The sequence below is a fragment of the Oncorhynchus masou genome, chromosome 22 (assembly GCF_036934945.1).
Source record: "Oncorhynchus masou masou isolate Uvic2021 chromosome 22, UVic_Omas_1.1, whole genome shotgun sequence".
Lineage (NCBI taxonomy): Eukaryota > Metazoa > Chordata > Actinopteri > Salmoniformes > Salmonidae > Oncorhynchus > Oncorhynchus masou.
In genome coordinates, this window is record NC_088233.1 from 10,674,039 (window position 1) to 10,746,127 (window position 72,089).

General features: G+C 45.1%; 1 protein-coding gene across 1 annotated transcript; it reads left to right on the top strand.

Moving 5' to 3' along the window:
- The first annotated feature begins 6,292 nt into the window (after positions 1-6,292).
- On the top strand, positions 6,293-37,770 carry LOC135509793 (uncharacterized). Its single transcript, XM_064930693.1, has 3 exons — positions 6,293-6,302; positions 14,330-14,909; positions 37,554-37,770. Exons 1-3 carry the CDS (start codon positions 6,293-6,295, stop codon positions 37,768-37,770), a joined length of 807 nt encoding a protein of 268 aa, XP_064786765.1.
- Positions 37,771-72,089: the final 34,319 nt, after the last annotated feature.

Here is a 72,089-nt window from a genome sequence, read left to right on the forward strand (position 1 = left end):
CAGCCAGTTTAGTAGGAGCAGGGCTGTAAAAGATCAACCAGGAGCAGCCAGTCTAGTAGGAACATGGCTGTAAAGGATCAACCAGGAGCAGCCAGTCTAGTAGGAGCAGGGCTGTAAAGGATCCACCAGGAGCAGCCAGTCTAGTAGGAGCAGGGCTGTAAAGGGTCAACCAGGAGCAGCCAGTCTAGTAGGAGCAGGGCTGTAAAGGATCCACCAGGACCAGCCAGTCTAGTAGGAGCATGGCTGTAAAGGATCAACCAGGAGCAGCCAGTCTAGTAGGAGCAGGGCTGTAAAGGATCAACCAGGAGCAGACAGTCTAGTAGGGTTGCGTCTCAACTGGCACCCTATTCCCTAGCGCACCCCAATAGGGTGCCACTTGGGACTCACACTAGGTCTCAGTCTCGTGACTGAGGCAGCGCATCAAGAAGGATGGGACCTGGGGAAGGAGCGTGAAACCTCTCAACAGTTCTCAATCCCCTAATGTGCCCAGGAAATCCAATTTCACATGGCCGTAATTGAGAAGTATTTTGTCAGCACAATGGCCAGTCGGCATCATATATCAGCTCCTCTCTCTCTCATGCTTGAGGATATGAGGATATTCCTAGTTTCTTTGTGCCGTGCCACCTCTACGTTAGCAGTCTTAACTTGTGTTAATAAATGTGTAATAGGGGAAAAGGGGGTGATTTTGATGTCATGAAATCATTGGGAATCTGTAGCTGTAGTCACTGCAGAGCCAGTGAAATCTGTTACACATACAGGGCCTTCAAAAAATATTCATACCCCTTGACTTACTCCATATTTTGTTGTGATACAGCCTGAATTCAAAATGGATTAAATATGTTTTTTTTTCTGACCTATCTACACACAATAATACCCCATAAAGACTAAGTGAAACATATTTTTAGGAATGTATTGATAATGAAATATCTATTGTACATAAGTTTTCACACCCCCGATTCAATACTCTGTAGAAGCACCTTTTGCAGCGATTACAGCTGTGAGTCTTTCTGGGTAAGTCTTTAAGAGCTTTCCACACCTCGATAGTGCAACATTTGCCTTTTTTTTTCTTCAGAATTCTTCAAGCTTTGTCAAATTGGTTGTGGATCTTTGTAATCATTTTCAGGCCTTGACATAGATTTTTTTCTAGTAGATTTAAGTCAAAACTGTAACTCGGCCACTCAGGAACATTCACTATCTTCTTGATGAGCAACTCCAGTGTAGATTTGGCCTTGTGTTTTAGGAATCCATCTCCCAGTGTCTGGAAGGAAAGCAGACTGAAGCAGATTTTGCCTCCACTGCGTTTCTTTTTGATCCTGATGTAGCCACTGCTGGAAAATACACCAAGGGGTGTGAATACTTTCTGAAGGCACTATAAACGCTGTGTACAAAACATTAGGAACACTTGCTAACACAGACTGACCAGGTGAATCCAGGCGAAAGCCAAGATCCCTTATTGATGTCACTTAAATCCACTTCAATCAGCGTAGATCAAATCAACATGTATTTGTCACGTGCGCCGAATACAACAGGTGTAGACCTTACAGTGAAATGCTTACTGACAGGCTCTAACCGATGGTTAGGGGAGGAAACAGGTTAAAGAGGGATTTTTAAGCCTTTGAGACAATTGAGACATGGATTGTGTTTGCGTGCCAATTGAGGGTGACAAAAGACAAAATATTGAAGTGCCTTTGAACAGGGTCTGGTAGTAGGTGCCAGGCGCACCAGTTTGAGTGTATCAAGAACTGCAACGCTGCTGGGTTTTTCAAGCTCTACAGTTTCCTGTGTGTATCAAGAATGGTCCACCACCTAAAGGATATCCAGCCAACTTAACACAACTGAGGGAAGCATTGGAGTCCACATGGACCAGCATCCCTGTGGAAATGCTTTCTACACCTTGTAGAGTCCACATGGAAGAGCATCCCTGTGGAAATGCTTTCGACACCTTGTAGAGTCCACATGGACCAGCATCCCTGTGGAAATGCTTTCGACACCTTGTAGAGTCCACATGGACCAGCATCCCTGTGGAAATGCTTTAGACACCTTGTAGAGTCCACATGGACCAGCATCCCTGTGGAAATGCTTTAGACACCTTGTAGAGTCCACATGGACCAGCATCCCTGTGGAAATGCTTTCTACACCTTGTAGAGTCCATGACCTGACGAATCGAGGCCGTTCTGAGGGCAAGAAGGGTGCAAGTCCATATTATGAAGGTGTTCCTCAGGTTTTGTACACTCAGTTTATATGTTACTATGATATATCAAGCTTGAGTATGACGCAAATTAGTTTTAATTTTAATGAAAGCAAATTTGTTTCTAATTACGTCCAGCGTTTGTGGTTTATGTATTTTTGCTCATTAGGAACGTCAGCATTCATTAGTATTCTTCACATTCTATCTTCACAAAGAATACATGATTCTATCCATTCCCAAGATCCCCTAGATCGGCAGCCTCATGTAGGCTGACATAAACATCATAGATAGATAGATTATCTTGTTATGTAAAGACTAGCACATCTGGTGAGCTGCATCTCCATGGATCATGAGTTAAATGTGAAGGCAGCCAGCCATAGGATCAGCCTTCACTCCTCTCAACCAATGGTATACATGCTATAGGAACATATAGAACACGAAGTGGTCCGTTTTCCTCCCCCAGACCCTCACCACAGCCCACTAACACAGTTTAGAATTACAGCTGCAGAAAGAACATGAAAACTAACGGTCCATGACTGCTCTGATGGTTCAACTCAGTTAGTACCCGTACTGAATCCTACTGGTTTAATGAGGAAATTAATCATATTTCAAAAGTACGGTTGTTAAATTAAAGGGATATATCAAATTAGAGGTTTCAACAGGGTTATTATACAGGTTTATACAACTGACAAAATAATGGAAACACTTCTATTGAAGGCAGGTGGTTCCACACAGGTGTGGTTCCTGAGTTAATTAAGCAGTTACATCCCATCATGCAGGCCATTATTATGGCTACCACGGCTATGCCCCCATAGGATGACAATGCCCCCATCCACAGGGCACGAGTAGTCACTGAATTGTTTGATGAGCATGAAAATGATGTAAACCATATGCCATGGCCGTCTCAGTCACCATATCTCAACCCAATTGAACACTTGTGGGAGATTCTGGAGCCACGCCTGAGACAGCATTTTCCACCACCGTCAACAAAACACCAAATTATGGAATTTCTCGTGGAAGAATCGTGTCGCATCCCTCCTATAGAGTTCCAGACACTTGTAGAATCTATGCCAAGTCCCATTGAAGCTGCCCAACGGCCTATTGAGAGACTTTATGTTGGTGTTTCCTTTATTTTGGCAGCTACCCAATGCTTCATTTGTAAATCAGGAAGTGCCGGAACAAATAGTGAGCATGAGAGGGGGTTGACCTGGGAGTTCTGAGGTTCCGGAATAAAACATTAAAAAGAAAAACTCCTTTATAATAAAGCATTGCATTCATATCACATTTGCGTAGAGCAGTAGAGTAGAGGTACACAAGTTCCACACATGGGGTACATTTATAGTAGCATAATGTCCGGGCAAATGTTGGCCTTGTTATGAACGCGTTTCATGCAATTCTACATCATTTTACGTGACTGGAGACTTTGGTAGAATCTTTGTTAATACCACACAAATGATGGAAATGGCACTTTGACACAGTCCGAGATCAATAAAAATGACCTTGTCTTGAATCCATCAATATCCTAGGTGTAGGTGTGTGGAGTCCCATTGTAGGCTATAATATGAGGAGGAAATTATAGTCCTAACTGTCTCACCCAATGATGCGCAGGTCAGTCACTGGTGATGGCCGATGCACTCCTGACGAAAGCCTCTCGCTCTCTCTCTCCCTCTTTTGTAAAACAATATTTGTAAGTATTTTTGGTGGCCTACAGCATAGTCTAAATAAATTATGAAGTGCAACGATTGAGAGATGAGTTGCAGAGAGGGAGAGAGATGATAGAAAGTTAATCTCATTCTAGTTACAGGAGAGACACTGGCGTTCTCTCACAGCCACCGTCACGCGTCGGTCTCAAACATAACATATACTATGCCCACATACTCTAGTTTAGCTGTGAGGCTTACAAGTCTGAGTTTAAGACGTCAACGTAAAGCACCATTTGTTAGGCGCCACTGCAGAACACCCTCCATATGCATATGCCCACATACTCAGCTGTGAGGCGCACAAGACTAGAATTTCATATACTTTCAAGACGTCAATGTAGCAGTGGAACAAACATATCACAATCATTTGATTTGATATCAGAATATACTTCCAATAAAATGGATCAATGTAAGCTACAGCAGAACACGTATTATACCATAATATGAAGCGCATATGCAGATTAACTTCACAGTACAGAACAAGTTTTTAAAGGAAAAAGATGTTCCTACCTTAGTTTTTCAAAACCTCCAACACAGCCATTTCTTCTCCCTTTTTTCTTGTTTTGCTCCTGGTGTCTGTGACACATCTGTGTCCTTTAGCAATCCCTGACCTCACATAGGGGACAGGCTTGAATTTGTTCAGGGGTGGGCCAACAAGGTTCAGAAAAGACTAGCCCTGATATGGTGGAGGTGTGCAGAGAGGCGCGGGTTGAGGTGCAAATCAGATTGATTTGAGATAATCTCGGCTTGCATGGTGCAGAGACGGGGACGGCGCTGACTGCCATCACCAGCTCTTTAAGTCCATCTGGAATGTCTCCATCATTACCATTAGTGTCCCTGTCCTGCCTGACCATATGTGGACGGTCAATGCCAAACCGCTGGCAGAGAGATTCTATCTCTGTTTCTCCAGTATTCCTGCATGCTCCAGACAGTACTCCTGCATGCTCCAGACAGTACTCCTGCATGCTCCAGACAGTACTCCTGCATGCTCCAGACAGTACTCCTGCATGCTCCAGACAGTACTCCTGCATGCTCCAGACAGTACTCCTGCATGCTCCAGACAGTATTCCTGCATGCTCCAGACAGTACTCCTGCATGCTCCAGACAGTACTCCTGCATGCTCCAGACAGTACTCCTGCATGCTCCAGACAGTACTCCTGCATGCTCCAGACAGTACTCCTGCATGCTCCAGACAGTACTCCTGCATGCTCCAGACAGTACTCCTGCATGCTCCAGACAGTACTCCTGCATGCTCCAGACAGTACTCCTGCATGCTCCAGACAGTACTCCTGCATGCTCCAGACAGTACTCCTGCATGCTCCAGACAGTACTCCTGCATGCTCCAGACAGTACTCCTGCATGCTCCAGACAGTACTCCTGCATGCTCCAGACAGTATTCCTGCATGCTCCAGACAGTACTCCTGCATGCTCCAGACAGTACTCCTGCATGCTCCAGACAGTATTGCGCGTAAAGCACCTTCAGCTCCTCCTATGAACTGGTTGTATACTGTATTGTCCACCGCCCGTCCTCCTTGAGAGAACATTCTAACAGTCTAGCGTCCATGTTCCTCGCCAAGCTCTCTGACAAACTCCCTCTGATTAAGGACTCTGTTGCTGGGACTTCCACATTTTAGTTTGACGCCTTGGAAAGAGTTCTCTTGAATCCCTCTCTGGCTGAGTTGTGTGTCGGCCTGGCTGCTCTGCCACGGCACTGAACACCCTCTCTTCCCTGAAGACTGCCCTGTGTGCAGTAATAACTGTGCAGTCTCTCTTTTGGAGCTTGAGTGACAATTCAGGTGGTTCTTGATGTGCATCACACATAAGGCCTAGATTGTTAACAAACACATGCGAGAATATGCGCATGGCGAGGACACTATAGCTCTGACGGGGTCATGCTGTCGCGGGAGGCATCCTCAGCTGCTGTGGTGTAATGCTTGTGAAGAGCCTGGTAATTATTCCACACAGACTCTACCGTTCTTAAACTGGATGCCACCAATCGAGTGTCCCCAAGATCCTGCCAATTTTGCACAGCTGAATGTCTAAACTCTGTGCACTCCCTCAGCCTCATTCGGTTTTTGTTGGATACGCTACAGAGCTCATATAGCTTATCCATAAGTATTTTTAAATGATTGATAGCTCCCATCTCTTTTACCACATGGTCTACTGCGAGCTCAAGCCTGTGTGCCGAGCAGTGCCAAACAGTTATATTAGGGAAGAGGGCCTGGAGCCTTGTTGCTGCTACTTCTCTCTTGCGTCCCAGCATGACGGACACCAATCGCACATAATTCTAATGAGGGTTTTGGAGAAAAAGTCCTCAGTAAACTTTATACCCTCTAATGCAGATAACAGATTACAGACAATTCTCCCAGCAGATAAATCCTCTAGTTTCACAAGATCAACAAAAATGTTTGCTGGTACGTCCATATCTGCCAGCTGAAGTCAGATGTATAAGCACTGTTTTTATTCAAGCTAGTAGCCTCATCAAGCGCTATGCTGATTTTGGGAGAACACTGTACATATTTAATCTTCATTTTGGATTAAATATGTTGCTGAATGTTGGAGCAAGCGACATTGGAATGGGGCATTCTCCCTGTGTCAAGTCCATTTATCCATTTAACTCCTGACAGTCAATTACTTGCTCAAAACCCTGAACGGACCCGTGACTCGTTTACCCTACTAGTTCTGAAGTGTCGTGTTTTTATTTTGAGCATTATCTACAACCTGTGTTAAGGTGTCCTCTTTAGCATTATCTACAACCTGTGTTAAGGTGTCCTCTTTAGCCTTGTCTACAACCTGTGTTAAGGTGTCCTCTTTAGCCTTGTCTACAACCTGTGTTAAGGTGTCCTCATTAGCCTTGTCTACAACCTGTGCTAAGGTGTCCTCTTTAGCCTTGTCTACAACCTGTGTTAAGGTGTCCTCTTTAGCCTTGTCTACAACCTGTGTTAAGGTGTCCTCTTTAGCCTTGTCTACAACCTGTGCTAAGGTGTCCTCTTTAGCCTTGTCTACAACCTGTGCTAAGGTGTCCTCTTTAGTATTATCTACAACCTGCCTGTGTTAAGGTGTCCTCTTTAGCCTTGTCTACAACCTGTGCTAAGGTGTCCTCTTTAGCCTTGTCTACAACCTGTGCTAAGGTGTCCTCTTTAGCCTTGTCTACAACCTGTGTTAAGGTGTCCTCTTTAGCCTTGTCTACAACCTGTGTTAAGGTGTCCTCTTTAGCCTTGTCTACAACCTGTGCTAAGGTGTCCTCTTTAGCCTTGTCTACAACCTGTGCTAAGGTGTCCTCTTTAGTATTATCTACAACCTGCCTGTGTTAAGGTGTCCTCTTTAGCCTTGTCTACAACCTGCCTGTGTTAAGGTGTCCTCTTTAGCCTTGTCTACAACCTGTGTTAAGGTGTCCTCTTTAGCCTTGTCTACAACCTGTGTTAAGGTGTCCTCTTTAGCCTTGTCTACAACCTGTGTTAAGGTGTCCTCTTTAGCCTTGTCTACAACCTGTGCTAAGGTGTCCTCTTTAGTATTATCTACAACCTGCCTGTGTTAAGGTGTCCTCTTTAGCCTTGTCTACAACCTGTGTTAAGGTGTCCTCTTTAGCCTTGTCTACAACCTGTGTTAAGGTGTCCTCTTTAGCCTTGTCTACAACCTGTGTTAAGGTGTCCTCTTTAGCCTTGTCTACAACCTGTGTTAAGGTGTCCTCTTTAGCATTATCTACAACCTGTGTTAAGGTGTCCTCTTTAGCCATGTCTACAATGCTCGCTGGCGCTAAATGGCGCTAGGTTTGGGTATGTTCAAAAACCTTTTTTTCTGAGCGGCTCATTGTTGCTTTTTTATGTCGGCGGCAGAGCATGTAACAGTACATTCCATCCACTCTAGTTTCATCCCTCTCGTCTTTTCTGGGCCCAAAGCTCCTACCTTTTTGCATGTTGTACAGCCCAGCTTTGAATCTTGCTTGAGAAGCCAGGGGTTCTAAGTTTGCTTAGTCTTGAACTGAGCCTCTGTCCAAATTACGCCTGCTCCGGGCTGTACAACCCCACCTCTCGAGTCGAGTCTGTAGGCCTACACGCTAGCGGAGGTGCCGGTGGTGATGCTGAACTGGCGGGATAAGCAACGCTGTTAGCTAAGGCGTCGCCATCAGGAGCCGTTTCTTCTCACTCCTCTTATTCGGCACTGACAGTTTTCTGTCTCGTTTCATGTTCAATTCACCATATTTTTCTGGATTTTTGGACATGAAAAACTTCATCAAAGTTGATTGCCTTTTCTTATTAATTTCTGATTTGGCTTTCCCTCTGTTTCAGCTAGGGACCTCTTCACTAGCTGACCACCACTGCCAAGACCCCGTTTCAAGATCAGTTACTTACCTCACCGGCCCACCCCATAACTTTTATGTAGAAATAAGAGAGCAGGTCTGAAATCAGTGTGGATGGATTAGCATGATTGCATAGAAGGATCACCGTGCTTTTTACATAATGGTTTTTCTGTGAGGCCGGAGAAATTACCAGGAGGCAACTTGATTTAATTATGTTTACAGTGCAAACAGTGAAGCAATTGTATAAATAATACAGAGTGAGGTACCGGAGCCGGGCACATAGGTGCCGGAACAAACAAGGTCAAATCTGAGAGGTGTCGGATCCTGATCCAGCTCAAATGAAACCCTGCAGCTGCCTGTATATTCTAATATGGCCGTTGCTTAATTGGACTGCTTAGTTGATGAAATGATGACAGAAACCACTTATAAAACCATGTGTGTGTATGCGCCATTGTGTGTGTGTGTGCCATTGTGTGTGTGTGTGTATGCGCCTGTGTGTGTGTGTGTATGCGCCATTGTGTGTGTGTGTGTGCCATTGTGTGTGTGTGTGTGTATGCGCCGATGTGTGTGTGTGTGTATGCTCCATTGTGTGTGTGTGTGCCATTGTGTGTGTGTGTGTATGCGCCGGTGTGTGTGTGTGTATGCGCCATTGTGTGTGTGTGTATGCGCCATTGTGTGTGTGTACGCGCCATTGTGTGTGTGTATGCGCCATTGTGTGTGTGTATGCGCCATTCTGTGTGTGTGTGTGTGCGCTTGTCTGTGTTTATGTTCATAAAGACGCTTGTCTATGACGTGTGTAGGATGTCGGATGTTGCTTATTAATACATATCTGAGCGCTATTCCAACACTTGCCCACTCAAACCTCATATGTTTTCACACATTCAAATGTAAATGTCTTGTCCATTCGTGTCCTTGTGATTAGTGTGTGATTTAATTAGCACTAATCATGCGCTTATTAAATAAATGTTGACAGAATAAGAGCAGAATCTCCCTCCTACTTTATCAAACTAATTGTGATCCACCATCCCTGTGCGTGTTTACTGAGGAAAAGGGAACAGGAGAGGCTGACAGGCTATTCAATGACGGTGCATTAGGGTATGAAGACCCAAAACAGGTGGTGCTGTATTTAGTCAGGCAGTGTGATTGATGGCCACCATAACATAAGCCATTTAGCCAACGAGACTACATTCATGCGTACCTACATTTTTTACAAATTAGGTGGTCCCAGACATCGAACCCATTGCCTTGGCGCTACAAATGCCATGTTCTACCAACTGTGGTACAAAGGACCACATCAATGATGCCTGACCAAAGATGGTGAATAAATAAAGATGTCCCACTGTCAGTTCCGGTCTGCTTAACAGGGTGGCTCTCCCATAGGCACCAATGCATTAGCAAATGGGTCTGCTTAGTTCATTGACTGTGTATGAACCAGAAAAAAATAGGGAGTGGGATGTCTTGCTTCTCCTTCCGTCTCAGGCATAGGGGTATAGATGGGTTAGCTGACAAAGTCACACAAATTATATGTGCACTTCTATGGGGCAGAGGTCAGTGTGTTGTTGTGATTTTGGATGGCCAGATTGCTGGCAAGAATTACAAGAACTAGCTCTCTTTCTCACTTTCTTGCTTCTCCATAATTTTGGAAGAAATTATCATTTTTCTCACTTTGAGTCAACTACTCACCACATTTTATGCACTGCAGTGCTAGCTAGCTGTAACTTATACTTTCAGTACTAGATCAATTCTCTCAACCTTTGATTGGGTGGACAACATGTCAGTTTATGCTGCAAGATCTCTGATAGGTTGGAGGACGTCCTGTGTTTTGTGTTGAAGTCAATAGTATGTTGATGTCATGTAACAACAGTATGTTGCCTTGCTGTGCCGGTGAGGGTGAAGTCACTACAGTACTGAGCTGGTCATTTGTATGGAAGGAAGGACAGCTTGCTTTGGTGTGTGGGTGTGTGTGTGTGGATATCCAGGTGTGTATGGGTGAGAAAGAACAAAGACAGGTGAGGGAGAATAATAGCACACAGCGATGTATGTGTGTGTGTGTGTGTGTGTGTGTGTGTGTGTGTGGTGGTAACATCTGGTGCTTGTGGTGTGGTGAGCCCTCAGGCCTGGTGATAAATGATACCTCTCACTGCCAACCTGTCAGCAAGGACCCAGCCAGCCAACGAGGACAGAGCAGATACACTCTGTTATAAAGACTACCAAACCTCTACTGCAGATGGAGTGGGGAGGGATATTGCTCAGATATTGCTGATTCATGCCAGAAATGACAAAGCCTGGATAGGTATTTTACATATCAGCTAACCACATTATGCTATAGAATATTCTGGGAGAGCCCTGCACTGGCATGAATTTTAAGCCCGAAACCTACCCAGGCCCACAACATTCAGGCCCGCGACATTCATTATCTACCCAGGCCCATGACATTCAGGCCCGTGACATTTATTATCTACCCAGGCCCATGACATTCAGGCCGGCGACATGTATTATCTACCCAGGCCCACGACATTCAGGCCCCACCCAAACCAGGCCTGATTACTTCTGCAAATGTATACCCTGCGCGAAACCCGAAATCTTAAAAAACTTCCTCTCTGTCTATAACTTGCTCCCTGCGAGCAGCTCGCTCTGCATGCACTCTGTGAGTCGATGAGTAACCATAGCAACAGTTCTAGTTGGGCTGTTCTGCTCAATGACGAGACATGAGAGAACATTTAGCTGTTAGCTACTTTTCACACTCTAAAGTCCGACACAACTCTTATTTTCTGTGAAATAATCTGTTTCATATTTGACGAGCTTGAAGCACTTCTGACACCATGTTATGATCTTAGTCAGATGTGACTGTACTGTGCAGCAGAGCTCGAGCAAATGGCTCAGCTTCAAACTGTTAGTGATCAATTTAGTGATACCCGAGCCCAGGCCGTACCCCAATTATTGATGAGACTACAGGCCCTACCGTACCCTAGTTATTGATGAGACAACAGACCCTACCGTACCCTAGTTATTGATGAGGCAACAGACCCTACCCTAGTTATTGATGAGACAACAGACCCTACCCTAGTTATTGATGAGACAACAGAGCCTACCGTACCCTAGTTATTGATGAGACAACAGACCCTACCCTAGTTATTGATGAGACAACAGACCCTACCGTACCCTAGTTATTGATGAGACAACAGACCCTACCGTACCCTAGTTATTGATGAGACAACAGACCCTACCCTAGTTATTGATGAGACAACAGACCGTACCCTAGTTATTGATGAGACAACAGACCCTACCGTACCCTAGTTATTGATGAGACAACAGACCCTACCCTAGTTATTGATGAGACAACAGACCCTACCGTACCCTAGTTATTGATGAGACAACAGACCCTACCCTAGTTATTGATGAGACAACAGACCCTACCGTACCCTAGTTATTGATGAGACAACAGACCCTACCCTAGTTATTGATGAGACAACAGACCCTACCGTACCCTAGTTATTGATGAGACAACAGACCCTACCGTACCCTAGTTATTGATGAGACAACAGACCCTACCGTACCCTAGTTATTGATGAGACAACAGACCCTACCCTAGTTATTGATGAGACAACAGACCCTACCCTAGTTATTGATGAGACAACAGACCCTACCGTACCCTAGTTATTGATGAGACAACAGACCCTACCCTAGTTATTGATGAGACAACAGACCCTACCGTACCCTAGTTATTGATGAGACAACAGACCCTACCCTAGTTATTGATGAGACAACAGACCCTACCGTACCCTAGTTATTGATGAGACAACAGACCCTACCGTACCCTAGTTATTGATGAGACAACAGACCCTACCGTACCCTAGTTATTGATGAGACAACAGACCCTACCCTAGTTATTGATGAGACAACAGACCCTACCGTACCCTAGTTATTGATGAGACAACAGACCCTACCCTAGTTATTGATGAGACAACAGACCCTACCCTAGTTATTGATGAGACAACAGACCCTACCGTACCCTAGTTATTGATGAGACAACAGACCCTACCCTAGTTATTGATGAGACAACAGACCCTACCGTACCCTAGTTATTGATGAGACAACAGACCCTACCCTAGTTATTGATGAGACAACAGACCCTACCGTACCCTAGTTATTGATGAGACAACAGACCCTACCGTACCCTAGTTATTGATGAGACAACAGACCCTACCCTAGTTATTGATGAGACAACAGACCCTACCGTACCCTAGGTATTGATGAGACAACAGACCCTACCCTAGTTATTGATGAGACAACAGACCCTACCGTACCCTAGTTATTGATGAGACAACAGACCCTACCGTACCCTAGTTATTGATGAGACAACAGACCCTACCGTACCCTAGTTATTGATGAGACAACAGACCCTACCGTACCCTAGGTATTGATGAGAGAGGGGGAAAGTTTAAGGTAAGATGGATAAAGGGACCATCACTCCCTAAACATGGACAGTTGTCCCTAATGTGTTAAATGAAGATATCCCATTTCCTGCTGTAGAGGACATTGATTTATGTTATCAAAGTCAAATATTACACTATATACAGTAGTATAGTAAATAGTATGGCTATATAACCACTTATTTTATATTAAGGAACTGCAGTGTTGGAGCAGGACAATTGCTGCCTGTCAAACAGGGCCCTGATGCAGCATCGCACACCTTTTCCAGACACTAAATCAACACCAGTGTGCATGTGAATGAGGGCTTTACACAAACACCCGTCTCTCATTGCCAGATGAGTCTTTTTATTGATGTCCAAAAACAAGGCTGTGTTTTAGAACACAGTTTTTATAACGCTGCCAACCATCTCTCTGCTGATTCTATTCATGTCAGATGATTCACAACAAAACAACCACAACAATAATCCTACATCCATCTATTGTGAATAAAAGGGGGATTTTTGATGTGATCCAAATAAAGGAGAGCCAATCTGTGGGTGGGTGTCTGGCAGATGGTAGCTGGTAGCCATAGAGACAATGGTGGAGCAGTAGTCCCTGTGTACGGAGAATCAAAGAAAGCCGCTGTGTCTCTCCCCGTGCCTGATCATAGTTAATGTCTGGAATATATTTTTAAAAAATGAGTTCTGTCCCTCAGAGAAATAGACAGCTTGTGGCTGGGGAAGGTCTAATGGGTTACACTGGGCTGCAACTCCTGTACACACACACACATTTTAATGGATGAAGCAGGGGCTGGGAGGGAGGCTGGGATGGGGCTTAACAGCGTGACTTGCTCAGGGCCGCGGTGGCTCTCCCAGTGCCTGATCATAATTGATGGATGACCATAGGACCAGACACTGACAGGCTGTCTGCCCGGTTGCCTGGCCTTTACCCTCTGCCAGCTCAAACCTTACATGTGTGAAATAGCCAATTACTGAACCGCCTATTAAAAGTAATAGGCCAATAAGCAAATGGCTAGTGTGGGACATTGGTTGTAGGGGTTGTGGACAGATTAGGGTGTATAGACAGAGGACCTAAGATAAAGTTCTGCTTGAAACAGCTGTTGGCCTGGCTGAATATTATCAGGGAGGAAGAGAGAGAGGTTCTGTGTTCCGAATGGCATCCTATTACCGATTTATAGTGCACTACTTTTGAACATAAGGCCATAGGTCCCTGGTCAGCAGTACTGCACTATGAAGGGAATCTGATGCCATTCAAATGAAATCACATTTTATTGGTTACATACACGTGTTTAGCAGATGTTCTTGCGGGTGAATCGAAATGCTTGTGTTTCTAGCTCCAACAGTGCAGTAGTATCTAACAATACACACAATCTAAGGTAAAGGAATGGAATTAAGAATATATAAATATTTGGACGAGCAGTGTCATTTTGGATGCAGGGTCAGGGATTTTCTCCCTTATCGTAACCACAATGTCCCTCCCATCCTCCGGTCCTGTATTGACTTCAAGTTTATGATCCATGATACAATCATGTTATACAGGAGCTAATTTACAGGAATAAATCCTCCTTTCGGAGCCTGTTAAATAGATAACGGAAACAGCAGCGCTCGAAGATTCTCAAGGAAGTCATACAGCCGGCCGCACCGTGGGCAGCGAGGGATTCCATTTCACTCTATAATACTCTACTTTTAACCAGAGCCCTCCCATCAGAGCGCCCCCCATCCCCACCAGAGCCCCCCCATCCCCACCGGAGCCTCCCCATCCCCACCAGAGCCCCCCCCATCCCCACCAGAGCCCCCCCCATCTCCACCAGAGCCCCCCCCATCCCCACCAGAGCCTCCCAACCCCACCAGAGCCTCCCCATCCCCACCAGAGCCCCCCCCATCCCCACCAGAGCCCCCCCATCCCCACCAGAGCCCCCCCCATCCCCACCAGAGCCCCCCATCCCCACCGGAGCCTCCCCATCCCCACCAGAGCCTCCCCATCCCCACCAGAGCCCCCATCCCCACCAGAGCCCCCCATCCCCACCAGAGCCCCCCATCCCCACCAGAGCCCCCCATCCCCACCAGAGCCCCCCATCCCCACCAGAGCCCCCCCATCCCCACCAGAGCCCCCCCATCCCCACCAGAGCCCCCCCATCCCCACCGGAGCCCCCCCATCCCCACCAGAGCCCCCCCATCCCCACCAGAGCCCCCCCATCCCCACCAGAGCCCCCCATCCCCACCAGAGCCACCCCATCCCCACCAGAGCCCCCCATCCCCACCAGAGCCCCTATGGGACCTGATCAAAAGTAAAGCACTAAATAAGGAATAGGGTGCCATTTGAGATGTGGCCTGGGAGAGCTAATGCTAGCCAGCCCATAGGATAGTGACAGAACGATCCATCTTTATAAGGGACAGTGAAAAATCACATTAACAGAACTAATACATGACTGCTTCTAAATATAGACTGACTGGCTGGTAGATGCAGGGATTGGGGGAGAGAGAGAAAGAGGGAGTGGGGTTGGAGTAGGAGAGATGGGGGGGGGGTTCCATTGAATGTATTGTAAAGCATGGAGGACAGGGAGGGGAATGGGGCCCACTGACTCTGCCTCTCTAATTGGACAGGTTATTTTTACATGACACTGACATTCCGTCCCATACTTCTAACTGGGATGCGAAGCAGTATATTCTCTCTCTCTGTAATTCCCCTTCTCTGTTCATATCTTGTTCTCTCTCGTCCTCTCGCAATCTTTCTATTTTCTCTCTTGTTTTCTCCCTGTGTTCTCTCTTGTTTTCTCTCTCTGTGTTCTCTCGTTTTCTCCTTCTGTCATTCTGCTTTTTCACTTCGCTCCTTCGATCTCTCTCTCAAAACTTCTGTTCAGGCAGCCTACCTAGTCTCATGACACAACTGATGCAGTGAAGCTTCATATTTAGAGAGGAGACATTGATTTGGCACAGTCTGCTTTTGATATAACCAGAGCCAAATAAGTGGCGCAGCGGTCTAAGGCACTGCATCTCAGTGCAAGAGGCGTCACTATAGTACCTGGTTTGAATCCAGGCTGTATTGGGCCGGAGTCCTATAGGGTGGCGCACAATTGTCCCAGCATCATCTGGATTTGGCTGGAGTAGGCCGTCATTGTAAATAAGAATTTGTTCTTAACTGACATGCCTAGTTAAATAAAAATTCCTCTCAAATTTAATTCCGTGTTGGCTTCCACCACCAAATGGGTGCCAAGTGGTGCATATGTTTGTATGTTTGCAAATTAATATCATTCATTTAAAAAATGTATTATATTTAATATTAAATTAATGTTAAATTTGTGTTGCATTCTACTTGGACACCAGATTGTACACATTTTTTCTCACAAATAAATTATTTGAATACAGAAAATATGACTTTAGAAAATATCAATTTTTCTATATCATAATGAGTCCTCATCATCTGTGGTGATCAAGGCCTTTCATCATCTTCCAATTCAACCTACAGCACAATGAAGGAGTGATGTCGATGGCCAGGCTCTGTTGTCAGTGGTGTTTTTTGTATTTTGTTAGGATCCCCATTACTATTTTATTAGTATTTTGTTAGGATCCCATTAATATTTTGTTAGGATCCCCATTAGTATTTTGTTAGTATTTTGTTAGGATCCCCATTTAGTATTTTATTAGTATTTTGTTAGGATCCCCATTAGTATTTTATTAGTATTTTGTTAGGATCCCCATTAGTATTTTATTAGTATTTTGTTCGGATCCCCATTAGTATTTTTTTAGGATCCCATTAGTATTTTGTTAGGATCCCCATTAGTATTTTATTAGTATTTTGTTAGGATCCCCATTAGTATTTTATTAGTATTTTGTTAGGATCCCCATTAGTATTTTATTAGGATCCCCATTAGTATTTTATTAGTATTTTGTTAGGATCCCATTAGTATTTTTTTAGTGTCCTCATTAGTATTTTATTAGTGTCCTCATTAGTATTTTATTAGGGTCCTCATTAGTATTTTATTAGGGTCCCCGTTAGTATTTTATTAGTGTCCCCATTAGTATTTCATTAGGGTCCCCATTAGTATTTTATTAGGGTCCCCATTATTATTTAATTAGGATCCCCATTAGTATTTTATTAGGGTACCCATTAGTATTTTGTTAGGATCCCATTTGTATTTTATTAGTATTTTGTTAGGATTCCCATTAGTATTTTATTAGTATTTTGTTAGGATCCCCATTAGTATTTTATTAGGGTCCCCATTAGTATTTTATTAGGGTCCTCATTAGTATTTTATTAGGGTCCCCGTTAGTATTTTATTAGGATCCTCATTAGTATTTTATTAGGATCCCCATTAGTATTTAATTAGGGTCCCCATTAGTATTTCATTAGGGTCCCCATTAGTATTTCATTAGGGTCCCCATTTTTATTTTATTAGGGTATCCATTAGTATTTTGTTCGGATCCCCATTAGTATTTTATTAGTATTTTGTTAGGATTCCCATTCGTATTTTATTAGTATTTTGTTAGGATTCCCATTAGTATTTTATTAGTATTTTATTAGGGTCCCCATTAGTATTTTATTAGGGTCTTCATTAGTATTTTATTAGGGTCCCCATTAGTATTATATTAGGGTCCCCATTAGTATTTTGTTCGGATCCCCATTAGTATTTTGTTAGGATCCCATTAGTATTTTGTTAGGATCCCCATTAGTATTTTATTAGGGTCCTCATTAGTATTTTATTAGGGTCCCCGTTCGTATTTTATTAGGATCCCCATTAGTATTTTATTAGGGTCCTCATTAATATTTTATTAGGGTCCCCATTAATATTTTGTTAGGATCCCATTAGTATTTTGTTAGGATCCCCATTAGTATTTTATTAGGGTCCTCATTAGTATTTTATTAGGGTCCTCATTAGTATTTTATTAGGGTCCCCGTTAGTATTTTATTAGAATCCCCATTAGTATTTTATTTGGGTCCCCATTAGTATTTTATTAGGGTCCTCATTAGTATTTTATTAGGGTCCCCGTTAGTATTTTATTAGGGTCCCCGTTAGTATTTTATTAGGATCCCCATTAGTATTTTATTAGGGTCCCCATTAATATTTTATTAGGGTCCTCATTAATATTTTATTAGGGTCCTCATTAATATTTTATTAGGGTCCCCGTTAGTATTTTATTAGGGTACCCATTAGTATTTCATTAAGGTCCCCATTAGTATTTTATTACAATCCCCATTAGTGTTTTATTAGGGTCCCCATTAGTATTTTATTAGGATCCCCATTAGTATTTCATTAGGATCCACATTGGTATTTCATTAGGGTCCCCATTAGTATTTTATTAGGGTCCCCGTTAGTATTTCATTAGGGTCCCCATTAGTATTTTATTAGGGTACCCATTATTATTTTATTAGGGTACCCATTAGTATTTTATTACGGTCCCCATTAGTATTTCATTAGGGTCCCCATGAGTATTTTATTACAATCCCCATTAGTATTTTATTAGTGTCCCCATTTAGTATTTCATTAGGGTCCCCATTAGTATTTCATTAGGATCCCCATTAGTATTTTATTAGGGTCCCCATTAGTATTTCATTAGGGTCCCCATTACTATTTCATTAGGGTCCCCATTAGTATTTCATTAGGATCCCCATTAGTTTTTCATTAGGGTCCCCATTAGTAGTTTATTAGTATTTCATTAGGGTACCCATTAATAGTATTTAATTAGGGTACCCATTAGTATTTTATTAGTATTTCATTAGGGTACCCATTAGTATTTCATTAGGGTACCTATTAGTATTTTATTAGGGTACCCATTAGTATTTTGTTCGGATCCCCATTAGTATTTTATTAGTATTTTGTTAGGATTCCCATTAGTATTTTATTAGTATTTCATTAGGGTACCTATTAGTATTATATTAGTATTTCATTAGGGTACCTATTAGTATTATATTAGTATTTCATTAGGGTACCCATTAGTATTTTATTAGTTTTTCATTAGGGTACCCATTAGGGTACCCATTAGTATTTCATTAGGGTACCTATTAGTATTATATTAGTATTTCATTAGGGTACCTATTAGTATTTTATTAGTATTTCATTAGGATCCCATTAGTATTTTTTTAGTGTCCTCATTAGTATTTTATTAGTGTCCTCATTAGTATTTTATTAGGGTCCTCATTAGTATTTTATTAGGGTCCCCGTTAGTATTTTATTAGTGTCCCCATTAGTATTTCATTAGGGTCCCCATTAGTATTTTATTAGGGTCCCCATTATTATTTAATTAGGATCCCCATTAGTATTTTATTAGGGTACCCATTAGTATTTTGTTAGGATCCCATTTGTATTTTATTAGTATTTTGTTAGGATTCCCATTAGTATTTTATTAGTATTTTGTTAGGATCCCCATTAGTATTTTATTAGGGTCCCCATTAGTATTTTATTAGGGTCCTCATTAGTATTTTATTAGGGTCCCCGTTAGTATTTTATTAGGATCCTCATTAGTATTTTATTAGGATCCCCATTAGTATTTAATTAGGGTCCCCATTAGTATTTCATTAGGGTCCCCATTAGTATTTCATTAGGGTCCCCATTTTTATTTTATTAGGGTATCCATTAGTATTTTGTTCGGATCCCCATTAGTATTTTATTAGTATTTTGTTAGGATTCCCATTCGTATTTTATTAGTATTTTGTTAGGATTCCCATTAGTATTTTATTAGTATTTTATTAGGGTCCCCATTAGTATTTTATTAGGGTCTTCATTAGTATTTTATTAGGGTCCCCATTAGTATTATATTAGGGTCCCCATTAGTATTTTGTTCGGATCCCCATTAGTATTTTGTTAGGATCCCATTAGTATTTTGTTAGGATCCCCATTAGTATTTTATTAGGGTCCTCATTAGTATTTTATTAGGGTCCCCGTTCGTATTTTATTAGGATCCCCATTAGTATTTTATTAGGGTCCTCATTAATATTTTATTAGGGTCCCCATTAATATTTTGTTAGGATCCCATTAGTATTTTGTTAGGATCCCCATTAGTATTTTATTAGGGTCCTCATTAGTATTTTATTAGGGTCCTCATTAGTATTTTATTAGGGTCCCGTTAGTATTTTATTAGAATCCCCATTAGTATTTTATTTGGGTCCCCATTAGTATTTTATTAGGGTCCTCATTAGTATTTTATTAGGGTCCCCGTTAGTATTTTATTAGGGTCCCCGTTAGTATTTTATTAGGATCCCCATTAGTATTTTATTAGGGTCCCCATTAATATTTTATTAGGGTCCTCATTAATATTTTTTTAGGGTCCTCATTAATATTTTATTAGGGTCCCCGTTAGTATTTTATTAGGGTACCCATTAGTATTTCATTAAGGTCCCCATTAGTATTTTATTACAATCCCCATTAGTGTTTTATTAGGGTCCCCATTAGTATTTTATTAGGATCCCCATTAGTATTTCATTAGGATCCACATTGGTATTTCATTAGGGTCCCCATTAGTATTTTATTAGGGTCCCCGTTAGTATTTCATTAGGGTCCCCATTAGTATTTTATTAGGGTACCCATTATTATTTTATTAGGGTACCCATTAGTATTTTATTACGGTCCCCATTAGTATTTCATTAGGGTCCCCATGAGTATTTTATTACAATCCCCATTAGTATTTTATTAGTGTCCCCATTTAGTATTTCATTAGGGTCCCCATTAGTATTTCATTAGGATCCCCATTAGTATTTTATTAGGGTCCCCATTAGTATTTCATTAGGGTCCCCATTACTATTTCATTAGGGTCCCCATTAGTATTTCATTAGGATCCCCATTAGTTTTTCATTAGGGTCCCCATTAGTAGTTTATTAGTATTTCATTAGGGTACCCATTAATAGTATTTAATTAGGGTACCCATTAGTATTTTATTAGTATTTCATTAGGGTACCCATTAGTATTTCATTAGGGTACCTATTAGTATTTTATTAGGGTACCCATTAGTATTTTGTTCGGATCCCCATTAGTATTTTATTAGTATTTTGTTAGGATTCCCATTAGTATTTTATTAGTATTTCATTAGGGTACCTATTAGTATTATATTAGTATTTCATTAGGGTACCTATTAGTATTATATTAGTATTTCATTAGGGTACCCATTAGTATTTTATTAGTTTTTCATTAGGGTACCCATTAGGGTACCCATTAGTATTTCATTAGGGTACCTATTAGTATTATATTAGTATTTCATTAGGGTACCTATTAGTATTTTATTAGTATTTCATTAGGGTCCCCATTAGTATTTTATTAGTATTTCATTAGGGTACCCATTAGTATTTTATTAGTATTTCATTAGGGTACCCATTGGTATTTTATTAGTATTTCATTAGGGTACCCATTGGTGTTTTATTAGGGTACCCATTATTATTTCATTAGGGTACCCATTGGTATTTTATTAGTATTTCATTAGGGTACCCATTGGTATTTTATTAGTATTTCATTAGGGTACCCATTGGTATTTTATTAGTATTTCATTAGGGTACCCATTGGTGTTTTATTAGGGTACCCATTATTATTTCATTAGGGTACCCATTGGTATTTTATTAGTATTTCATTAGGGTACCCATTGGTATTTTATTAGTATTTCATTAGGGTACCCATTAGTATTTCATTAGGGTACCCATTAGTATTTCATTAGGTTACCCATTAGTATTTCATTAGGGTACCCATTAGTATTTCATTAGGGTACCCATTAGTATTTCATTAGGGTACCCATTGGTATTTTATTAGTATTTCATTAGGGTACCCATTCGTATTTCATTAGGGTACCCATTAGTATTTCATTAGGGTACCCATTAGTATTTCATTAGGGTACCCATTAGTATTTCATTAGGGTACCCATTATTATTTCATTCGTTTACCCATTGGTATTTTATTAGTATTTCATTAGGGTACCCATTAGTATTTCATTAGGGTACCCATTAGTATTTCATTAGGGTACCCATTGGTATTTTATTAGTATTTCATTAGGGTACCCATTGGAATTTCATTAGGGTACCCATTGGTATTTCATTAGGGTACCCATTGGTGTTTTATTAGAATCCCCATTAGTATTTCATTAGGGTTCCCATTAGTATTTCATTAGGGTACCCATTAGTATTTCATTATGGTACCCATTGGTGTTTTATTAGAATCCCCATTAGTGGCTGCTAAAGCAGCAAATACTCATATTGAGGTCCACAAGAAACACAGAACATGACATAAACTACATCACCAAAAGTATGTGGATACCTGCTTGTCGAACATCTCATTCCAGAATCATGGGCAGTAAAATGGAGGTCTCCCCCTTTGCTGCTATAACTGCCTCCACTCTTTTGGGAAGGCTTTCCACTAGATGTTGGAAAATTTCTGCAGGGACTTGCTTCCATTCAGCCACAACATTAGTGAGGTTGGGCCGTGATGTTGGGCAATTAGGCCTGGCTCACAGTTGCTGTTCCAATTCATCCCAAAGGTGTTCGATGGGGTTAATGTCAGGGCTCTGTGCTGGCCAGTCAAGGTCGTCCACAACGATCTTGACAAACAATTTCTGCATGGACCTCATTTGTGCACTGTCAAGCTGAAATTGGAAAGGGCCTTCCCCAAGCTGTTGCCACAAAGTTTAAAGCACAGAATTGTCTAGAATGTCATTCTATGCTGTAGCTTTAAGATTTCCCTTCACTGGAATTTAGGGGTCTAGCCCGAACCATGAAAAACAGCCCCAGACCATTATTCCTCCTCCTCCAAACTTTACAGTTGGTACTATGCATTTGGGAATGTAGTGTTCTCCTAGCATTTGCCAAACCCAGATTTGTCCGTCGGACTGCCAGATGTTGAAGCATGATTTATCACTACAGAGAATGTGTTTCCACTGCTCCAGAATCCAATGGTGGCTCACTTTACAATTAGCTTTGTTCATGGTGATCTTAGGTTTGTGTGTGGCTGCTCGGCCATGGAAACTCGTTTCATGAAGCTCCCGACGAAGTTATTGAGCTGACGTTGCTTCCAGAGGCAATTTGGAACTCGGTACTGAGTGTTGCAACCGAGGACAGACGATTTTTACACGCTACGCTCTTCAGCACCCGGTGGTCCCATTCTGTGATCTTCTTGTGTGGCCTACCACTTTGCGGCTGAGCCGTTGTTGCTCCTAGACGTTTCCACTTCACAGTAACAGCCCTTACAGTTTACCAGGGTAGCTCTAGCAGGGCAGAAATTTGACGAACTGACTTGTTGGAAAGGTGGCATCCTGTGATGGCGGCATGCTGAAAGTCACTGAGCTCTTCAGTGAGGCCATTCTACTGCCAATGTTTGTCTATGGAGATTGCATGACTGTGTGCTTGATGTTTTACACATGTCAGCAACGGGTGAGGCTGAAATAGTCAAATCCACTCATTTGAAGGGGTGTCAACATTACTTTTGTATACACAGTATAGTGTATTACAGAACATTAATAGACAAGTACACCACCTAGGGTGGCAGGGTAGCCTAGTGGTGAGAGTGTTGGACTAGTACACCGGAAGGTTGCAAGTTCAAACCCCCGAGCTGACAAGGTACAAATCTGTCGTTCTGCCCCTGAACCCATTGTTCCCATTGTTGAAAATAAGAATTTGTTCTTAACTGACTTGCCTAGTTAAATAAAGGTAAAATAAAAAACAAGGACAGAACTACATACATTTAAAATAAGAACACACGCTTTCATACATTTTTGCCTTCATAATCATGTGATTCATAGACACTACTGAATATTAATTCAGACACGGAAATTAAAAGGAAATGCAATAACAAGGAGGTGCAAATCAGTCCGTGGTGATCAGTGGTAGTCCGTGGTGATCTGTGGTAGTCCGTGGTAGTCAGTTGTCAGGCAGTGGTAGTCCGTGGTCAGGCCGTGGTCTGGCAGATGGAATCAGTGGTCAGGCAGTGGTCAGGCAGTGGTAGTCCGTGGTAGTCCGTGGTCAGGCAGTGGTAATCAGTGGTAGTCCGTGGTAGTCCGTGGTAATCAGTGGTCAGGCAGTGGTAGTCAGTGGTAATCAGTGGTCAGGCAGTGGTAGTCAGTGGTCAGGCAGTGGTAGTCAGTGGTAGTCCGTGGTCAGGCAGTGGTCAGACAGTGGTCAGGCAGTGGCCAGGCAGTGGTAGTCAGTGGTATTCCGTGGTCAGGCAGTGGTCAGACAGTGGTCAGGCAGTGGCCAGGCAGTGGTAGTCCGTGGTAGTCAGTGGTCAGGCAGTGGTCAGGCAGTGGTCAGGCAGTGGTCAGGCAGTGGTAGTCCGTGGTAGTCCGTGGTCAGGCAGTGGTAGTCCATGGTAGTCAGTGGTCAGGCAGTGGTAATAAGTGGTAGTCCGTGGTAGTCCGTGGTCAGGCAGTGGTCAGGCAGTGGTAGTCCGTGGTCAGGCAGTGGTAATCAGTGGTAGTCCGTGGTCAGGCAGTGGTCAGGCAGTGGTAGTCAGTGGTAATCAGTGGTAGTCAGTGGTAATCAGTGGTCAGGCAGTGGTAGTCAGTGGTAATCAGTGGTCAGGCAGTGGTAGTCAGTGGTCAGGCAGTGGTAGTCCGTGGTCAGGCAGTGGTCAGACAGTGGTCAGGCAGTGGTAGTCTGTGGTAGTCCGTGGTCAGGCAGTGGCCAGGCAGTGGTAGTCCGTGGTAGTCAGTGGTCAGGCAGTGGTAGTCCGTGGTCAGGCAGTGGTAATCAGTGGTAGTCCGTGGTCAGGCAGTGGTAATCAGTGGTAGTCCGTGGTCAGGCAGTGGTAGTCCGTGGTCAGGCAGTGGTAATCAGTGGTAGTCCGTGGTAGTCCGTGGTCAGGCAGTGGTAATCAGTGGTAGTCTGTGGTAGTCAGTGGTCAGGCAGTGGTAATCAGTGGTAGTCCGTGGTCAGGCAGTGGTAGTCCGTGGTAGTCCGTGGTAGTCAGTGGTCAGGCAGTGGTAATCAGTGGTAGTCCGTGGTCAGGCAGTGGTAATCAGTGGTAATCAGTGGTAGTCCGTGGTAGTCCGTGGTAGTCCGTGGTCAGGCAGTGGTAGTCTGTGGTAGTCAGTGGTCAGGCAGTGGTAATCAGTGGTAGTCCGTGGTCAGGCAGTGGTAGTCAGTGGTAGTCCGTGGTAGTCCGTGGTCAGGCAGTGGTAATCAGTGGTAGTCCGTGGTAGTCAGTGGTCAGGCAGTGGTAATCAGTGGTAGTCCGTGGTCAGGCAGTGGTAATCAGTGGTAGTCCGTGGTAGTCAGTGGTCAGGCAGTGGTCAGTCAGTGGTCAGGCAGTGGTCAGGCAGTAGTAGTCCGTGGTAGTCCGTGGTAGTCAGTGGTCAGGCAGTGGTAGTCCGTGGTAGTCAGTGGTCAGGCAGTGGTAGTCCGTGGTAGTCAGTGGTCAGGCAGTGGTAATCAGTGGTAGTCCGTGGTCAGTCAGTAGTCAGGCAGTAGTAATCAGTGGTAGTCCGTGGTCAGGCCGTGGTCAGGCAGTGGTCAGGCAGTGGTAGTCAGTGGTAATCAGTGGTCAGGCAGTGGTAGTCAGTGGTCAGGCAGTGGTAGTCAGTGGTCAGGCAGTGGTAGTCCATGGTCAGGCAGTGGTAATCAGTGGTAGTCAGTGGTCAGGCAGTGGGAATCAGTGGTAGTCCGTGGTCAGGCAGTGGTCAGGCAGTGGTAGTCCGTGGTAGTCCGTGGTCAGGCAGTGGTCAGTCAGTGGTAGTCCGTGGTAGTCAGTGGTTAGGCAGTGGTAATCAGTGGTAGTCCGTGGTCAGGCAGTCGTCAGGCAGTGGTAATCAGTGGTCAGGCAGTGGTAGTCCGTGGTAGTCAGTTGTCAGGCAGTGGTAATCAGTGGTAGTCCGTGGTCATTCAGTGGCCAAGCAGTGGTCAGGCAGTGGTAATCAGTGGGTGTCCGTGGCAGTCCGTGGTAGTCAGTGGTCAGACAGTGGTAATCAGTGGTAGTCCGTGGTAGTCAGTGGTCAGGCAGTGGTAATCAGTGGTAGTCCCTGGTCAGTCAGTGGTCAGGCAGTGGTCAGGCGGTAGTAATCAGTGGTAGTCCGTGGTAGTCCGTGGTCAGGCAGTGGTAGTCAGTGGTAATCAGTGGTCAGGCAGTGGTAGTCAGTGGTAATCAGTGGTCAGGCAGTGGTAGTCAGTGGTAATCAGTGGTCAGGCAGTGGTAATCAGTGGTCAGTCTGTGGTAGTCAGTGGTAATCAGTGGTAATCAGTGGTCAGTCAGTGGTAATCAGTAGTCAGGCAGTGGTCATCAGTGGTAGTCCGTGGTCAGTCAGTGGTAGTCAGTGGTAGTCAGTGGTCAGTCAGTGGTAGTCAGTGGTCAGGCAGTGGTAGTCAGTGGTCAGGCAGTGGTAATCAGTGGTCAGGCAGTGGTCAGGCAGTGGTAATCAGTGGTCAGGCAGTGGTAGTCAGTGGTAGTCAATGGTAGTCAGTGGTAATCAGTGGTAATCAGTGGTCAGGCAGTGGTCAGGCAGTGGTAATCAGTGGTAGTCAGTGCTAGTCAATGGTCAGGCAGTGGTAGTCAATGGTCAGGCAATGGTAATCAGTGGTCAGGCAGTGGTAATCAGTGGTAGTCAATGGTAGTCAGTGTTAATCAGTGGTCAGGCAATGGTAATCAGTGGTCAGGCAGTGGTAGTCAGTGGTAGTCAATGGTAGTCAGTGGTAATCAGTGGTCAGGCAGTGGTAGTCAGTGGTAATCAGTGGTCAGGCAGTGGTAGTCAGTGGTAGTCAATGGTAGTCAGTGGTAATCAGTGGTCAGGCAGTGGTAGTCAGTGGTCAGGCAGTGGTCAGGCAGTGGTAATCAGTGGTCAGGCAGTGGTCAGGCAGTGGTCAGGCAGTGGTCAGGCAGTGGTCAGTCAGTGGTCAGGCAGTGGTCAGGCAGTAGTAGTCCGTGGTAGTCCGTGGTAGTCCGTGGTAGTCCGTGGTAGTCAGTGGTCAGGCAGTGGTAGTCCGTGGTAGTCAGTGGTAGTCCGTGGTAGTCAGTGGTCAGGCAGTGGTAATCAGTGGTAGTCCGTGGTCAGTCAGTAGTCAGGCAGTAGTAATCAGTGGTAGTCCGTGGTCAGTCAGTAGTCAGGCAGTAGTAATCAGTGGTAGTCCGTGGTCAGGCCGTGGTCAGGCAGTGGTCAGGCAGTGGTAGTCAGTGGTAGTCCGTGGTAGTCAGTGGTCAGGCATTGGTAATCAGTGGTAGTCCGTGGTCAGGCCGTGGTCAGGCAGTGGTCAGGCAGTTATAGTCAGTGGTAGTCAGTGGTAGTCAGTGGTAGTCAGTGGTCAGGCAGTGGTAGTCAGTGGTCAGGCAGTGGTAGTCCATGGTCAGGCAGTGGTAATCAGTGGTAGTCAGTGGTCAGGCAGTGGGAATCAGTGGTAGTCCGTGGTCAGGCAGTGGTCAGGCAGTGGTAGTCAGTGGTCAGGCAGTGGTAATCAGTGGTCAGGCAGTGGTAGTCAGTGGTCAGGCAGTGGTAATCAGTAGTCAGGCAGTGGTAATCAGTAGTCAGTCTGTGGTAATCAGTGGTCAGGCAGTGGTAGTCAGTGGTAATCAGTAGTCAGGCAGTGGTAATCAGTAGTCAGTCTGTGGTAGTCAGTGGTCAGTCTGTGGTAGTCAGTCTGTGGTAGTCAGTCTGTGGTAGTCAGTCTGTGGTAGTCAGTCTGTGGTAGTCAGTCTGTGGTAGTCAGTCTGTGGTCAGTCAGTCTGTGGTCAGTCAGTCAGTGGTCAGTCAGTCAGTTGGTCAGTCAGTCAGTCATAGTCAGAGGTCAGTCTGGTAGTCAGAGGTCAGTCTGGTAGTCAGAGGTCAGTCTGGTAGTCAGAGGTCAGTCTGGTAGTCAGAGGTCAGTCTGGTAGTCAGAGGTCAGTCTGGTGGTCAGTGGTCAGTCTGGTGGTCAGTGGTCAATCAGTTCATGGTCAGTCAGTCATGGTCAGTCAGTCATAGTCAGTGGTCAGTCTGGTAGTCAGTGGTCAGTCTGGTGGTCAGTCAGTCATAGTCAGTGGTCCTGAGGCAGTGTTGGGATCTACTGTAGATTCATCAGGAAGGGCTGTAATTGGCATGGGGCAATGGGGCCTGGGATTGGACAATGTCACACAGTGATGTGTGTGTGTTGGCTTGTGGCATTTGTGTGTATGTGCGTGTGTACATGATTCTGTGTGTGTGTGTGTGTGTGTTCAGCTCTGTTCATTAGACAGGGCCAGAGATGGTGAAATGCCCCCCCCTGACCCTCCCCTGACCCCTCCAACACAATTACCCCTCAAGGCCTCAACTTTGGTTATTGATGCCTGACAGAGCAGCAGAGAAGCTGCACCACCACTATGTAAAGCACAACATAGGGGATAGGGTGGTGTTTGGGATACAGCCCTCACTCACTAATGTGAACCCTTCCACAGAGAGTCAGTCAGCTGTGGACAGGCAGAGGAATGGTTAGGGGGTGGATGATGGAGTGACTGACTGTGAGGGGTAGTTGATTGGGCTTCTGGTTAGAAATAGGTTCTAGAATCGGAGCAGAAATGGACTTTGCATCGCTCAAATTAAATTGATAGAAAACAGATGGCGTATTATACAATATAAAGTGAAAGTCTGTAAATGTAAAATGAGTAAATAGTGAAAGTGTACGTGGTAGGCCGTGAACACCTGTGATACAGAAGACATGTATCTTTCCATACCATTGAACTACATGGTGGAGATGAGAAGAACATGCCTGGCTGACTGAGGGCTGCTATTCACTGAAGCATTTCTGGATAGATGGGCTTCCCTTCTACCTCTACCTGCTGTAATTGCCATCCTGCTGTGTGTGCTTGTGCTTGTGCGTGTGTGTGCATGTGTGTGTGCGTGTGTGTGTGTGTGTGTGTGTGTGTGTGTGCGTGTGCGTGTGTGTTGAAAGGACTACCATCAGGACTGTCACAGCTGGTACAAGGTAGCTAATACTGTGTGGGTCACAGGTTTTATGTTTATTGTCATGAGTGTGCCCTGAAGGCAGAACTGAGTAGTTTCCACTACAGTAAGTGGGCCAGCTGCAAAGTCAGAATTCTGTGTGTGTGGATGTGTTTAACTATTCAAGAAAAGTAAACAAACAAAAAGTTTGCTAACTGGGGACATTTTGTTAGTTCCCACGAGGTCAAATGCTGTTTCTAGGGGGTTTAGGGTTAAGGGTTAGAAGTAGGTTTATGAGCTAGAGTTAGGGGAAAAGAAAATAGGATTTTGAGTGGGACTGAATTGTTTGTCCTCACAAGGTTAGCTGTACAAGACTGTGTGTGTGTGTGTTGTGCATGCGTGTGTGTGTGCGCATGCTTGCTTGCTTGGCCCATCAAAACACCCTTCTGTGTTGTAACTCTTGCGAGGTAATATATCCCGAGCTTGGACTCACTGACCAAATGTTATCCTTATCCCTATATAGTGGGTAGTTCACTATATAGGGAATAGGGCTCTGGTAAACTAGTTCACTGTATAGGGAATAGGGCTCTGGTAAAAAGTAGTTCACTATATAGGGAATAGGGTGCCATGGGGCTCTGGTAACAAGTAGTTCACTATATAGGGAATAGGGTGCCATGTGGGACTCAGATAGCCTGAGCTGGAGAGAGAACCTGCTGATTTTTGTTTTCGCCTCATATCTTTAATTTTCCTGCAGCGAGTTGGCAATCAGCCCACGTTCAGCCTATCGATTTTCTCCACCTCCTCTTGTAAAATGAAACCCAAAATCGTTTTTTTCCTCTCACTTTGCAGGTTACAGCTTTCAGCAAATTTCTGGAGCAGTATGATTTATATAACGCTTCTACTGAGCCTCAGAAGTCTTGTTTTTAACCATACACACACACACACACACACACACACACACAGAGCTATAGGCCTTCATCTGCTTATTTTATGGCTCTTGGTTCCAAATTGACCTCCGGTATAACAGGTGTCCTCTATATTTGTTTTATTTTTATTTTGTATTTTTTACACATTTTTCTCCCCAATTTCGTGGTATCCAATTGGTAGTTACAGTCGTGTCCCATTGCTGCTACTCCCGGTCACGGCCAGCTGTAACACAGCCTGGGATCAAACCCGGGTCTGTTGTGACGCTTCAAGCACTGCAATGTAGTGTCTTAGACCGCTGCGCCACTCAGGAACCCAGGTGTCCTCTATTTTCTACCTGGCAGGTAAGAACTAATGAGCCCCTTGTTAATGGGCCACTGACACACCGTCTCTCACTCACACACACACTGTCTCTGCTCGCTGATGTAGGGCTATACAGTCATGGGAAAGTGCTCCCTCTGTTTGATCAGTACATTAGCTCAATGGAAGCGGTAACTAGCAATGATAAAGTCAAGGGAGGCACTGAATGATGAGGGTGTCAGCTGGTTCCCATATAGCTGAGGGAGAGAGAGGGAGAGAGCGTGCAGTGGCCTTTAAAGGGGCAGTCTGTAATATTTACAGCTGTTCAATGGTCATTTTAATTAATGATACATCCATTTAGTTTTTTTAACAAGGCAAGTCATTTAAGAACAAATTCTTATTCACAATGACAGCCTACCCCGGTCAAACCCTAACCTGGACGATGCTGGGCCAATTGTGAGCTGCCCTATGGGACTCCCAATCATGGCCGGTTGTGACACAGCCTGGAATCGAACCAGGGTCTGTAGTGACACCTCTATCCCTGAGATCCAGTGCCTTACACCGCTGCGCCACTCGGGAGCCTCCTGAATTTGACAGGTTACATTTTGGATCTCCAGCCCTCAGCTGTAATGCATCAACCAAAGTGCCAAATTACGGATTGGTCCTTTAATTAATAGATAGCTATTAACAAGGACCAGACAAAGGCAGAACTGTACTTGTCTGTCTAGCACTCTCTAGGTAGATCACTCTGTTTGTTATCAGCTGTAGTAGTGAGTGAATAGCTTGGGGTTGACTAACCCTGACTCCTCAGCATCGGAGAGAGGAGTCAGATCTGATACTGACGTCGATCCCAGAACACTGGTAAAACATCATGTTTAGAGAACTCGCCGTGACATCGAGATACATGGTGACTTGTTCCAGATGACTTCCTTTGTGATATCACATCAGGTACCTCAGTCTAATCCCTCCAATCAAAAGAGAGATCGGTCTGAGCATATGCAGATAGGTGCGGTGAAATGTGTTGTTTTCACAGGTTCATTCATAGTAGTACAGCACCCCTGGAGCAAATTAAGATTAAATGCCTTGCTCAAGGGGCAAATCGACAGATTTTTTACTTTGTCGGCTCGGGAATTGGAATCAGTGACCTTTCGGTTACTGGGATAGATAGATAGATCTCATTCGCATGGAGTTGATCAGGCTTTTGATTGTGGCCTGTGAAATGTTGCCCCACTCTTCTTCAATGGTTGTGTGAAGTTGCAGGATCCCAAACACGCTCAATGGGTGACATGTCTGGTGATGGAAGAACTGGGACATTTTCATCTTCCAGGAATAGTGTACAGATCTTTGCGACATGGAGCTGTGCATTATCATGCTGAGACATGAGGTGATGGCCGTAGATTAATGGTACGATTAACGCTAAATCTGTGCAATTAAATTGACATTGATAAAATGCACTCGTGCTCGTTGTCCGTATGCCTGCCCATACCATAACCCCACCGCCACGGGGGGGGGGGGGGTGGTCTATTCACAGCGTTGACATCATTTTACCACTCACCAACACGATTTCATGTCTGCCATCTGCCCGGTACAATTTAAACCGGGATTCATTCGTGAAGAGCACTTTTCTCCAGCGTGCCAGTGGCCATCGAAGGTGAGCATTTGCCCACTGAAGTCGGTTAGGATTCTAAGCTGCAGTCAGATCAGGACCCCGGTGAGGACGATGAGCTGACAGTTTGTTTAGAAAACCCACAGTGTCATCAGCTGTGGCTGGTCTCAGACGATCCCGCAGGCAATCCCGCAGATGAAGAATCCAGATATGGAGGTCCTTGGCAAGCGTGGTTACACTTTGCTGCGGCCGGTTGGATGCACTGCCAAATTCTCTTAAACAATGTTGGAGGCTGTTTATGGTAGAGAAATGAACATTCAATTCTCTGGCAATAGCTCTGGTGGACATTCCTGCAGTCAGCATGCCAATTGCACACTCCCTCAAAACTTGTGTTGTGACAAAACTGCACATTTTAGAGTGGTCTTTTATTATTATTATTTAACTAGGCGAGTCAGTTAAGAACAAATTAATATTTACAATGACGGTCTACCCAGGTCAAACCCTAACGACACTGGGCAAATTGTGCGCAGCCCTATAGGACTCCCGATCATGGCCTCTCTACCATAAACTGCCTCCAACATTGTTTAAGAGAATTTGGCAGTTGATACAGCCTGGAATCGAAGATGCAGTGCCTTAGACCACTGCGCCACTCGGGAGCCTCCAAATGATCTCCAGCACAACATGCACCTGTGTTATAATCATTTTGTTTAATCAGCTTCTTGAAATGTCACACCTGTCAGGTGGATGGATGAACTTGGCAAAGGAGAAATGCTCACTAACAGGGATGTAAACAAATATTTGTACAACATTTGAGAAAAGTAAACTTTATGTGCGTATGGAGAAATAATTATCTCTACTATTATTCTGACATTTCACATTCTTAAAATAAAGTGGTGATCCTAACTGACCTGAGACAGGGAATTTTTACTAGGATTAAATGTCAGGAATTGTGAAAAACTGAGTTTAAATGTATTTGGCTGGGGTGTATGTAAACTTCCGACTTCAACTGTATGCATAACCCTATATAATAACAAGTGGGTATTGTGGAGGGAAATGAACACCATGGACTGAAGATACTATTGTGTCAGTGTGCAGCAGAGTGCAGGGTAGCGGCAGGGTAGCCTAGTGGTTAGAGCTTTGGACTAGTAACTGAAAGGTTGCAAGTTCAAATCCCCGAGCTGACAAGGTACAAATCTGTTGTTCTGCCCCTGAGCAGGCAGTTAACCCACTGTTCCTAGGCCGTCACTGAAAATAAGAATTTGTTCTTAACTGACTTGCCTTGTAAAATAAAGGTAAAATATATATATATTTTTTAAAAGCCATGAAGCTGTTGCTTGCCGGGCAAACTTTGTATACAGTCTATTTATGGTTTCATCATATCATAACTATTTCAGACCCTATTAGTTTTGTTCATTTAGTCCTTTATTTTGTATATTGTCCGTTCAACTATAAAAAACATTGGTTTTACTAAGAGCTCACCGGGTGGTTGGCTCAAGGCGGTGGTTTTAGAGGACCAGGGGGGTAGAAGGAGTCGTCCAGCGAGAGGAACTGCTGTACAGAGGGGGTCATTGATGGACAGTGTTGCCCCTTCCCTAAACCATTGGCTGATTTGTAAATATTGCTCCCCTTTGGTTTAATCTGCCGTGTGCTCTGAGGTGGAACCCATTCCCAGAAGGCCGCTGGGCGAGGAGGGAAGGGGGGTGTAATGTATCTCTTGTCTATTATCGGTAACATTGTCTTGGTGGGGGAGGGGGGGTGTAATTTATCTCTTGTCTATTATCGGTAACATTGTCTTGGTGGGGAGGGGGTGTAATTTACCTCTTGTGAATTAACTGTAACATTGTCTTGGTGGGGGGGGGGGGTGTAATGTATCTCTTGTGTATTAACGGTAACATTGTCTTGGTGGGGGGTGTAATGTATCTCTTGTGTATTAACGGTAACATTGTCTTGGTGGGGGGGGGGTGTAATTTATCTCTTGTGTATTAACTGTAACATTGTCTTGGTGGGGGGTGGTGTAATTTATCTCTTGTGTATTAACGGTAACATTGTCTTGGTGGGGGGGGGTGTAATTTATCTCTTGTGTATTAACAGTAACATTGTCTTGGTGGGGGGGGTGTAATGTATCTCTTGTGTATTATCGGTAACATTGTCTTGGTGGGGGGTGGTGTAATGTATCTCTTGTGTATTAACGGTAACATTGCCTTGGTGGGGGGGGGTGTAATTTATCTCTTGTGTATTTAACGGTAACATTGTCTTGGTGGGGGGTGGTGTAATTTATCTCTTGTGTATTATCGGTAACATTGTCTTGGTGGGGGGGGTGGTGTAATTTATCTCTTGTGTATTAACTGTAACATTGTCTTGGTGGGGGGGTGGTGTAATTTATCTCTTGTGTATTATCGGTAACATTGTCTTGGTGGGGGGGTGGTGTAATTTATCTCCTGTGTATTAACGGTAACATTGTCTTGGTGGGGGGGGGTGGTGTAATGTATCTCTTGTGTATTAACTGTAACATTGTCTTGGTGGGGGGGTGGTGTAATTTATCTCTTGTGCATTAACTGTAACATTGTCTTGGTGCGGGAGGGGGGGGTGTAATTTATCTCTTGTGTATTAACGGTAACATTGTCTTGGTGGGGGGTGGTGTAATGTATCCTTTGTGTATTAACTGTAACATTGTCTTGGTGGGGGGGGGGGTGTAATGTATCTCTTGTGTATTAACTGTAACATTGTCTTGGTGGGGGGGTGGGGGTGTAATTTATCTCTTGTGTATTAACTGTAACATTGTCTTGGTGGGGGGGTGTAATGTATCTCTTGTGTATTAACGGTAACATTGTCTTGGTGGGGGTGGTGTAATGTATCTCTTGTGTATTAACGGTAACATTGTCTTGGTGGGGGAGGGGGTGTAATTTATCTCTTGTGTATTAACGGTAACATTGTCCTGGTGGGGGGGGGGTGTAATTTATCTCCTGTGTATTAACGGTAACATTGTCTTGGTGGGGGGGGTGGTGTAATTTATCTCTTGTGCATTAACTGTAACATTGTCTTGAGGGGGGGGGGGGGGTGTAATTTATCTCTTGTGTATTAACGATGACATTGTCTTGGTGGGGGGGGGTGTAATTTATCTCTTGTGTATTAATGTTAACATTGTCTTGGTGGGGGGGGGGTGGTGTAATTTATCTCTTGTGTATTAAAGTTAACATTGTCTTGGTGGGGGGGGGGTGTAATGTATCTCTTGTGTATTAACGGTAACATTGTCTTGGTGGGGGGGGTGTAAAGTCTCTCATGTGTATTAACTGTAACATTGTCTTGGTGGGGGGGGGTGTAATGTATCTCTTGTGTATTAAAGGTAACATTGTCTTGGTGGGGGAGGGGGTGTAATTTATCTCTTGTGTATTAACGGTAACATTGTCTTGGTGGGGGAGGGGGTGTAATTTATCTCCTGTGTATTTACGGTAACATTGTCTTGGTGGGGGGGGGTGTAATTTATCTCTTGTGTATTAATGTTAACATTGTCTTGGTGGGGGGGGGTGGTGTAATGTATCTCTTGTGTATTAAAGGTAACATTGTCTTGGTGGGGGAGGGGGGGTGTAATTTATCTCTTGTGTATTAACGGTAACATTGTCTTGGTGGGGGAGGGGGGTCATTTATCTCTTGTGTATTAACGGTAACATTGTCTTGGTGGGGGAGGGGGGTGTAATTTATCTCTTGTGTATTAACTGTAACATTGTCTTGGTGGGGGGGTGGTGTAATTTATCTCTTGTGTATTATCGGTAACATTGTCTTGGTGGGGGGGTGTAATGTATCTCTTGTGTATTAACTGTAACATTGTCTTGTTGGGGGGTGGTGTAATTTATCTCTTGTGTATTAACTGTAACATTGTCTTGGTGCGGGAGGGGGGTGTAATTTATCTCTTGTGTATTAACGATGACATTGTCTTGGTGGGGGGTGTAATTTATCTCTTGTGTATTAATGTTAACATTGTCTTGGTGGGGGGTGGTGTAATTTATCTCTTGTGTATTAAAGTTAACATTGTCTTGGTGGGGGGGGTGGTGTAATGTATCTCTTGTGTATTAACTGTAACATTGTCTTGGTGGGGGGTGGTGTAATTTATCTCTTGTGCATTAACTGTAACATTGTCTTGGTGCGGGAGGGGGGTGTAATTTATCTCTTGTGTATTAACGGTAACATTGTCTTGGTGGGGGGTGGTGTAATGTATCCTTTGTGTATTAACTGTAACATTGTCTTGGTGGGGGGGGGGGTGTAATGTATCTCTTGTGTATTAACTGTAACATTGTCTTGGTGGGGGGGTGGGGGTGTAATTTATCTCTTGTGTATTAACTGTAACATTGTCTTGGTGGGGGGGGGTGTAATGTATCTCTTGTGTATTAACGGTAACATTGTCTTGGTGGGGGGTGGTGTAATGTATCTCTTGTGTATTAACGGTAACATTGTCTTGGTGGGGGAGGGGGGTGTAATTTATCTCTTGTGTATTAACGGTAACATTGTCCTGGTGGGGGGGGGGTGTAATTTATCTCCTGTGTATTAACGGTAACATTGTCTTGGTGGGGGGTGGTGTAATTTATCTCTTGTGCATTAACTGTAACATTGTCTTGAGGGGGGGTGTAATTTATCTCTTGTGTATTAACGATGACATTGTCTTGGTGGGGGGTGTAATTTATCTCTTGTGTATTAATGTTAACATTGTCTTGGTGGGGGTGGTGTAATTTATCTCTTGTGTATTAAAGTTAACATTGTCTTGGTGGGGGGGGTGTAATGTATCTCTTGTGTATTAACGGTAACATTGTCTTGGTGGGGGGGTGTAAAGTCTCTCATGTGTATTAACTGTAACATTGTCTTGGTGGGGGGGGGTGTAATGTATCTCTTGTGTATTAAAGGTAACATTGTCTTGGTGGGGGAGGGGGTGTAATTTATCTCTTGTGTATTAACGGTAACATTGTCTTGGTGGGGGGAGGGGGGTGTAATTTATCTCCTGTGTATTTACGGTAACATTGTCTTGGTGGGGGGGGTGTAATTTATCTCTTGTGTATTAATGTTAACATTGTCTTGGTGGGGGGGGGTGGTGTAATGTATCTCTTGTGTATTAAAGGTAACATTGTCTTGGTGGGGGAGGGGGTGTAATTTATCTCTTGTGTATTAACGGTAACATTGTCTTGGTGGGGGGGGGGGTCATTTATCTCTTGTGTATTAACGGTAACATTGTCTTGGTGGGGGAGGGGGGTGTAATTTATCTCTTGTGTATTAACTGTAACATTGTCTTGGTGGGGGGTGGTGTAATTTATCTCTTGTGTATTATCGGTAACATTGTCTTGGTGGGGGGTGTAATGTATCTCTTGTGTATTAACTGTAACATTGTCTTGTTGGGGGGTGGTGTAATTTATCTCTTGTGTATTAACTGTAACATTGTCTTGGTGCGGGAGGGGGGTGTAATTTATCTCTTGTGTATTAACGATGACATTGTCTTGGTGGGGGGGTGTAATTTATCTCTTGTGTATTAATGTTAACATTGTCTTGGTGGGGGGTGGTGTAATTTATCTCTTGTGTATTAAAGTTAACATTGTCTTGGTGGGGGGTGTAATTTATCTCTTGTGTATTAATGTTAACATTGTCTTGGTGGGGGGGGGGTGGTGTAATTTATCTCTTGTGTATTAATGTTAACATTGTCTTGGTGGGGGGGTGGTGTAATTTATATCTTGTGTATCATCGGTAACATTGTCTTGGTGGGGGGTGGTGTAATTTATCTCTTGTGTATTAACGTTAATATTGTCTTGATGGGGGGGGTGTAATTTATCTCTTGTGTATTAACGTTAATATTGTCTTGATGGGGGGGGGTGTAATTTATCTCTTGTGTATTAACGTTAATATTGTCTTGATGGGGGGTGTAATTTATCTCTTGTGTATCATCGGTAACATTGTCTTGGTGGGGGGTGGTGTAATTTATCTCTTGTGTATTAACGGTAACATTGTCTTGGTGGGGGGGGTGTAATTTATCTCTTGTGTATTAACGGTAACATTGTCTTGGTGGGGGGGGGGGTGTAAATTATCTCTTGTGTATTAACAGTAGCATTGTCTTGGTGGGAGGGAGGGTGCAATTTATCTCTTGTGAATTAACGGTAACATTTTCTTGGCAGGGGGTGGAGGGGGGAGGGGTGCATCCTCAGCTGAAGCTTCTCACAGCATGCACAGGAAAGGAAACAGGAAATACACACAGCACTGAGTGACCTGCGCTAAACCCAAAACCTTGAAATGCTACACTGTATTAAATGATAGGCGGAGCTGATCATCTTTATGATTTACTCCCCAGAACTGAAGAGCATCCATCCAGCTGGACGCACTGGGACCCTTTGGTGTCCGGCCACAGTTACTGGGACCCTTTGGTGTCCGGCCACAGTTACTGGGACCCTTTGGTGTCCGGCCACAGTTACTGGGACCCTTTGGTGTCCGGCCACAGTTACTGGGACCCTTTGGTGTCCGGCCACAGTTACTGGGACCCTTTGGTGTCCGGCCACAGTGCTCATTGACAGATCCTCTGTAAGGTTGCCTTTTTTATTTTATAAAAAATATATATTTAACCTTTATTTAACCAGGTAGGCTAGTTGAGAACAAGTTCTCATTTACAACTGCGACCTGGCTAAGATAAAGCAAAGCAGTGCGACACAAACAACAACACAGAGTTTCACATGGAATAAACAAACATACAGCCAATAACACAATGGGGGAAAAATATAGTCTATATAGAGTGTGTGCAAATGGCGTGAGGAGGTAAGGCAATAAATAGGCCATAGTAGCAAGTAATTACCATTTAGCAAATGAACACTGGAGTGATAGATGTGCAGATGATGATGTGCAAGTATAAATACTGGTGTGCAAAAGAGCAGAAAAGTAAGGTAGGTAGATTGGATGGGCTATTTACAGATGGGCTGATGTTTAAAGTTAGTGAGAAATATAGGGAAAAATAAGTCTCCAGCTTCAGCAATTTTTACAATTCGTTCCAGTCACTGGCAGCAGAGAACTGGAAGGAAAGGCGGCCAAAGGAGGTGTTGGCTTTGGGGATGACCAGTGAGATATACCTGCTGGAGCGCGTGCTGCGGGTGGGTGTTGTTATGGTGACCAGTGAGCTGAGATAAGGCAGAGCTTTACCTAGCAAAGACTTATAGATGACCTGGAGCCAGTGGGTCTGGCAACGAATATGTAGAGAGGGCCAGCCGACTAGAGCGTACATGTCGCAGTGGTGAGTGGTATATGGGGCTTTGGTGACAAAACGGATGGCACTGTGATAGACTGCATCTAGTTTGCTGTGTAGAGTTTTGTAGGCTATTTTGTAGATGACATCGCCGAAGTCGAGGATCGGTAGGCTAGTCAGTTTTGCGAGGGTACGTTTGGCAGCATGAGTGAAGGAGGCTTTGTTGCAGATTTGAAAGCAGATTCTAGATTTGATTTTGGATTGGAGATGTTTATGTCAGGCGGGCGTGTGCAGAGAACGGTTGAAAAGTATGCATTAGTTTAACTAGCTTTTAAGAGCAGTTGGAGGCCACAGAAGGAGAGTTGTATGGCATTGAAGCTTGTTTGGGGGTTTGTTAACACAGTGTCCAAAGAAGGGCCAGATGTATACAGAATGGTGTCGTCTGCGTAGAGGTGGATCACGGAATCACCCGCAGCAAGAGCAACATCGTTAAATTATACAGAGAAAATAGTCGGCCCGAGAATTTAACCCTGTGGTAGCCCCGTAGAGACTGCCAGAGGTCCGGACAACAGGCCCTCCGATTTGACACACTGAACTCTGTCTGAGAAGTAGTTGGTGAACCAGGCGATGCAGTCATTTGAGAAACCAAGGCTGTTGAGTCTTCCGATAAGAATACGGTGATTAACAGAGTCAACAGCCTTGGCCAGGTCGATGAAGACGGCTGCACAGTACAATCTTTTATTGATGGCGGTTATGATATCGTTTAGTACCTTGAGCGTGGCTGTGGTGCATCCTTGACCAGCTCGGAAACCGGATTGCACAGCGGAGAAGGTACGGTGGGATTCGAAATGGTCAGTGATCTGTTTATTAACTTGGCTTTCGACTACCGTTGTGGGGTTCGATGCTGTGACATTTGATTAACAATAGGTCTGAAATAAAATATATATGTGGATAATTACGGTCTGGTCTGACATTCAGCTGGCTGGACTACTCTATATTGAGGGCTGTAGTTAACCTTTTGTAACACTTTGTGTCCACTAACAGAGTATCCCAATCAAGAAGTCAATTGGAGGTGTACCTGTGGATGTATTTCAAGGCCCACCTTCAAGCTCAGTGCCTCTTTGCTTGAAATCAGCCAAGACCTCAGAACATTTTTTGTTGACATCCACAAGTATGGTTCATTTTTGGGAGCAATTTCTAAATGCCTGAAGGTACCACGTTCATCTGCGCAAACAAGAGAATGCAATTATAAACACAATGGGACCACGCGGCCGCCATACCGCTCAGGAAGGAGACGCGTTCTGTCTCCTAGAGATGAAAGTACTTTGGTGCGAAAAGTGCAAATCAATCCCAGAACAACAGCGAAGGAAGGACCTTGTGAAGATGTTGGAGTCAACAGACAATATCTTTGCAGTTCTGGAAAATTCAGAGTGTTTTCTTTCCAAAGCTATCAATTATATGCATAGTCGAGCATCTTTTTGTGACAAAATATCTTGTTTAAAACGGGAACGTTTTTCATCCAAAAATGAAATAGCGCCCCCAGAGTTAAGGACAACAAAGTCAAGGTATTGGAGTGGCCATCACAAAGCCCTGATCTCAATCCCAGTTCTGTGGGCAGAACTGAAAAAGCGTGTGTGAGCAAGGAGGCCTACAAACCTGACTCAGTTACACCAGCTCTGTCAGGAGGAATGGGCCAAAATTCACCCATCTTATTTTGGGAAGCTTGTGGAAGGCGACCTGAAACGTTTGACCCAAGTTCAGCAATTTAAAGGCAATTCTACCAAATACTAATTGAGTGCATGTAAACTTCTGACCTACTGGGAATGTGATGAAATAATTTAATGCTGAAATAAATCATTCTCTATTATTATTCTGACATTTCACATTCTTAAAATAAAGTGGTGATCCTAACTGACCTAAAACAGGGAATTTTTACTAGGATTAATTGTCAGGAATTGTGAAAAACGGAGTTTAAATGTATTTGGCTAAGGTGTATGTAAACTTCCGAATTCAACTGTATTTAAGGTTGCCTGGTGGGGCCTGTGCTGTGCTTCGAGCGGAACTCATTTCGTAGATGAATCTCCACAAAAAATAACTCTTTGTCATAACGCCCTGTCAACATTGTGGTTGCTGTGGCAACGGTGACAGCGGCGTTGGCTTGATAACCCATTTGTGAGAAATATTTGTGGACCCCAAACATCCATCATTGGACCCCAAACATCCATCACCCAAACATCCATCATCGGACATTCAATAATTTGGTGTTAATAATAACTGGTGTGTGTGTGTGTGTGTGTGTGTGTGTGTGTGTGTGTGTGTGTGTGTGTGTGTGTGTGTGTGTGCAGACTGTTGGTGAGAGGCAGGAGTAAAATGGCAGCAGCATTTTGTGTTTGATGACAAGGAGCATGAATGAGGGGCTCGTTCCACAGGGGCACTTGACTTCCACAGCAAGGCTCAGTCACTGTGCCCATGTAAAAATACTGTAGCTAGCCTCAACCCCAACACTAACCCCACTCATAACCCCAACACTAACCCCACTCATAACCCCAACACTAACCCCAACACTAACCCCACTCATAACCCCAACACTAACCCTAATCATAACCCTGACCCCAACACTAACCCCACTCATAACCCCAACACTAACCCCAATCATGACCCTAACCCCAACACTAACCCCACTCATAACCGCAACACTAACCCCAATCATAACCCTAACCCCAACACTAACCCCAATCATAACCCCAATCATAACCCTAACCCCAACACTAACCCCAATCATAACCCTAACCCCAACACTAACCCCACTCATAACCCCAACACTAACCCCACTCATAACCCCAACACTAACCCCACTCATAACCCCAACACTTACCCCACTCATAACCCCAACACTAACCCCACTCATAACCCCAACACTAACCCCAATCATAACCCCAACACTAACCCCAATCATAACCCCAACACTAACCCCACTCATAACCCCAACACTAACCCCACTCATAACCCCAACACTAACCCCAATTATAACCCTAACCCCAACCCTAACCCCAATTATAACCCTAACCCCAATCATAACCCTAACCCCAACACTAACCCCACTCATAACCCCAACACTAACCCCACTCATAACCCCAACACTAACCCCAATCATAATCCTAACCCGAATCATAACCCTAACCCCAACACTAACCCCAACCCTAACCCCAATTATAACCCTAACCCCAACCCTAACCCCAATTATAACCCTAACCCCAATCATAACCCTAACCCCACTCATAACCCCAACACTAACCCCACTCATAACCCCAACACTAACCCCAATCATAATCCTAACCCCAATCATAACCCTAACCCCAACACTAACCCCAATCATAACCCTAACCCCAACACTAACCCCTACACTAACCCTAACACTAAAACTAACCCCAATCATAACCCTAACCCCAACCTAACCCTAACCCCTACACTAACCTCAACCTAACCCTAACCCCAATCATAACCCCAACACTAACCCTAACCCCAATCATAACCCTAACCCCTACACTAACCCCTACACTAACCCTAACCCCAACACTAACCCTACCCTAACCCCAACCTAACCCTAGTTTCATGTCCACATCCCAGTTCAACCCCAACCCTAGCCTAAACCCCAACCCCAAACCTAGCCTAAACCCCAACCCCAAACCTAGCCTAAACCCCAACCCCAACCCTAGTTTCATGTCCACATCCCAGTTCAACCCCAACCCTAGCCTCAACCCCAACCCTAGCCTAAACCCCAACCCCAACCCTAGCCTCAACCCCAACCCTAGCTTTATGTACACATCCCAGTTCAACCATAACCCTTGCCTCAACACCAACCCGAGCCTCAACGCCAACCTGAGCCTCAACGACAACCCTAGTCTCAACGCCAACCCGAGTCTCAACGCCAACCCGAGCCTCAACCCTTATACAAGTATTTCAAAAAGTATCTCTGTAAAAAGTAGTTTGTTATGTTACAACAAAATCTGGTATTCCAGTATGTTAGGCTGTTGATGTTTAGTGGCATGCGAAATGTTAAGAAACCTTATTCATTGATTTGCTTTCCTTTCAATTATAATTATAATAATAATAAATACATTGTATCAGTGAGCTCACCCATTCATTCTTTGCAATCAAATGGCTTGAAATTGTCTTTGTCTTTGTCTTTAGTTTCCTGTTATGCGAGTCGATACGAGACCCATGTTTGTCTTTCCAAACAACACACCAAAGAAACAAAGCAATCAATTTGTTCAGAGCACAAACAATGGGAAGCAGAGAAGAGTGGAGGGGTGTGGGAGTGTGTGTGTTTGTGACATGGATAAACAGACCGTATTAGCATATAAAAGCAATGGGGTCAGTCTCGCCTCCTTTCTCTCTGACCCCTGTGTCAAACAGCGATACGCTTTGTGCTGTGTTTCACCACCAGACAATACTCTGACCTGTCAGTCTCATTCAATTACCTGATTCCTTTTTCGAAAACATTGACATCCACTTATTCACTCATGCTATCCGCTTTTTCTCCTGCGCCCCACTTTGTGTGTTGTTCACAAAAAGAGCTCTTGAAATACCACCACTTAATTAAAATGCAATTAATTGCAAAGTGATCTAAACACAGCACAAGTCTTTTGTGAACCACTAGGAAATGAAATGCTGTCTGCAGATGTATTTGTTTTGCCTTCATTCGATTGAAACATTACTATTATTATTACCAGACATTACACACCAGACTCTCTATCTAGTCTTGTCTCTTAAATTGGAATGCCAACAACAGCAACATCCGACACAGCGTGTTAAATCACACCTCTCTCTCTCCCTCTCCCTCTCTCTCTCACTTCTCTTTCCCTCTCTCTCTCTACTCGTTTTCTCTTTCTCTTTCTTTCTCTCTCTTTCTCTCTCTCTCTCTCTACTCTTTTTCTCTTTCTCTTTCTTTTTCTCTCTCTCTCTCTCTCTCTCTCTCTCTCTCTCTCTCTCTCTTCGATTTTGGTTGTCTGCTTTTGTTTTCATATCAGTAAGTCAGTGAAAGTAAGAATCCTGGGTATGTGGGTATCATCATAATTCCCAACTAATCTGGATGTGGTGAAAACACGGCGAGCCGATCCATCTACACCACTGTTATTGTGACCAGCAGATCTGGCCTCCGCTTTCTTTCTAGGGGGGGATGCAGTTTAAGATTTTGTTAAGCTTCTCCTCAGGCTGAGACGATGGCTTTCTCATCGCCGGGCGACCACATCATTGCGAGTGTCAGCAAATGGATCTGTGAGTGTTTGCACAAGGCTGCTTCAAACTATTCCACCACAACACGAAATCACAGGAGACCCGTTTCAGCACGGATGGAGAGACACCAAAGCGCTACTAAAATCAGTCTCCACCCAAGGTTTTACATTTTCAATTATGTCTTGGATTCTGTCCTCAGAATCAAGGTCATAGCATGTGCTACATGGATAGGCATACATTTCACCTGATATTAGCACCTACTATCTACTATCTCTTTCTCTCCAAGTCTAAGTGTAAAATTTGAGAGAATTAAATGTCTATGTCAAACTTTGATTGAATCTATTCCATGGACATATAACTTTTATGAGTCAATCTTGCTACCTCAGGCTCGGAGAAGACACAGGGCAGGGTTTTCTAATGGTCTCCCACCTCAAGGTCAGGGAGAAATGCCCCCACGGTTGGAATCAATCTGGAGAGCTATTGAGATGACAGACTTGCTAGGCCGCTACTCCTTTCGGTTCTGCTGTGTGTGAAAATGAAGCCTTACAGGTTCACTGCATTTTATCTCAGCTTGGTTGGCTGGGGGATTTGGGGATTTGGCATTTTGATTTGGCGTAGTTGCCTAGTAAACAATACAAAGTTATATTTCTTTTGAAATATCGTTGTAATTTTGTAATTTAACTAATCATATGATTGAAAACAAGCAATGTGATTGAAGACAAGCAGTATAATTACTGTTTCTGAATAGAATAGAATAGTATCTAATTGCCCATCTTGCAGAAATAAATTCCTATCCTTTTGCATGTTGCCCAATTCCCAAGACCCATGACAGTCCCATGACAGTCCCATGACGAGTCCCCTTTCTTTTGTGGTCAGTTAAATTGGTGACATTGGGGACCAGCCACATTGTCATCGAGGTGCCCGTGGTTATGTAGATGACATTGGGGACCAGCCACATTGTCATTGAGGTGCCCGTGGTTGTGTAGGTGACATTGGGGACCAGACACATTGTCATTGAGGTGCCCGTGGTTGTGTAGGTGACATTGGGGACCAGCCACATTGTCATTGAGGTGCCCGTGGTTGTGTAGGTGACATTGGGGACCAGCCACATTGTCATCGAGGTGCCCGTGGTTGTGTAGGTGACATTGGGGACCAGCCACATTGTCATTGAGGTGCCCGTGGTTGTGTAGGTGACATTGGGGACCAGCCACATTGTCATTGAGGTGCCCGTGGTTGTGTAGGTGACATTGGGGACCAGACACGTTGTCATTGAGGTGCCCGTGGTTGTGTAGGTGACATTGGGGACCAGACACGTTGTCATCGAGGTGCCCGTGGTTATGTAGATGACATTGGGGACCAGACATGTTTGTCAATGTGTTGTTTATCTGTATTGAATCATCAGAATACTACTACTAGTAATAATTAGAGAAGCAGAATGAATGGTTCCCCTCTAGGTCGCCTCATTCCTTTGTCCATGCACACGCACTTAGACACACACACTTCCATCGTCCTCTGTCCTGATTGTTCAGCTATAGATCTGCTTTACCCTGCTCTCTTCAGACACAACAACAGTCTCATTCACCATCTGTTCCTTATTGACTGTATTGACAGCCACTCAGCCAGGAGTGGGCAGAGAGTGGGAAATCAATTCCAGGCCTGTTGTTGCACATGGTCTGCCTGCCTATACAGCCTGTTGTTGTACATGGTCTGACTGCCTATACAGCCTGTTGTTGTACATGGTCTGCCTGCCTATACAGCCTGTTGTTGTACATGGTCTGCCTGCCTATACAGCCTGTTGTTGTACATGGTCTGCCTGCCTATACAGCCTGTTGTTGTACATGGTCTGACTGTCTATACAGCCTGTTGTTGCACATGGTCTGACTGCCTATACAGCCTGCTGTTGCACATGGTCTATGTCTGACTGTCAATACAGCCTGTTGTTGTACATGGTCTGACTGCCTATACAGCCTGTTGTTGCACATGGTCTGCCTGCCTATACAGCCTGTTGTTGCACATGGTCTGACTGCCTATACAGCCTGAAGAGCGTTTGGGGCTCTTCCTGGTTCAAGAGGACATGATGATCCATGGACAAACCCCAGATATACACACACACAGATTCACACACAGACACACACACACACACACACACAGCCAGCCATGTTCCCCCGTCCCCTACTGCATATTAGGACCCCCCAGATAGCATCTCCTGTCATCCCCTTCTCTCCTTTCAACCCTCAGAATGACAAAGATCTGATTTGCTATGCTAAACTCGGGCCAAGACAGCCACACAAAGGTCCGAGGCGGGAGGCGAGATGCTAAATCCAAACTGAATTTGGCTTCGGCTGCGTTGTTTCCGGTCCTTTTGCCTTGTCCTTTCGTTAAGTCTTGTAATTCCTATTTCCTTGCAGAATCAGAAGGATAAGGAGCCAGGGTTTAGTAATCCACTTGATTCAGCTCAGTGGTTGATTTTCTCTCCTCTCCTCTCCTCTCTGTATGTCCTCTCCTCTCTGTATGTCCTCTCCTCTCTGTATGTCCTCTCCTCTCTGTATGTTCTCTTCTCTCCTCTGTATGTCCTCTCCTCTCCTCTCTGTGTGTCCTCTCCTCTCTGTATGTCCTCTCCTCTCTGTATGTCCTCTCCTCTCTGTATGTTCTCTTCTCTCCTCTGTATGTCCTCTCCTCTCCTCTCTGTGTCCTCTCCTCTCTGTATGTCCTCTCCTCTCTGTATGTCCTCTCCTCTCTGTATGTCCTCTTCTCTCCTCTCTGTATGTCCTCTTCTCTCCTCTCTGTATGTCCTCTTCTCTCCTCTCTGTATGTCCTCTTCTCTCCTCTCTGTATGTCCTCTTCTCTCCTCTCTGTATGTCCTCTTCTCTCCTCTCTGTATGTCCTCTCCTCTCCTCTCGGTATGTCCTCTCCTCTCCTCTCTGTCTCTCCTTTCCTCTCCTCTCTGTATGTCTAGTATGATGGATAAGGATTAGACATGGTGGACAATAGTCTTGTATCTATAGCCACTAAAATCATTAACCACCAACCAGCCACAGGTATCAGCAGCAGTCGTTATGAACCTCTTAACTGTCTGTCTCTTCGGCGCTAATATGACATGCACCTAGGCACAAACACACGCGCACACAAATGCACTCAAACACTCGTGGAGGCGTGTGCATGGGTGTGTGCTCCTCTCACACACACACAATCCTCACACACTCTACTCAGGGTTAAACACAGACACCCACAGCCCACCATGTCCCCCTGTCCTGAAGGGTACGCTGGTCACTATTTGGGCCTTGCTGCTTCACAATAGCAATAGTGTCTCACAAACAAGTTATATTATGATAACCTGAATTTCTGCAACACATTTTAAGTACCTTCATTTTAATCTACAGGGAGGTTAGATAGATGGTAGACCTCCTTCACGCTACAGGGAGGTTAGATAGATGGTAGACCTCCTTCACTCTACAGGGAGGTTAGATAGATGGTAGACCTCCTTCACTCTACAGGGAGGTTAGATAGATGGTAGACCTCCTTCACTCTACAGGGAGGTTAGATAGATGGTAGTTCTCCTTCACTCTACAGGGAGGTTAGATAGATGGTAGTTCTCCTTCACTCTACAGGGAGGTTAGATAGATGGTAGTTCTCCTTCACTCTACAGGGAGGTTAGATAGACGGTAGGCCTCCTTCACTCTACAGGGTGGTTAGATAGATGGTAGGCCTCCTTCACTCTACAGGGTGGTTAGATAGACGGTGGGCCTCCTTCACTCTACAGGGTGGTTAGATAGACAGTAGTTCTCCTTCACTCTACAGGGAGGTTAGATAGATGGTAGGCCTCCTTCACTCTACAGGGTGGTTAGATAGACGGTAGTTCTCCTTCACTCTACAGGGAGGTTAGATAGACGGTAAACCTCCTTCACTCTACAGTATGGTTAGATAGACGGTAGACCTCCTTCACTCTACAGGGAGGTTAGATAGACGGTAGACCGGTAGACCTCCTTCACTCTACAGGGAGGTTAGATAGATGGTAGACCTCCTTCACTCTACAGGGAGGTTAGATAGATGGTAGGCCTCCTTCACTCTACAGGGAGGTTAGATAGATGGTAGACCTCCTTCACTCTACAGGGAGGTTAGATAGACGGTAGTTCTCCTTCACTCTACAGTATGGTTAGATAGACGGTAGACCTCCTTCACTCTACAGGGTGGTTAGATAGACGGTAGACCTCCTTCACTCTACAGGGTGGTTAGATAGACGGTAGACCTCCTTCACTCTACAGTGTGGTTAGATAGACGGTAGACCTCCTTCACTCTACAGGGAGGTTAGATAGACGGTAGACCTCCTTCACTCTACAGGGTGGTTAGATAGACGGTAGACCTCCTTCACTCTACAGTGTGGTTAGATAGACGGTAGGCCTCCTTCACTCTACAGGGAGGTTAGATAGATGGTAGACCTCCTTCACTCTACAGGGTGGTTAGATAGACGGTAGACCTCCTTCACTCTACAGGGAGGTTAGAAAGACAGTAAACCTCCTTCACTCTACAGGGTGGTTAGATAGACGGTAGACCTCCTTCACTCTACAGTGTGGTTAGATAGACGGTAGGCCTCCTTCACTCTACAGGGAGGTTAGATAGACGGTAGACCTCCTTCACTCTACAGGGTGGTTAGATAGACGGTAGACCTCCTTCACTCTACAGGGAGGTTAGATAGACGGTAGACCTCCTTCACTCTACAGTGTGGTTAGATAGACGGTAGGCCTCCTTCACTCTACAGGGAGGTTAGATAGACGGTAGACCTCCTTCACTCTACAGGGAGGTTAGATAGATGGTAGTTCTCCTTCACTCTACAGGGTGGTTAGATAGACGGTAGACCTCCTTCACTCTACAGGGAGGTTAGATAGATGGTAGTTCTCCTTCACTCTACAGGGTGGTTAGATAGACGGTAGACCTCCTTCACTCTACAGGGAGGTTAGATAGATGGTAGTTCTCCTTCACTCTACAGGGTGGTTAGATAGACGGTAGCTCTCCTTCACTCTACAGGGAGGTTAGATAGATGGTAGTTCTCCTTCACTCTACAGGGTGGTTAGATAGACGGTAGACCTCCTTCACTCTACAGGGAGGTTAGATAGACGGTAGACCTCCTTCACTCTACAGGGAGGTTAGATAGACGGTAGGCCTCCTTCACTCTACAGGGAGGTTAGATAGATGGTAGTTCTCCTTCACTCTACAGGGTGGTTAGATAGACGGTAGACCTCCTTCACTCTACAGGGAGGTTAGATAGATGGTAGTTCTCCTTCACTCTACAGGGTGGTTAGATAGACGGTAGCTCTCCTTCACTCTACAGGGAGGTTAGATAGATGGTAGTTCTCCTTCACTCTACAGGGTGGTTAGATAGACGGTAGACCTCCTTCACTCTACAGGGAGGTTAGATAGACGGTAGACCTCCTTCACTCTACAGGGAGGTTAGATAGACGGTAGGCCTCCTTCACTCTACAGGGAGGTTAGATAGACGGTAGACCTCCTTCACTCTACAGTGAGGTTAGATAGACGGTAGGCCTCCTTCACTCTACAGGGAGGTTAGATAGACGGTAGACCTCCTTCACTCTACAGGGAGGTTAGATAGACGGTAGACCTCCTTCACTCTACAGGGAGGTTAGATAGACGGTAGGCCTCCTTCACTCTACAGGGTGGTTAGATAGACGGTAGACCTCCTTCACTCTACAGTGTGGTTAGATAGACGGTAGACCTCCTTCACTCTACAGGGTGGTTAGATAGACGGTAGACCTCCTTCACTCTACAGGGAGGTTAGATAGATGGTAGACCTCCTTCACTCTACAGGGAGGTTAGATAGATGGTAGACCTCCTTCACTCTACAGGCTTGGTAGTGTTCCATCCACACTACACCACTCCGTTCCCAATCTGACCCTCATACCATCATTGCCACCTTATCATCCCCAGCTTCCAGTTGACTCATTCATCCCCCTCCTCTCCCCTGTAACTATTCCCCAGGCCGTTGCTGTAAATGAGAATGTGTTCTCAGTCAACTTACCTGGTAAATCGAAATAAGAAAATGTCTCATCATGATCGGATACACCGGCATTTCTCTGTCTCTGATGTTTTTTCTGACGTAACCATACGCCTCCTCACACAGCATGTCGCCCTCGCAACATGGCATCTTCAAACAGTACACATCATTGACAGAGACAGAGGAAGCTTTTATGAGTTTCCTGTCTGATGTGCACTTTTATTAATCTTCCTACAGACCTGGGAAAGCTTGATGAACCCTGCCGTGTGTGTGCGTGTGCGTGCGCGGGGGGGTTATTTTTCCTCAATGTGTGTGTGATTTTTCCTCAGAATGTGTGTGTGTGATGTTCCTCAGAATGTGTGTGTGTGATGTTCCTCAGAATGTGTGTGTGTGATCTTCCTCAGAATGTGTGTGTGTGTGATGTTCCTCAATGTGTGTGTGATTTTTCCTCAGAATGCGTGTGTGTGTGATTTTTCCTCAGAATGTGTGTGTGATTTTTCCTCAGAATGTGTGTGTGTGTGTGTGTGTGTGTGTGTGTGTGTGTGTGTGTGTGTGTGTGATTTTTCCTCAGAATGTGTGTGTGTGTGTGTGATTTTTCCTCAGAATGTGTGTGTGTGTGTGTGTGTGTGTGTGTGTGATTTTTCCTCAGAATGTGTGTGTGTGTGTGTGTGTGTGATTTTTCCTCAGAACAGATTCTTGTCCATCCATTGTGGACTTTCAACACAGTGTATACTTCCTGAAAGTAATATAGACTGGTTAGGTTGGAGGTTAACACATTAATCATGAGGTCAAATGCCACCTAACCCGTTATTAAACTCTTGACTATCCTGTGTGTCGATGTAGAGACATGTGGAGGATAAACTTAAATAGAGATGAACCTAAATGGTCTGTACAGGCCATGAATTAGATGCCCATTGTGTTGATTGACCGAAATGCAAAATGATAAACGTTGTCACCGGGGCTGGCTAACTATGAGCTTTATACACTCAGCGTACAAAACATTACGAACATAAGGAACCTTCCTAATATTGAGTTGCACCCCCCCCCCTCCTTTGCCCTCAGAACAGCCTCAGTTCGTTATGACATGGACTCTACAAGTTGGCGAAAGCGTTCCACAGGGATACTGGCCCATGTTGACTCCAATGCTTCCCACAGTTGAGTCAAGTTGACTGGATGTCATTTCACATCATATCTATGTCTGCTGTCATATAACATACAAGGCAACACAAAATCAAAATGCTGCTGATTGCGCTCCCCATCTCAGCCCAGCCCCATTCTTGATAATTAAGTGATAGCACAGACAGATATATTGCTGATGACATCACACGCTGAGGCTTCATTTCCTCCATACAGTATGCATGAGGTGGAGGAAAACATCAGCGCTGTCCGTTCGATTTCCTCTTCTCTCTTCCCCTCGCTCTGTTTCGCTCTTTCTGATTTCCTCCCTCTGACTGACTGACTGAATTTTAATTTTTTTTTTTAGATACTGACTGAAAGACTGACACATAATCCTATCACAGAGAATAGAGATAAAGCTCTTTATAAGCCAGTGGTAGGAGTAGCAGATAGCATTAGCATAAAAACAGGGCCTCTTCATATTCCTCTTGGCAGTTCATTGATGTTAATCAGAGGTAGGGTGCAGCTTGACATGGATTGATTCATTAATCAATATTGAGTTGCATCCTCTTTTTGCCTCAGAACAGCCTCCATTGGTCGAGGCCTGGACTCTGAAAGGTGTGAAGCATTTCCACAGGGATGCTGGCCCATGTTCAATCCAATGCTTCCCACAGTTGTGTCAAGTTTGCTGGATGTCCTTTGGGTGGTGGACCATTCTTGATACACGGGAATGTGTGTAGTGTGTAAAAACACAGCAGCATTGCAGTTCTTGACTCACTCAAACCGATGGGCCTGGCACCTAAGACCATACACCGTTCCAAGGCACTTCATCTTTTGTATTGCCCATTCAGCCTCTGATTGGCACACATACACAATCCATGTCTCAAGCCTTAAAAATCCTATGTATCCATGGCCACGTACCATGAATTAATGATTCAAGCATTTCTTTATTTATTGTCAATGAAAAAACATGTTTCAGTTGGCTTCCCATTGACGATCTGGACACACACTGGCTTTGAAGCCCCACCTGTGTGTGTGTGTGTGTGCCCTCCCATTTATCTCTGAAAACCATTCAGTTTTTACTCCTCTCCTGTGTTTGCATGGTTGTTGTCAAGATCCATAGAATGATTCTGATTTCTATGATTGCAACAGCATGGAGTGCTCTTTGTGTGTGTGTGTGTGTGTGTGTGTGTGTGTGTGTGTGTGTGTGTGTGTGTGTGTGTGTGTGTGTGTGTGTGTGTACATATGCACTCCTCCTCTGCTTGCCTTTCTGGTTCTGGTAATTGCATGCTTTTAACACATTTAACCTGCTTACTGTCACCGCTGGGCCAGGTGTTGAGGTTAATGGAACTCATCTTACTGATGATCTCTACTGGAGGACGTTGGATGGAAACTCCAGGGCTCTGAGCAGAGGAGAGGAGAGGGCAAAATGGAGCCTCACATTAGGTAGCTTAGTCACTATGAAAAATGTCAGGACTTGCATATCAGAAATGTGTGTGTGTTTGTTTGCTTGATTGTCTGCATGTGGTGTGTGTGTTGTGTGTAAGTATGTGTTCCTCTGCACCTGTATTTGTGTGATAGTGAGTGTTTGAGTGATTTTACAGCTCAGCCCGTATACCTTAATTCCACACTTGGCTGAAGGTTGTACCTCCAGGTGTAATGTGGGGCTCAAATATCAGTTTGTCAGAAATGGAATTGAAGAAACCTCGTGTAGGCCCATCACAGGAGAACGAATGGTTTTCCCTTACCCCTGTGTGACGGGGCCTTTAACTTGGACTGGGAAGACGATGAAGGACCCTATTTTCAAGTCGGGCAGGCAAAGGGCAGCCCTGTGATAAACTACTGCTGGACACTAGAGAAAGGACAGTGGAGAGGTAGGAAGGTCACTCGGGATGGAAAACTAGACTGAAATACTTTTGACCGGGAGTCAATATCATGATTAACTGCATACTAGCTAAACCTCCAAATGCAAATTGTAATTGTTATATGTAGACAATATAATGAACTTGCATACAATATGTATCGATTGCGCAACTAGGGCTGAAAAAACCTTGGATCATTGCTATTCTAACTTCCGCAACGCATATAAGGCCCTGCCCCGCTCTCCTTTCGGAAAAGCTGACCACGACTCCATTTTGTTGATCCCTGCCTACAGACAAAAACTAAAACAAGAAGCTCCCGCGCTGAGGTCTGTTCAACGCTGGTCCGACCAATCTGATTCCACACTCCAAGACTGCTTCCATCACGTGGACTGGGATATGTTTCGTATTGCATCAAACAACAACATTGACAAATACGCTGATTCGGTGAGCGAGTTCATTAGAACGTGCGTTGAAGATGTCGTTCCCATAGCAATGATTAAAAACATTCCCAAACCAGAACCCGTGGATTGATGGCAGCATTCGCGTGAAACTGAAAGCGCGAACCACTGCTTTTAATCATGGCAAGGTGACCGAATACAAACAGTGTAGCTATTCCCTCCGCAAGGCAATCAAACAAGCTAAGCAAACAAGCTAAGCGTCAGTATAGAGACAAAGTAGAATCTCAATTCAACGGCTCAGACACAAGAAGTATGTGGCAGGGTCTACAGTCAATCACGGATTACAAAACGAAAACCAGCCCCGTCACGGACCAGGATGTCTTGCTCCCAGGCAGACTAAATAACTTTTTTGCCCGCTTTGAGGACAATACAGTGCCACTGACACGGCCCGCAACCAAAACATGCGGACTCTCCTTCACTGCAGCCGACGTGAGGAAAACATTTAAACGTGCCCAGACGGCATTCCCAACCGCGCCCTCAGAGCATGCGCAGACCAGCTGGCTGGTGTGTTTATGGACATATTCAATCAATCCCTATCCCAGTCTGTTGTTCCCACATGCTTCAAGAGGGCCACCATTGTTCCTGTTCCCAAGAAAGCTAAGGTAACTGAGCTAAACGACTACCGCCCCGTAGCACTCACTTCTGTCATCATGAAGTGCTTTGAGAGACTAGTCAAGGACCATATCACCTCCACCCTACCTGACACCCTAGACCCACTCCAATTTGCTTACCGCCCAAATAGGTCCACAGACGATGCAATCTCAACCACACTGCACACTGCCCTAACCCATCTTGACAAGAGGAATACCTATGTAAGAATGCTGTTCATCGACTACAGCTCGGCATTTAACACCATAGTGCCCTCCAAGCTCGTCATCAAGCTCGAGACCCTGGGTTTCGACCCCGCCCTCTGCAACTGGGTACTGGACTTCCTGACGGGCCGCCCCCAGGTGGTGAGGGTAGGCAACAACATCTCTACCCCGCTGATCCTCAACACTGGGGCCCCACAAGGGTGCGTTCTGAGCCCTCTCCTGTACTCCCTGTTCACTCACGACTGTGTGGCCATGCACGCCTCCAGCTCAATCATCAAGTTTGCGGACGACACAACAGTGGTAGGCTTGATTACCAACAATGATGAGACGGCCTACAGGGAGGAGGTGAGGGCCCTTGGAGTGTGGTGTCAGGAAAATAACCTCACACTCAACGTCAACAAAACTAAGGAGATGATTGTGGACTTCAGGAAACAGCAGAGGGATCACCCCCCTATCCACATCGATGGAACAGTAGTGGAGAGGGTAGTAAGTTTTAAGTTCCTCGGCGTACACATCACAGACAAACTGAATTGGTCCACCCACACAGACAGCATTGTGAAGAAGGCGCAGCAGTGCCTCTTCAACCTCAGGAGGCTGACGAAATTCGGCTTGTCACCAAATGCACCAGATACACAATCGAGAGCATCCTGTCGGGCTGTATCACCGCCTGGTACGGCAACTGCTCCGCACACAACCGTAAGGCTCTCCAGAGGGTAGTGAGGTCTGCACAACGCATCACCGGGGGCAAACTACCTGCCCTCCAGCACATCTACTTGTTAGCTATTACTGCACTGTTGGAACTAGAAGCACAAGGATTTTGCTACACTCGCATTAACATCTGCTAACCGTGTGTATGTGACCAATAACATCTGCTAGCCGTGTGTATGTGACCAATAACATCTGCTAACCGTGTGTATGTGACCAATAACATCTGCTAACCGTGTGTATGTGACCAATAACATCTGCTAACCGTGTGTATGTGACCAATAACATCTGCTAACCGTGTGTATATGACCAATAACATCCCCCACGCCTTTACAACACCGCCAACAGCCTGTACTGTTGATACCAGGCAGGATGGGTCCATGGACTCATGTTGCTTACGCTAAATCCTGACTCTGCCATTCGCATGATGCAACAGGAACCAGGATTTGTTGAACCAGGTCATGTTTTTCCACTCTTCAAATGTCCAGTGTTGGTGATGGCGTTGCCCACTGGAGACGATTCTTATTGTTTTTAGCTGATGGGATTGGAACCCGGTGTGGTCATCTGCTGCAGTAGCCCATCTGTGATGAGCACCGACGAGTTGTGCGTTCCGAGATGCCCTTCTGCACGTTGTATTTCCACACTGAGGTTGGAATAGTACTGTGAAAATTATGATAATGCCTTTTTTAGTGTAAGAGCTGTTTGAAAAGACCTCCTGCAATTTCTACCTGGTTTTTCCTGGGGTTTTTGGACCGCCTGGTAAGAGAGGAATCACACTAATAGAACTGGCCGACAGTCAACCACTGATTGGTTTTGGCAAGACTGTTGACAGGAAATTTCACTGAAAGACAGATGGGAACACACTTGTACGGCTTGTAACATGTGCGGAAAACACTGACTATACTATAGCTGACAGCTTGTAACATGTGTGGAAAACACTGACTATACTATAGCTGACAGCTTGTAACGTGTGTAGAAAACACTGACTATACTATAGCTGACAGCTTCTAACGTGTGTGGAAAACACTGACTATACTATAGCTGACAGCTTGTAACGTGTGTGGAAAACACTGACTATACTATAGCTGACAGCTTGTAACGTGTGTAGAAAACACTGACTATACTATAGCTGACAGCTTGTAACGTGTGTAGAAAACACTGACTATACTATAGCTGACAGCTTGTAACGTGTGTGGAAAACACTGACTATACTATAGCTGACAGCTTGTAACATGTGTGGAAAACACTGACTATACTATAGCTGACAGCTTGTAACGTGTGTAGAAAACACTGACTATACTATAGCTGACAGCTTGTAACGTGTGTGGAAAACACTGACTACTATAGCTGACAGCTTGTAACGTGTGTAGAAAACACTGACTATACTATAGCTGACAGCTTGTAACGTGTGTGGAAAACACTGACTACTATAGCTGACAGCTTGTAACATGTGTGGAAAACACTGACTATACTATAGCTGACAGCTTGTAACGTGTGTGGAAAACACTGACTATACTATAGATGACAGCTTGTAACGTGTGTGGAAAACACTGACTATACTATAGATGACAGCTTGTAACGTGTGTAGAAAACACTGACTATACTATAGATGACAGCTTGTAACGTGTGTAGAAAACACTGACTATACTATAGCTGACAGCTTGTAACGTGTGTGGAAAACACTGACTATACTATAGATGACAGCTTGTAACGTGTGTGGAAAACACAGACTATACTATAGATGACAGCTTGTAACGTGTGTAGAAAACACTGACTATACTATAGCTGACAGCTTGTAACGTGTGTGGAAAACACTGACTATACTATAGCTGACAGCTTGTAACGTGTGTGGAAAACACTGACTGCAGAGGTTATAGTGTATCAGCCCTGATTCAGAGCTGTTGAGAGGGACCATTAGGCTGACCAATGGGCATCTTAACCTTAATGGGACACTGACCACAGCATCACGAAATGTTGGACAACCATAGATGTTCCCTGAGTAAGGTTGTTTTGAAGATGCACTTTTGTATGTGGAAAGGTAAATGTTGCTCTTATGGTGGTCATTGTCAGGAACATTCTGAATGCAACGGACACATTCTAGAACACATTGGTTTCCTGTTTTTATTGTAACTTAAAGAACAGTCCACTGTTTAGTATACACTCGGACTCACTCCTATGTTGAGTAGCTCATTGTAACAGCTACTGTGGACTCAGTGTCCTGTCCTCCAAACAATGTCATTGTATCCCCCTCCCCTGCTCTCCCTGGTCCATCTTGCTCACAACAATTTTAATGTCAAATTGACGCTTTAGTGAATAATTCTTTGTGGATTTGGTATTGCCAGGCAACCGCAAAATGGCTGCTGCATTCTCTTTCTCTCTATCTACCTGTCTCTCTTTCTCTCCCTATCCCATCCATCTATCTCTCTATCTCTATCTACCTGTCTCTCTCTCTTTCTCTCCCTATCTCATCCATCTATCTACCTGTCTCTCTCTCTTTCTCTCCCTATCCCATCCATCTATCTCTCTATCTCTATCTACCTGTCTCTCTCTCTCTTTCTCTCCCTATCCCATCCATCTATCTATCTATCTCTATTTACCTGTCTCTCTCTCTTTCTCTCCCTATCCCATCCATCTATCTATCTATCTCTATTTACCTGTCTCTCTCTCTTTCTCTCCCTATCCCATCCATCTATCTCTCTATATCTATTTACCTGTCTCTCTCTCTTTCTCTCCCTATCCCATCCATCTATCTCTCTATCTCTATCTACCTGTCTCTCTCTCTTTCTCTCCCTATCCCATCCATCTATCTCTCTATCTCTATCTACCTGTCTCTCTCTCTTTCTCTCCCTATCCCATCCATCTATCTCTCTATATCTATTTACCTGTCTCTCTCTCTTTCTCTCCCTATCGCATCCATCTATCTACCTGTCTCTCTCTCTCTTTCTCTCCCTATCCCATCCATCTATCTCTCAATCTCTATCTACCTGTCTCTCTCTCTTTCTCTCCCTATCCCATCCATCTATCTCTCTATCTCTATCTACCTGTCTCTCTCTCAATTCAATTCAATTCAAGGGGCTTTATTGGCATGGGAAACATGTGTTAACATTGCCAAAGCAAGTAAGGTATATAATATATTTCTCTCCCTATCCCATCCATCTATCTCTCTATATCTATCTACCTGTCTCTCTCTCTTTCTCTCCCTATCCCATCCATCTATCTCTCTATCTCTATCTACCTGTCTCTCTCTCTTTCTCTCCCTATCCCATCCATCTATCTCTCTATCTCTATCTACCTGTCTCTCTCTCTTTCTCTCCCTATCCCATCCATCTATCTCTCTATCTCTATCTACCTGTCTCTCTCTCTTTCTCTCCCTATCCCATCCATCTATCTCTCTATATCTATTTACCTGTCTCTCTCTCTTTCTCTCCCTATCCCATCCATCTATCTCTCTATCTCTATTTATCTGTCTCTCTCTCTTTCTCTCCCTATCCCATCAATCTATCTCTCTCTCTATCTACCTGTCTCTCTCTCTTTCTCTCGATGTCCCATCCCATCCATCTATCTCTCTGTCTGTCTGTCTGTCTGTCTGTCTGTCTGTCTCTCTGTCTCTCTCTCGCTCTCACTCGCTCTCTCACTATCTGTCAGATTCTTCACGATGAGGAGTGGTGGGTTGTGTGTGTGTGTTTGTGTGTGTTTAGGGGGTGATTTAGAGAGAGGGGGGATGGTGGGTTGGTATAGTATTAACCGTAGCATAATGGTTGTGTGTGATGTAGGTAGCTGTTTGGCAAGCCTCCAGGCTATGGAGGTAAAATTAAAGCCCAGAAAATCAAATTAGGGAGTCCCAGGGGGTGTGGTGGTGATGAGCACTACTCATCTACGCTGATAGCCATGCACACACACACAAGCCTGCGCGCACGCACACACACACCCCACTGATGGCTAGGAGGCACAATTTGTTAACAATTACTGCTCGTTAGTCGAGCTTCCTGTTAGCGCCAAGCTACCATGGCTGATATCCGCACCAGGCTCTATTGTCTTGTAATTATCGCGGTTTGAGAGATGCCAGCGGTTTATCCATCTTCTTCAAGTTTCCCCAGCTTCCCTGATTGGCAATTTGCTTTGGAGTCACCATTATGGGAACGCGTGTCTCCAATGTCGGCGGGATGGGTTTCAAATGATTATAATTACATTTTTCCGTATTCCTATAACATACCATTTATTTGCTCAAACATGCAAAAAAAAATGTATCTGTCTTAGATTGTAAAGCAATAACATGTATCTCCATTTACCTGGGTATTTTGACAAATGTTTTTTATTCAACTTTTATTTTGACAGGGAGTCAGTGCTGAGCCCAATGTCTCTTTTCCAGATGAACCCTGGATAGCACCACAATACACACCAAAATACAATAAACACATAAAACTACACATTCCAATACACATTAAAATACACGTTATTATACACAACTATACACGAAAAGCAAAACAATCATAAAAACACAGACACATTCTTCAGTTATAAAGGTTCCCTAACAACCATCTGAAATGCCATAGAGGCACCAATTCGTCCAATTGTAAAGTGTATTCTAGATCATTCCACGTGTAAGTTGCAATAAAACTCAGTGCAGAGTGAAGGGATCCGTTCATGAGGGTTTGGTAGCCCGTACATCTATAGGTTAACTAATGAGGTAAAGGTATGGCGGAAGTTTATACATGAGAGGGTTTGGTAGCCCGTACATGAAGGCTTTTATTAGACGAAAAGGTCGAGGAGACTTTAAGGAAGGTCAGCCTACTTTCTGATACAAAATGCAATAATGTGTACTGAACCTATCGCCCGTAATAAAGCACAATGCTCTGTCATAAACTGTGTCCAGTACAGTGGCAGCTACATTCATATAGGCAATATCACCATGGTCAATAACTGGATTTAAATGTCCACTGAATTATTATAGTAACAGGAATAAACCTATTTGAATTATTAATTTTCTTAACTAGCCAGCTGTGGGGACAATAGCTAACACCACAGTTTCATCTGCATACAGGTGAAAGTACAATTTTTTTTTTTTTACAGATAAACCAATATTGTTAATGAAAATAGTAAAAAGAGCCGGACCAAGAATCGACCCTTGTGGGACACCCTTTGTTATATCCAGATTTAACTCCATCACTTAATACACACTGGGTTATTTAAATCATTTTCAAACCTGCTACACACAGCCTGGTCCAGTCCAATTTATGAAAGCCTCTGAATGAGTAATAGGTATGGACTATAGACAGGTCAATTAAAAGGGCTGAATCAATGTTTCTTCTTATCCAAACAATCAAGACACAATTGAATACCAAAGAAGTAGCAGAGATGGTATATAACCTGGTCTTAAAGCCTGACTGGTGTACATTTAGAACACATTTCATAGTTTAAAAGTTTAGTATTTACCAAGGACTCTAGAATTTTGGCAAAAGAGTTTGGAAATGGGGCAACAAGGTCACCACCTTTGTGAAGGGGGAATATATGGGCCGGTCGCCTTCCAGACCCTAGGGATGGTATCATGTGTTAAAGATTTTGCAATCAGAGGATCAGATATTTGCAGCAAGAAAGTATCAAGCAAATCAACCCCAGTGGATGTTTGTTTTACATACATCTTGTGCAACACGTCTCAAGTAGAAAGTTGTTGAAATGAAAACAAAGATTCACAAAAATAATTTATCCATACCTTTTTATTGCAAAACAATCAGTGCCATCTACAACTGTCTCTGAGATCTGCGATTTGTCATTTAGCATATACTGTATACATACCATGCAATTTATTTGCTTCGTTAGAACAGTTTATATTGCCCTCAGAACAGCCTCAATTCATTGGACTCTGCAAGGTGTTGAAAGCATTCCACAGAGATGGCCCATGTTGACTCCAATGCTTCCCACAGTTTTGTCAAGTTGGCATGATGTCCTTTGGGTGGTGGACCATTCTTGATACACACGGGGAAACTGTGAAGCGTGAAAACCCATCAGAGTTTCAGTTCTTGACACACTCAAACCGGTACGCCTGGCACCTACTACCATACCCTGTTCAAAGACACTTTAATCTTTTGTCTTTTCACCCTCTGAATGGCACACAGACACAATCCATGTCTCAAGGCTTAAAAATCCTTCTTTAACCTGTCTCCTCCCCTTCATCTACACTGATTGAAGTGGATTTAACGAGTGACATCAATAAGGGATCATAGCTTTCACCTGGATTTCCCTGGTCAGTCTGTCAGGGGAAAAGCAGGGGTTCCTAATGTTTTGTATGCTCAGTGTATATCCTTCCTAATGTCATAGTTGTAAATGTAATTTGTCTTGACATTCTTCTTTTATTATTGGCTTTTTCAAATAGGACGTTCTGGTTAAACGTTTTCCAGTCAAACTATGAAGCTATTCTCTGTGATCAATTCAATGGCCCTCACTAACGCTCTCACTACTCGCTCTCTCTGAGCTCCCCCCCCTCTCTCTTTCTCCCCCCCTCTCTCGCTCTCTCTCTCGCTCTCTCTCTTTCTCCCCCTCTCTCGCTCTCTCTCTTTCTCCCCCTCTCTCTCGCTCTCTCTCTTTCTCCCCCTCTCTCGCTCTCTCTATTTCTCCACCCTCTCTATTTTTTCTCTCTCTCTCTCTCTCTTTCTCCCCCTCTCTCTTTCTCCCCCTCTCTCTTTCTCCCCCTCTCTCGCTCTCTCTCTCTTTCTCCCCCTCTCTCGCTCTCTCTCTCTCTCTTTCTCCCCCTCTCTCGCTCTCTTTCTTTCTCCCCCTGTCTCGCTCTCTCTTTCTACCCCCCTCTCTCTATTTCTCTCTCTCTCTCTCTCTCTTTCTCCCCCTCTCTCTCTCTCTCTCTCTCTTTCTACCCCTCTCTCTCTCTCTCTCTTTCTCTCTCTCGCTCTCTCTATTTCTATCCCCCTCTCTCTCTCTCTATTTCTCCCTCTCTCTCTCTCTCTTTCTCCCCCTCTCTCTCTTTCTCTCTCTCGCTCTCTCTATTTCTCCCCATCTCTCTCTCTCTCTTTCTCCCCCTCTCTCTCCCTCTCTTTCTCCCCCTCTCTCTCTCTATTTCTCCCCCTCTCTCTCTTTCTCCCCCTCTCTCTCTTTCTCCCCCTCTATCTCTCTCTCTCTCTCTCTCTCTCTCTCTCTCTCTCTATTTATCCCTCTCTCTCTTTCTTTCTCCCCTCTCTCTCTCTCTATTTCTCCCCCTCTCTCTCTCTATTTCTCACCCCCCCCTCTCTCTCTCTCTCTCTCTCTATTTCTCCCCCCTCTCTCTCTCTCTTCTCCCCTCTCTCTCTCTCTCTCTCTCTCTCTCTCTCTCTATTTCTCCCCTTCTCTCTCTCTGTCTATTTCTCCCCCTCTCTCTCTCTGTCTATTTCTCCCCCCCCCTCTCTCTCTCTCTCTCTCTTTCTCCCCCTCTCTCTATATTTCTCCCCTTCTCTCTCTCTGTCTATTTCTTCCCCTCTCTCTCTCTGTCTATTTCTCCCCCTCTCTCTCTCTCTCTCTCTATTTCTCCCCTCTCTCTCTCTCTCTCTTCCCCCCCCCCCTCTCTCAATTCAATTCAAGGGCTTTATTGGGATGGGAAACTTGTGTTAACATTGCCAAAGCAAGTGAGGTAGATAATATATAAAGTGAATATATAAAGTGAAATAAACAATACAAAATAACAGTAAACATTACACATACAGAAGTTTCAAAACAATAAAGACATTACAAATGTCATATTATATATATATATATATATATACAGTGTTTTAACGCTCTCTGTCTCTCTCTCACTGTCTCTCTCTGACTGTCTCTCTTCCTCTCCCCCGCTCTCACTTCTCTCTCTCTCTCTCGGTTTCTGTTTCTCTCCTCTCTCCCTGTCTTTCTCTCTCACTCTCTCTGTATAATGCGGTGTGAATCCATTGCTGCTCACACAAAGGAGCATCATTGTGTAACTGTGCTTCGATCTTAATGAGCCAACACTCTGGGTACCATACGCCCCTTCCACCTTTCCATGGGCCCCTAACCACACCCCTCATTAATATTAACCCACCCTACCTCATTATTCATGAGCAGCTCTCTGTGTAGTCATGTGCACCGAGGCTGAGAGGGAAAAGAGGGCGTGTCTTACCCAGTGAGCGGGAGTCACAACTCCAGCGTGTGGTGTGTGTGAGAGAGAGAGGAGAGAGAGGAGAGAGAGAGAGAGAGAGAGAGAGGAGAGAGGCACCGGAAGATGCTGAAACTGTTACTATTACTACCACCATCGCTACTAGTTTATCCATTACAGTCAGTGCTTCTATAAGAGCATTTCTCTAGTACAACCAGCTGGAGCTTTTCTGTGGTTGTCTGTGAACGACTGTGTGGGTTTGTTTACGACTGTGTGTGTGAATGAGTGTGTGATGCCCTGTACAGAGTGACTGATGAGAACGGGTGCACTGGTCTGGAGGGTGACCCCGTCCGTACAGTTCCACTGCCGCTGCTGTCGCTCGGGGACGATTGGACGTCCGGCGTTGCCACGACGACTAGAATGGGCTGCAATCTGTGCACTTTACAGAAACGAGAGGAACACTATAAGCTGCTGTATGAGATCGCACAGGTGAGTGGAGCCATCTCTGATGCAGAGGCTCGCTGCTGCCATTCAGTCAGGGTGCTTTTGTGTATGGTGTGTGTGTTGTGTGTGTGTATCGTCTATGGTCTGTGCAGAGCAGTTTTACTATCTTGCATCTCTGCTGTGTGTTGAGAGGATCTGTGTTTTATACCTGTTAGGAGGACAGTGTCAGACGTTACAGCTAAGACAAAGAGGATGAGAGATAAATACAGGGAGAGGATAAGGAGAGAGAGACTCATATATTTGATGCAGCGAGGCAGAGTGGTCTTTAAAGTGTCAGAGTAGAGTGGTGCCCATTCAGCCAGCCAGCCAGAGAGCCAGCCAGCCAGCCAGGGAGTCAGCCAGCCAGCCAGAGAGTCAGCCAGCCAGAGAGTCAGCCAGCCAGCCAGCCAGAGAGTCAGCCAGCCAGCCAGCCAGAGAGTCAGCCAGCCAGAGAGTCAGTCAGCCAGCCAGCCAGAGAGCCAGCCAGCCAGCCAGCCAGAGAGTCAGTCAGCCAGCCAGCCAGCCAGAGAGTCAGCCAGCCAGAGAGTCAGCCAGCCAGAGAGTCAGCCAGCCAGAGAGTCAGCCAGCCAGAGTGTCTGAGAGCAGGTTGAGAAGACTGTTGGTACTAAAGCACACTCACCTGAGTGGACTAGACTTGCGCAGATTAGACTAAAGCAGGGTAGAGTAGAGCAGGGTAGACTAGACTATGGTAGAGTATAGTTAGAGCCAGTGAGACTATGGTACGGTAGACTAGAGCAGGGTGGAGTAGAGTAGTAGACTATGCTAGATTAGAGTATACTATGGTAGAGTAGAGCCAGCTAGTAGAGTAGAGTAGTAGACTATGGTAGAGTAGAGTAGACTATGATAGAGTAGAGCCAGCTAGACTATGGTACGGTGGAGTAGAGTAGTAGACTATGGTAGAGTAGAGTAGACTATGGTAGAGTAGAGCCAGCTAGACTATGGTAGGGTAGACTAGAGCAGGGTGGAGTAGAGTAGACTATGGTAGGGTAGACTAGAGCAGAGTGGAGTAGACTAGACTGTGGTAGAGTAGACTAGACTGTGGTAGAGTAGACTAGACTGTGGTAGAGTAGACTAGACTGTGGTAGAGGAAACTAGACTATGGTAGAGTAGACCAGACTATGGTAGAGTAGACCAGACTATGGTAGAGTAGACCAGACTATGGTAGAGTAGACCAGACTATGGTAGAGTAGACCAGACTATGGTAGAGTAGACCAGACTAAGGTAGAGTAGACCAGACTATGGTAGAGTAGACTAGACTATGGTAGAGTAGACTAGACTGTGGTAGAGGAAACTAGACTGTGGTAGAGTAGACTAGACTATGGTAGAGTAGACCAGACTATGGTAGAGTAGACCAGACTATGGTAGAGTAGACCAAGACTAAGGTAGAGTAGACCAGACTAAGGTAGAGTAGACCAGACTAAGGTAGAGTAGACCAGACTATGGTAGAGTAGACCAGACTCTGGTAGAGTAGACCAGACTCTGGTAGAGTAGACCAGACTATGGTAGAGTAGACTAGACTATGGTAGAGTAGACTAGACTATGGTAGAGTAGGGTAGTGTAGAGTAGAATAGACTATGGTAGAGTAGACTAGACTATGGTAGATTAGAGTAGAGCAGACAAGTCTAGACTATGGTAGGATAGACTGGGGTAGAGTAGGGTAGAGTAGTGAAGATCAGGGTAGAGTAGACATGCTCTAGGAAGGGGTACAAAGCTGTTTTGGGCGGTTTGAGCAATTTGTGACTGGCTTTTACAAAGTGAGTTTGTCTGTGTGTTCAGTCGCAGAGGGTTTAGGGTTTAGGTACTGTCATGCTGTGTGTTCAGTCGCAGAGGGTTTAGGGTTTAGGTACTGTCATGCTGTGTGTTCAGTCGCAGAGGGTTTAGGGTTTAGGTACTGTCATGCTGTGTGTTCAGTCGCAGAGGGTTTAGGGTTTAGGTACTGTCATGCTGTGTGTTCAGTAGCAGAGGGTTTAGGGTTTAGGTACTGTCATGCTGTCGGTTTAATAGCAGACTGTTTAGGGTTTAGGTCCTGTTTGAGTCTTGTGTTTTCTTTGGGGCTTGGGTTTGTTTTGCCTTTATTTTGTAGGGGAGTGCTTTGAGCATGTTTGATGCCACTCTTCTGAGGTTAGATTCAATTGTAGGATTTAATCCAGTTTTTTAAGACACCTGTGTGTTTCAGCTCTCTGCAGGTGTTGTCATCTCAATGTCATGGAAGTTCAGTGCCTTAGGCAATTTACACTAGTACTTCACTTCTTATGCTTTGGTCTTCAAGAAACAATGACTGTGTATGTCTTTAATCCTTTGGTGCACTAGTAAGCATTACTCTCCTATTGTATCAATTTGATTATCAGTATGTGGATCTCAAAAGATATCTTTAAAACCTGTTTGGGAAAGGCGTGCCGCTAGAGGGACACCTCGACAACATCCGGTGAAATTGCAGAGCGCCAAATTCAAATGAAAGTATTATAAATATTTAACTTTCATAAAATCACAAGTGTAATAAATCAAAATAAAGCTTAACTTCTTGTTAATCCAGCCGCTGTGTCAGATTTCAAAAAGGCTTTACGGCGAAAGCAAACTATTATTATCTGAGGACAGCGCCCAGCACACAAAACCATACAAACATTTTCCAGCCAAATAGATTAGTCACGAAAGTCAGAAATACCAATAACATTAATCACTTACCTTTGATGATCTTCATATGGTTGCACTCACAAGACTCCATGCTACACAATAAATGTTTGTTTTGTTCGATAAAGTCCCTCTTTATGTCCAAAAACCTCCGTTTTGTTGGCGCGTTTTGTTCAGTAATCCATTGGCTCAAAGGCAGTCACAACAGACAGACGAAAAATCCAAATAGTTCCAGTAAAGTTTGTAGAAACATGTCAAAGATGTTTATAATCAATCATCAGGTTGATTTTTGTCTAAATAATCAATAATATTTCAACCGGACAATAGCGTCGTCAACATAAAGGACAAACAACAAAAGGCACACTCTAGATTGCTCGCAACAAACAGCTCTGGGACTTTCCACTGTCCACTCATTCAAAATGGTCATTCTCCCTCATTTTTCAGAATAAAAGCCTGAAACAATGTCTAAAGACTGTTCACCTCTAGTGGAAGGCATAGGGAACGCAATCTGGGTCATATCCCTTTATATGGTGGATAGGCTTTCAATGGAAAAACACCCATTTCAAAATAATGGCACTTCCTGGATGGATTTTCCTCAGGTTTTCCCCTGCCATATCAGTTCTGTTATACGCAGACATTATTTTAACATTTTTGGAAACTTTAGAGTGTTTTCTATCCAAATCTACCAATTATATGCATATCCTAGCCTCTGGGCCTGAGTAAGTCTTCCATATACTGCCTCAATCTCCTCCATTCCCCCCGTCTCCCCAGTCTTCTGCATACCACAATCTCCTCCAGCACCCTAGTCTCCCCAGTCTTCTGCATACCACAATCACCTCCATTCTCCCCAGTCTTCCCAGTCTACCCTATTCCCACCAGCACTCCCAGTCTCCACCAGCATTCCGTCTCCCCAATTTCCCCAGCACACCCTGTCTCCCCCAGCACTCCCAGTCTCCCCCAGCACTCCCAGTCTCCCCCAGCACTCCCAGTCTCCCCATTCCACCCAGCACCACCAGTCTTCCCAGTCTCCCTCATTCCACCCAGCACCCCCAGTCTTCCCAGTCTCCCTCATTCTCCCCCAGCACTCCCAGTCTCCCCCAGCACTCCCAGTCTCCCCCAGCACTCCCAGTCTCCCCAGCACTCCCAGTCTCCCCCAGCACTCCCAGTCTCCCCAGCACTCCCAGTCTCCCCCAGCACCCCCAGACTTCCCAGTCTCCCCATTCCACCCAGCACCCCCAGTCTTCCCAGTCTCCCCCAGCACTCCCAGTCTCCCCCAGCACCCCCAGTCTCCCCATTCCACCCAGCACCCCCAGTCTTCCCAGTCTCCCCCAGCACCCCCAGTCTCCCCATTCCACCCAGCACCCCCAGTCTTCCCAGTCTCCCCCAGCACCCCCAGTCTTCCCAGTCTCCCCATTCCACCCAGCACCACCAGTCTTCCCAGTCTCCCTCATTCCACCCAGCACCCCCAGTCTTCCCAGTCTCCCTCATTCTCCCCCAGCACTCCCAGTCTCCCCCAGCACTCCCAGTCTCCCCCAGCACTCCCAGTCTCCCCCAGCACTCCCAGTCTCCCCCAGCACTCCCAGTCTCCCCCAGCACTCCCAGTCTCCCCCAGCACCCCCAGTCTTCCCAGTCTCCCCATTCCACCCAGCACTCCCAGTCTCCCCATTCCACCCAGCACCCCCAGTCTTTCCAGTCTCCCCCAGCACTCCCAGTCTCCCCCAGCACCCCCAGTCTCCCCATTCCACCCAGCACCCCCAGTCTTCCCAGTCTCCCCCAGCACCCCCAGTCTTCCCAGTCTCCCCATTCCACCCAGCACTCCCAGTCTCCCCATTCCACCCAGCACCCCCAGTCTTCCCAGTCTCCCCCAGCACTCCCAGTCTCCCCCAGCACCCCCAGTCTCCCCATTCCACCCAGCACCCCCAGTCTTCCCAGTCTCCCTCATTCTCCCCCAGCACTCCCAGTCTCCCCCAGCACTCCCAGTCTCCCCCAGCACTCCCAGTCTCCCCCAGCACTCCCAGTCTCCCCCAGCACTCCCAGTCTCCCCCAGCACTCCCAGTCTCCCCCAGCACCCCCAGTCTTCCCAGTCTCCCCATTCCACCCAGCACTCCCAGTCTCCCCATTCCACCCAGCACCCCCAGTCTTCCCAGTCTCCCCCAGCACTCCCAGTCTCCCCCAGCACCCCCAGTCTCCCCATTCCACCCAGCACCCCCAGTCTTCCCAGTCTCCCCCAGCACCCCCAGTCTCCCCCAGCACTCCCAGTCTCCCTCATTCCACCCAGCACCCCCAGTCTTCCCAGTCTCCCTCATTCTCCCCAGCACCCCCAGTCTCTCCGGTCTCCACCAGCAGCCCTTATCTCATGACAGGCTAATAACTAAGCTCAGCCACTCCCGGAGCTCAACCATGGAGCTCCACCAACCCCCATCCCTCCTACAGGCAGTCTTCACACCAGTGTGATCACAGCCGATTTACAGTGTATATAACCATCCGGTGTATCAATTAGATGTGAAATGTCTCTCTTTACCCTCGTGGAGAGAGGAAAGGAGTGGAGAGGAAGGTAGAGGAGTGGAGAGGAAGGTAGAGGAAGGTGGAGGGTAGAGGAAGGTGGAGGGTAGAGGAAGGTGGAGGGTAGAGGAAGGTGGATGGTAGAGGAAGGTGGAGGGGAGTGGAGGATAGAGGAGTGAAGGGTAGAGGAGGGGAGTGGAGGATAGAGGAGTGAAGGGTAGAGGAGGGGAGTGGAGGATAGAGGAGTGAAGGGTAGAGGAAGGTAGAGGAGAGGAAGGTAGAGGAGTGGAGGGTAGAGGAAGGTAGAGGAGTGGAGGGTAGAGGAGAGAGGAGGGTAGAGGAGTGGGGGGTAGAGGAAGGTAGAGGAGTGGAGTTGAAGGTAGAGGAGTGGAGATGAAGGTAGATGAGTGGAGATGAAGGTAGATGAGTGGAGCGTAAGGTAGAGGAGTGGAGCGTAAAGTAGAGGAGTGGAGCGTAAGGTAGAGGAGTGGAGTGGAAGGTAGAGGAGTGGAGAGGAAGAGAGGAGAGGGAATGTAGAGGAGTGGAGTGGAGAGGAGAGGGAAGGTGAGAGGGAGAGAAGAGGAAGAGAGGAGATAGAAAGGGGAGGGAATTGACAAGGATTGAAAGGAGAGGAGCTTGTTTTCTCAGTGCCTCCTGTAAGGACTCAACTTCCATTGTCATAATCATTGGTGTGGTATGAATGAATAAAGGTGATGCGTGCATCTGTACCAGCACCACTGATGAAGGACCTGGCTAATTATCAAACAGACCTAGTTGAAACTTTCATAGGAAGGAGACGAGAGAGAGAAGGAGGGAGAGAGAGTAAGAGGGAGAGAAGGAGGGAAAGAGGGAGAAACATAGGAGAGAGAGAGAAGAAGGGAAAGAGGGAGAAACATAGGAAGGAGACGGGAGAGAGAGGAGGGGGGAAAGACGGAGAGACATAGGAGAGAGAGGCGGGGGAAAGAAGCAGAGACATAGGAGAGAGAGTAAGAGAGAGGAGGGAAAGAGGGAGAAACAGAGAAGAAGGGAAAGAGGGAGAAACATAGGAAGGAGACGGGAGAGAGAGGAGGGGGAAAGAAGGAGAGACATAGGAGAGAGAGTAAGAGTGAGAGAAGGAGGGAAAGAGGGAGAGACATAGGAGAGAGAGTAGGGGGAAAGAATGAGAGACATAGGAGAGAGAGTAAGAGTGAGAGAAGGAGGGAAAGAGGGAGAGACATAGGAAAGAGAGGAGGGGGAAAGAAGGAGAGACATAGGAGAGAGAGTAAGAGTGAGAGAAGGAGGGAAAGAGGGAGAGACATAGGAGAGAGAGGAGGGGGAAAGAATGAGAGACATAGGAGAGAGAGTAAGAGTGAGAGAAGGAGGGAAAGAGGGAGAGACATAGGAAAGAGAGGAGGGGGAAAGAAGGAGAGACATAGGAGAGAGAGAGGAGGGAAAGAGGGAGAGACAGGAGAGAGAGTAAGAGAGAGAAGGAGGGAAAGAGGGTGAAACATAGGAGAGAGAGTAACAGATAGAGACGAGGGAAAGAGGAAGAGACATAGGAGAGAGAGTAAGAGAGAGAGACGGAGGGAAAGAGGGAGAGACATAGGAAGGAGACAAGAGAGAGGAGGAGGGGAAGAGGGAGAAACATAGGAGAGAGAGTAAGAGAGAGAGATGGAGGGAAAGAGGGAGAGACATAGGAAGGAGACGAGAGAGAGCAGGAGCGAAAGAGGGAGAGACAGGAGAGAGAGTAAGAGAGAGAAGGAGTGAAAGAAGAGACAGGAGAGAGAGAAGGAGGGAAAGAGGGAGAGACATAGGAAGGAGATGGTAGAGAGAGAAGGAAGGAGAGGGGGAGAGAGGAGAGAGAAGGAAGGAAAGAGGAAGAAACATGTAAGAGAGAGAGAAGGAAGGAAAGAGGGAGAGACATTGGAGAGAGAGTAAGAGAGAGATGGAGGGAAAGAGGAAGAAACATAGGAAGCAAATGGTAGAGAGAGGAGGGAGAAACATGAGAGAGAGTAAGAGATAGAGAAGGAGGGAAAGAAGAAGAGACATAGGAGAGGGAGTAAGAGAGAGAATGACAGAAAGAGGGTGAAACATAGGAAAGAGAGTAAAAGAGAGAGGAGGGAAAGAGGGAGAGACATATGAAGGAGACAGGAAAGAGGAGGAGGGAAAGAGGGAGAAACATGGGAGAGAGTAAAAGTGAGAGAAGGAGGGAGAGACATAGGAGAGTAAGAGTGAGAGAAGGAAGGAAAGAGGGAGAGACATAGGAGAGTAAGAGAGAGATAAGGAGGGAAAGAGGGAGAGACATAGGGAGGAGACGGGAGAGAGAGAGAAGAGGGAGAGAGAGAGAAGAGGGAGAGACATAGGAGAGAGAGTAAGAGTGAGAGAAGGAAGGAAAGAGGGAGAAACATTGGAAGGAGACGGGAGAAAGAGAGAAGAGGGAGAGACATGGGAGAGAGAGAGAAGAGGGAGAGAAATAGGAGAGAGAGAAGAGGGAGAGACATGGGAGAGAGAGTAAGAGAGAGAGAAGGAGGGAAAGAGGGAGAAACATAGGAAGGAGACGGATGAGAGCGGAGGGAGAGAGAGAAACATAGGAGAGAGAGAGAGGAGGGAAAGAGGGAGAGACATAAGAGAGGGAGTAAGAGAGAGAAGGAAAGACAGAGAACGATGGTTGAAGAATGGAGATGGGAAGAGAATCACGGCAACAGAGGAAGAGAGAGAAAGGTATCGAGGGAGAGAGAGAAAAGGAAAGGAGTGTGTGAGCTCCGTACGCTTCCCTCCCCTGTCACGAGTATCTTCCTGAACACAAAGACACACTGACACACTTCCAACCCTCTGTGTATCTGAGAGCTCCACTGCCTAGAGGATTCTCGCTCTCTGTCTCGCTGTCTCTCGCTCTCTATTTCAATTCAATTAAGGGCTTTATTGGCATGGGAAACAACATTTACATTGCCAACACAAGTGAAGTAGATAATAAGCAAAAGTGAAATAAACAATACAAATTAACAGTAAACATTACACTCACAGAAGTTCCAAAAGAATGAACCCATTTCATATGTCATATTATGTATATATACAGTGCTGTAATGATATGCAAATAGTTAAAGTACATAAGGGAAAATAAATAAAAATAAAAATGGGTTGTAATTTACAATGGTGTTTGTTCTTCACTGGTTGACCTTTTCTTGTGGAAACAGGTGACACATCTTGCTGCTGTGATGGCACACTGGTATTTCACCCAATAGATATGGGAGTTTATGAATATGTGGGACTGATGTTTAGGCCAAGGTATGTATAGTTTTTTCTGTGCTCTAGGGCAACGGTATCACGATGGAATTTGTATTTGTGGTCCTGGCGACTGGACCTTATTTGGAAAAGCATTATTTTTGTCTTACTGAGATTTACTGTCAGGGCCCAGGTCTGACAGGATCTGTGCAGAAGATCTAGGTGCTGCTGTAGGCCCTCCTTAGTTGGGGACAGAAGCACCAGATCATCAGCAAACAATAGACATTTGACTTCATATTCTGGTAGGGTGAGGCCGGGTGCTGCAGACTGTTCTGTTGCCCGCGCCAATTCGTTAATATATATGTTGAAGAGGGTGGGGCTTAAGCTGCATCCCTGTCTCACCCCCGGCCGTGTGGAAAGAAAGGTGTGTTTTTTTGCCAATTTTAACCACACACTTGTTTATGGTGTACATGGATTTTATAATGTTGTATGTTTTTCCCCCAACACCACTTTCCATTGACCCTTATGTCAAAATGAG

Coding starts and splice junctions, on each gene's coding strand:
- LOC135509793 (XM_064930693.1), top strand. Junction 14,910..37,553: donor CCTATGGGACCTGATCAAAA/GTAAAGCACTAA, acceptor TTTACTCCCCAG/AACTGAAGAGCATCCATCCA.